Source organism: Anomaloglossus baeobatrachus, chromosome 2 (genome assembly GCF_048569485.1).
Source record: "Anomaloglossus baeobatrachus isolate aAnoBae1 chromosome 2, aAnoBae1.hap1, whole genome shotgun sequence".
NCBI classification, from domain to species: Eukaryota; Metazoa; Chordata; class Amphibia; order Anura; family Aromobatidae; genus Anomaloglossus; species Anomaloglossus baeobatrachus.
In genome coordinates this window covers 768,509,172-768,581,260 of record NC_134354.1, presented here as the reverse complement: position 1 = coordinate 768,581,260, position 72,089 = coordinate 768,509,172, and the positions used below count along the sequence as shown (strand labels likewise).

Below are 72,089 nucleotides of genomic sequence, written 5' to 3'. Positions count from 1 at the left end.
AAGCTGGACCGGAGGAGCTCTACTTTGCCCGCAGACGCTGGCCCTGAGGAACTGGTGCCTTGGCGGTGGCGGTGTTCCTCCTTAATGGTTGGACTGTTGCCTTCAATCGGGACTTGGTTGTTGGGGGATCGACGTCCCCTTCACTGACGGATTCGGCAAATTATGGCGACTCCTAGCCTTGCCGGGGTCCGAGATGCTCCTGCCCTAGTGCTGACTGTCCTTTGCACGCTGCTCCAGACCGCCGGGTCACTACCCGTCCGCGGTCCTTCCAGGAACTCCCGAACAGTCACCCCTCTGGACAGTCACCGTCGTTGCTGACCTTGCTGACCCGGTCCTGCACACAGCTGGACCAACTTCAGGCTTTTCACTCTCTTTCTTTCCTGTCACCACTCTTGCTTTCCTCCTTTACCACTTTACTTCCTTCCACTTCTTGTTTACTCCTCCACTTAGCTCCTCACTCTAGCTCCTCCCTGAGCTTTCTGCCTGGTTTCTCCCGCCTCCAGAGCTGTGAACTCCTCGGTGGGCGGAGCCAACCGCCTGGCCCACCCCCTGGTGTGAATCATCAGCCTCTGGAGGAAGGCAACAAGGATTTTAGTTTAGCTTTGGTGTTCCTAGCTGGGATGTAGGGTGTGTTGGTGCATGACCTGTGACCCCTGGCTTGCCCAGGGCGTCACAACCGCTATATAAAAAAATTAAGAAGAAAAAAAAGAGAAAGGTATATATCCTAATCGCCATTCTGTGTCCACCGTGCTCCCAGATGGAAAAGGAGAGGTTGGCAACTGGAAGGTTAGGTGGAGGATACAGAGCAGGTTGACTCTGAAACAAATAGTAGCCTGAATCGAGTTAGACGCCACTAACTCTGGACTGGGAGCCCTGTTAGCGTCACAGGGTCCACACGACCACCCAGCCCCGGAACTCCCTGTTAACAACACAGGGGCCATTGGGTACGCTGTCCGTGTGCGTAGGGGACACACCTGTGGACAGCAGGCGCATCAGCAGCAGCAGGCCTGTTTATGCCACTGGGCTGCACTAGCAGGACTGGTAGGACAGGAGCTGGTCTTAAACGTTCTGCGTTACCAACTGTGGTGGCAGCCTGCATCGACGCCCTATCCCTGCCTACCTCTGGCCTAAAGCCGTAATGGGTTCAACACATGGAGGTGTGCTCTTTCGGAGCATAATAGAAGACTGGGCACCTTCTTGTTGGCTCCAGCCCCTTTTATAACCTCAGTCCACCCCAAACCAGGGTGGACCACAATGCACCTCCTGGAGACAAAAGCAGAGCGACACGTCATGAGTGGCATAACTAGCGTCCTATTTGGAACCGCCACTTGAATGATGACCTCATGGCTGCCACGACCCAAACACCTCACCAGTCATCGTCTGACCAACAACAATGAGTTGACAAGTCACAGGGGCAGGCCTCTGCAAGCCAGTTGGGAGTGGCCTGGCCACATCGTCAGGACACCTGATGCCCTGTGGTCTATATGGGCCCCCCACATCAGGGGCAGGTCCAAAGAGTTCATTACCGGACCTAGCCTCTGATGCAGTAAGTGCCTGAGCATGCTCAGTAGCATGAAATACAGTTTCTGAAAAAAAGACTATCCGCTTCAGCATGCTGTCTAGGCATAACACAGGACTTAGACCCGGCACGGAGTGCAAGTACCTGTGCAAAGAGGCTTTTCGCAGTAAGTGTGAAGCCCCACAGGTGTTGTGTTGGTGCATTACCTTCAGGGACTCCACGTGGAGGAACAGTCTGGTCACAGGTAGGTTGCTTCTTTATATGTATTTTCGTGACGCCACTCTCGGTATTGCGGTCATTGGGGACCGCCACTGCAGTGTAAGGGGACACCTGGGGCTGATGTTGGGTGCAGTTAGTTGTAGTGGCCTCCCGAGAGTGAGGCAAGCCCCAGGGCCCTGTGTAAGTGTGTGGAACCGCAGGTCGCAGAATGACTCAGGCACAGTCAAAACGAGCATGCGATGTAGCCCAAAATGAAGACTTAGCCTCAGGAATGACACAGTCAGGCTGAGCATACTCAGTAGGCAAAACACTGGAGTTAGGCTGCGGCTGTGGTAAATCGGCAAACGCATGCGCACTGGCCGCCTCTCCACACTTAGACGTGGTGGAGAAAGCAGCCAGCTGGACAACCCGAGGCACAGCCCTAAATGGCAGCTGACGCCTGGGCGCAACTCGAACCGCAGCAGGTTGCTTGTGTTTATGGCGGCACCAATTCGTAACAACAAATAACAGCTAAAATAACAGGTGTACTTCTTCCCGTAGAAAATCTGATATGATTATTTTTTCATGGACACGACCATCGTTAACAAAAGTAGAGGAGGCACCAAAACAGCAGCTGCTTCGATGGATGTCAAGTTCGCAATAAAGTGGGCTCTCCTCCACCTCAAGTTCAATATCACAAATACTACATTCCACAGTTTTGTAAACCCAATCGCACTTGCTTCATAACTGCTCTCAAGTTTCCACCAGCCCTGCTGAATAAGGGGTAACAGAGATTTTTGAGTCTGCAGAGCCGTTCAGTCACACTGTAGCCTGGGAATCAGAGGTCTGCTCAAAAGCTGCAGTGAGTACAGACAAAGAAGTTCTTATTATTATTAGTATTATTATTATTATTATTTATTTATAGAGCACCATTGATTCCATGGTTCTGTACATGACAAGGGGGTTACATACAGAATACATATACAAGTAACAATAGACAGACTGGTACAGAGGTCAGAGGACTCAGCCCTTGCGGGATTACATTGTAAAGTATTTTGGGGAGGAGACAGTAGGTGGGGTGTAGGTTAGGCAGAAGCTCCGCATGGTGGTGGTGTCATTTAATGGTTATAGTAATTTATGAACAGATGAGTTTTCAGGTTCCGTTTGAAGCTTGCGGATGTAGCAGATAATCTGACGTGTTGAGGCAGCGAGTTACAGGAGACAGGGGAAATTATCTGCACAAGTCATGTTGGCTATGCAGTTCGCATGGGCTGTAAGCCTTGCCTAGCCTGGGAATTTTTTGGACATAGCAAAGGATCACCCAAGTCTTGTAATCTGTAACAATCTGTAAGTAGAAGGCAAAAAATCTCAACTTTGAGTACTTCCACCATGAAGTGTCACATGGATATGAATTAATAGCGTGAGGATGTATTGCTCAGCTTTAGCCACTGTCAATGCAACATGCTTATTTGCTGTTCATTGCATGCATTGTTGCAGACTAAACACAAGGGGCTGCTGTTTTTTGGAGCTGCTTTTGTCTGTTTGGTCACTATAGCAATAGCAAAATGATCTTCGGGTGTGGACTTGGAGATGCTGTCTATGAACAGAATGAAAAGATAAAGGTGTGTGTTCCAGCAAGGAGCAACCGCGGAAATACTTTGTTCAATTGTGAAGGGAGTCATTTTGTAGTTTGGTGAGGAGTACCGTAACGGCAGTGAGCAGCATCCTGTGCCACAGACCAACATCATTCTTCCGGTGCTGTCTATACTGTTTACCATGATAGGAGCGTAAAGTCTGTATTTATGGCAAATGGACATCACAGTACGCGGGTACAGTAGGCTGTGCCCAGACAGTAATGCGTGCACGCAACACTTTGTTTTATTATCAAAACACATATCTGGTCTGGGTAGGACGACTATATAGACAATCAGACTTGCTGCCTCTGCACTGTCAAATTGTCACGTACAGTTTAAAACATAGAGGGACAGCGACACATGTTTGCATTAACTGTTGCTTTTCAAGATTTCCATGACTGTGTTGCAGAGCTGTGTGGTTTGCATTCACACTGTTATCATCTGCCTTATCTGTGAGGCTTCAGCTAACAAGGGTATTCAGGGTGGGTGATGTGTTTTGTCTATGTTTAGGTACATAACTAGGAAGCTCTTGTGATGCGCCACTAGTAAGTCGTGTTCGCACACACACACACACACACAAACACACAATTACTGCTGCTACGCAGAGGGATTAGCAGGTAGTAGGCAACTGAATAGATTGTTCTATTATTTAAATTTTATGCATGGTTCTTATTGTTTGTTTTGGGAAAGTTAAACAATCATTTATGAACCCAACTGCATACAGTGCTTTTCATGTTGCGTGGTTTTGCTGCATACTGGGGAGCCCACCCTGTACACGACTTAAAATGAAGCATAAGTCGCAATGTGAATTTCACTGTGCTACAATGCGGCCTAGCGTGCCTGTGCAACCACCGCCTGCCCCATCAAGTGCATCTGCGCACTCTTCATCCTCTGTGACTGTGGGGACAGCAGTCACACATGCTTTTTCACACTGAACTTCCACCCCATTACCCGTAAGCGGGAGTGTGATTGGCAGGTTGTCACTTATTTTGTAAGTGAAAACAGATGGTATTGTTGAGCTGTCAGACATCGAGAGAACCATCATTGGATGAAGGAAACATTATATCCACGCCTGCACCTTCGTCAAAGATTGGCTGGACTACCTGGAGTTAATAATTGAGTTCCACAAATGGAAAGGAGTGTAGAATGCACATGTGTTGCACCTTGCTTGGCAGCAAAGGAACACTAACTTAGTATTCCAAACAATTTTAGGATGGCAGAAAAAGAGTCAGCTAAAATAGCGTGGCAAAGTGGGCAGGTGGGTACAGTGGCCGTGTTCTGTGGGTACCAGGACAGTAAATGAAGCCTCACTTTCTATCCCTCCTAATGATGAAATGCAGCAAGGAATTCCCTGAGTTTGCTATAAAAATAGCGTAGCAAAATGAGCAGGAGGGTTGAATGCAGAGGTGCTAGAAATAGCTTTGCACCTGTGGGGTACAAATGGAGTACAACAGCCACTTTTTGGATGCCACTAAGTTGCAGCATTTTTTGCTATTATTATAGTTTATTAAAAAATGAGCAGGAGGGTTGAATGCAGAGGTGCTAGAAATAGCTTGTCACCAGTGGGGCACAAATGGAGTACAACAGCCACTTTTTGGATGCCACTAAGTTGCAGCATTTTTTGCTATTATTATAGCTAATTTAAAAATGAGCAGCAGGGTGCAATGCAGAGGTGCTGGAAATTGCTTGCCACCAGTGGGGCACAAATGGAGTACAACAGCCACTTTTTGGATGCCACTAAGTTACAGCATTTTTTGCTATTATTATAGCTAATTCAAAAATGAGCAGGAGGGTGTAATGCAGAGGTGCTGGAAATTGCTTTGCACCTGTGGGGCACAAATTGAGTACAACAGCCACTTTTTGGATGCCACTAACTTGCAGCATTTTTTGCTATTATTATAGCTTATTAAATATGAGCAGGAGGGTGTAATGCAGAGGTGCTGGAAATTGCTTGGCACTAGTGGGACACTAATGGAGTCCAAGAGCCACTTTTTGGATGCCACTAACTGTCAAAACTCTTTTCAATTAAAATGGCTTTGCAAAATGTGCAGGAGGGGAGAATGCAGAGGTGGTGGGACTTGCTTGGCACAAGTGCCACAATAATGGAGGACAGCAGCCACTCTTTGGATGGCTTTGCTAAAAAGGGCAGGAGGGTACAGTGGCCGGGTTGTGGGTCAGTGTAGAGGAAAGGAAGCCTCACTTTTTATCCCTCCTAATGGTGAAATGCAGCAAGGAAGTCCCTGAGCTTAGCTATACAGACGCTGTTATCTGTAGCTGTTAAAAACTGTTTCCACGGACCTGACTGTCACCTATGGCTCTGAGCCTGCTGTAATTAGCCCTTAAAAGGGCTGAAAGAAACTTCTATCCCTATTCTGTATAGCGCTGTGTGTAGAGCGTACACAGCAGGATCGACGGCAGGAGCTGCGTCTGCGGTGACTGTCACCTAGAAGCAGAAGGCAGATAATGGCGTCCAGATGGGCAGATGGCCGTATTTATAATGCAGGGACATGTGACATGGACAGCCTATGACCTTGCTTGTCGGGCAAAAAGTCTACTTAGCTGTGTGTGTGTCTGGGATTGGCTGACATGCTGGCCTGCCTCACTACACGTGCGCTTAGGGAAGGAAGAAAAAAAAAAATGGCGATCGCCATTATCCCAGCAGCAGTGATCTGAATGTGCAGTCCCCGCACACTATACACTGAAATTTCATAATAGTGTGAGTCACAGAGTGACTCACACTATTACAGCGAAAAACCAGCTAGTAATTAGCTTGGCTTTTTGCTGATAGAACCATTCTCGAATGTAACTCGAGCTAACGAACTTTTAGCAAAAAGCTCGAGTTCTAGTTCGATCTAGAACACCCCCCAAAATCACTCGAACCGCGAACTGGAGAACCACGAACTGCGCTCAACTCTAGCTAGGAGGCAGACGGTGGTCTCCGTCAACAGGAGACGAGAAGACGGCTCGGTGGAACCGAGGTGGACCGAGGCAGGGTTGGAGCCCGCCGGTACCGACATGGGGAACTGACCCAGAAACCGTAGTATAAATGGGGGTACTCGGACCCTGAAGCCAGGAACCAGAACCTACTGGAACTGGTTAATTAACCGCTTGAGGCCAGGACTAGAGGTCCTGTCCCACCCAAAGTCCCTCATAGAAGACAACAGCCCACCGATTAGGGATAAGAGGTCACCGCCAGGGCCCATAGATCCCACGGGCCAGCTTCTGCGGGTACGGCTCCTTAGGCCACATCCAGCCGGGAGCAGACTCCTGAGTTTTATACTGGGAAAGTCCACCTTACACAACGGTGCAGGAAAAGGATAGAGACCACCAGCCGGGTGGGGGATCCCGAACGTAACCGGCCGCGGCACCGGCCACCACCACTTTGGTTTACCAGAGACTTGTGTGTTTTACTAACAGTGAGTACACCAGCACCCCCTGCGGTCATCATTCCCCCTGCACCAGAGCCATCGGGTCCCGGGGCCACCATCCCTGCCCACGGAGGGGTTAACATCTTGCTACACAACATCTCCCCTGGGTGCCCCGTAACAGCAGCGGTGGTGTCCAACCTCACCACACACCATGGGTGGCGTTACAAACCTATTACGGCCTAGCCCGTACATCTACGTCCCCCATTTTATTCGGCGTGTCCGCGAGACCCCCGGGTCCGGAGACCCTCGAGCCACCCCCCCTGAAGGGCCGGATCCAAGCAGCATCGGCTGCTGGCACAGGGGCGGCACAAAAACATATCACAGGGCTTGTCAGCTGAAGGGACGGCACTTCAAACCATTGGCAGCTCCAGGCAGAAGAGGAGAGTGTAGTCTGATCGGAGCATGCATTCTCAGACTGCTGTCACTCACTGAGTCCGGCCCCCACTAGTGACGTGCCCTGATCAGTTAGTCTGATTACGGTCACCAGATCGGAAGTAGTCTTGCTGCATCACATTATAGGATCCAGCCACACCGATATGGGCTTACAGGAGCAGGGCAGCTAAAACAAGTATATTGGGAAAATAATTGTTAGGAAGAGTTAGGTAATTTGAGAAGAGGTTAAATTAATAGTGGTCTAGTAGATGGCCAGTGCCCCCATGATATAACTATGTCTTATGTATTTACTATTTACTGTTGAATATTATAAATGCATGTATTGATATTTAAGTGTTTTTTGTTTTTTTTTACAGAGAAGAATATGTTCCAGATGTAGGAGACTTAGGGGTACTTTGCACGCTGCGACATCGCAAGCCGATGCTGCGATGTCAAGCGCAATAGACCCCGCCCCTGTTTCAGCAGCGATATCTTGTGATTGCTGGCGTAGCGAACATTATCGCTACGCCAGCTTCACATGCACTGACCTGCCCTGCGACGTCGCTCTGGCCGGTGATCCGCCACCTTCCTAAGGGGGCTGTTTGTGTGGCGTCACAGCGATGTCACACGGCAGGTGGCCAATAGCAGCGGAGGGGCGGAGATGAGCAGGATGTAAACATCCCGCCCACCTCCTTCCTTCCGCATTGCAGTCGGGACGCAGGTAGGAGATGTTCCTCGCTCCTGTGGCTTCATACACAGCGATGTGTGCGGCCGCAGGAACGAGGAACAACATCGTACCTGTTGCTGCACCGGCATTATGGAAATGTCGGACCCTACACCGATGATACGATTACGACGCTTTTGCGCTCGTTAATCGTATCAAAAAGGATTTGCACACTACGATATTGACTGCGACGCCGGATGTGCGTCACTATTGATTTGACCCCACCGACATCGCACCTGCGATGTCGTAGTGTGCAAAGCCCGCCTTAGGACTGTCTATCAGGTAACCAAATGCAGCCATTTAGTGGTTAGGTTAGCCAGCGTTAAAGTGAGTTTTAGAAGACATGTTTGGTAAGATAGAGTTAAGGTAGTGAAAGGGAGGAGTGGCCGATGGCGGGGCGTATGGTTAGGAGAGGGCGCTCCATAAGAAGTCTGTTATGTTAAAGTGTTGAAGGGTCTTCACCCACCTCCTTTCTGCCATCAGCCACAGATCGTCATGACGATTATCTGATCAGCCTGAAAGTTTAGGTATTTATGACTTTGGGTGATGGTAGAGCTAAGCCAAGTGATGCAGAGAAAGACAATCCTTTGTGCTGTTGGAGGGAAAAACTCCTAAAACAGTTTTTAAGCGCTACGTTAATGCTAGAAAAATGAAAAACATATTGCCAGAATCCCTGTGGAGTGGTGAACCCAGTGCACCAATTAGCATTACTGGGAAATCGCCGGTATCACGACAAATTAGTATTGGCCAGTAAAATCGAGCTAGATGCGTTGTGTTTGGTATCTATGTAAATGTAAAATCGAGATATAAAATATGACGCTAATATCTTTCACCTGTGTGGCCCAGGGGCAAAGATATGTGAAAAGCTTGAATTAAGAAACTTTGTGACAATTCCGGCACAGCCCACAAGAGACTGTAAAATGAGGTCACAGAGAGGGGGCATAAGAGCAGTCTGGAGGGCATCAGTAAGGGTGATGCTGTCTGATTATAACATCTTCTTCTCTTGGAGTCCCTCCACTCCCTAAGTTTGGACGTCACTTCTATGGCACTAGTTTAGTAAGTTTCACGTTTATACCTTTTATTTTTAATGTAACTTCCTATACTGTATTTGTATTGTTCCCTTTTGTAAATTCTTGTGTATTTTTTTTAACACTGCCTATTTTCGGATTAAATATATAAAATTTAATAGTTTCTTTCCTCATGCTTTATATACGAATCCAAAAACCCAAAGGGCCTTATGCTATCTGAAACGGGTCCCCAGCTATCCCGAAAAAGCTGGGTGGTGGCAGCGTAATTATGATTGCATAGAATTATTGGAGTGCTATCATTAAGGGTACCGAGGTATATATATATTCCATTAGCGGGAATCGGGGATATATACATTTGCCCTTGCTGTGAGACCTCCAATATATGGCATTATCAGCTCAGCAGCCTCATCTTATGCATTGTCCTGCAGTACCAAAAGTGGCCTGCAGACAAGGGTGGGCGCTAGAGAGTAGTCGTGTTTGTGACAAATCAGCGAACAGCTGCGGCATATCTGAGTGACTCCCCTGGCTGTTCATGACAAAGTCAGTCGAAGAAGTGGGTTCAAAATGAGAAGACGTGGCCTCGGTGTTAGGGCCAGTAAGGGAACCCTGAGGTAAGCTCTGGAGGTCCGGAGCCTATGGCTCACCCCAGCAGACTTAAAGAAGCCATCCTCTTAGAGAAGCCATTGTAGCACAGAAGCAGACGAAGGTGTGCGGTATTAGGGGAAAGATGCGAAGACCCCAGAGTATTGAGGATTACCTCCAAAATAGTGGGACAGAATGAATCGTAGTACCCTGTGGAGAGAGACAGGAAGACCATGTCAACCATAACAGTCTGAAGAATAAAAGTAAACAGAAATTGGTTGACCAAGTGAACTCTGATGTTGCGTATCTTACACCCAACGGCATCGACGACTGTCAGTAGGGGTGTTGAGCATTGGCCGGACGCAGCAAGTAAGTGTTGAGCCCCTAACCTTAAGCCAGATACACAGATGGAGGCTCCTTGGTAAAGGAGAGCGGTGCCCGCATGGCCTGGGGCTGACCCATTTCTTCAGGTGCAAAATAATAAAACAACCAATCAGATTCTGTGCACCGCGAGGATCTGTGTGACTGGCTCTTTTTATAAGTGTACAGTGATACGGGGCGGTAGTCGTGGGTGAGGAATTGACTCTGGACCCCCAGAAACGCTACATGAAATATCTTGTCCTGGCTGGGTGTGTGCACTTCAGCCATGCTGCAGGTGACGGCTGGTCAGGACCAAATGGAGACTCACACGCACAAGGAGACCAACTGTTCACTTTAAACCACAACTGTTCTCTGGATGCCGGTTCATTCTCGTTCGCAACCTTAGGGGCACTTTGCACACTGCGACATCGCAGGTGCGATGTCGGTGGGGTCAAATTGAAAATGACGCACTTCCGGCATCGCATGCGACATCGCAGTGTGTAAAGGCTGGATGATACGATTAACGAGCGCAAAAGCGTCGTAATCGTATCATCGGTGCAGCGTCGGCGTAATCCATGATTACGCTGACGCGACGGTCCGATGTTGTTCCTCGCTCCTGCGGCTGCACACATCGCTGTGTGTGAAGTCGCAGGAGCGAGGAACGTCTCCTACCGGCCTCACTGCGGCTTCCGTAGGATATGCGGAAGGAAGGAGGTGGGCAGGATGTTGACATCCTGCTCATCTCCGCCCCTCCGCTCTGATTGGCCGCCTGCCGTGTGACGTCGCAGTGACGCCGCACGACCCGCCCCCTTAACAAGGAGGCGGGTCGCCAGCCACAGGGACGTCGCACGGCAGGTGAGTGTGTGTGTGAAGCTGGCGTAGCGATAACTTTCGCTACGCCAGCTATCACCACATATCGCTGCTGCGACGGGGGCGGGCACTATCGCACTCGGCATCGCAGCATCGGGCTGCGATGTCGTAGTGTGCAAAGCCCGCCTTACACTTTAGATAGTGAGCACATATCTTGCAGTATGTTACATATTCACTTTGCATTAACAAACACAGTTCAACTTCCCTTTGTCAGCCCAGACCATATTGTTAACCTTCAGAGGCTACAGTAAGTGAGCCGTATCCTCACAACATCAAATAACGGAGAAAATGCATCAAAAACGCAGCAATCATGCAATAATCAGAGAATAATAATAATAATTTATTCATTTATATAGCGCTATTAATTCCACAGCACTTAACATAACAGCACTTAACAGAGAAGATTGTTATTGGGTTGTGTAACGCCCTGAAAAACCAGGCAGATGTACACATAGGCCCCCGCACAACACCTACCCCACAAAGGGTTAAATCAGCCGACCTGAAACCCTAGTCACCCTCCTCAGGGAAGGACAGACACACCAGTGGGCGGGACCAGGTGGTTAAGAAACGCCCACCTAGGGGTCTGGAGATCCCGGGGTGGGAAAACAGAGAGTGAAGTTCAAGTTTAAGTTGAGAGTGGAGGTGAAAACTGACAGGTGCCAGGGTCGGAGCCCTGACACCTTGGCTAGGTGGCAGACAGTAGCCAGAGTCTGCAGGAGACGGGAAGACGGCTGCCGGAGATCCGAGGTGGACCGGGACAGGGTTGGAGCCCGCCGGTACCCGGAAACCGTGTGCTAGAGGGGGTACTTGGACCCTGAAGCCAGGACCGGCACTGACGGCCTACCTAATTAACCAATTGAAGGCAGGATTTTAGGTCCTGTCCCAACCTAAGTCCCGAAAAGTAGACAACCACCCACCGAGGGGGATAGGGCAACCGCCAGGGCCCGTAGATCCCAAGGGTCAGTGTCAGACGGGCACGGCTCCCAACCAAAGGACTGGACTCCCGCGTTTAAAACCGGGAAGTCCTACCTACAACACACTGAGTGCAGAGGAGAGACACTTTGACTACCAACCCGGGTGTGGGATCAGATACACCCGTCTGCGGCAGCCGGCCACCATCACCTTGGTTAACCACATGACTTGTGTGCTTTATTCGACCGTGAGTAACATCCCCGGCCTGGCCATTCTCAGCATAGAGACACTGGGCCCCGGGAGATCCATCCCTACCCGCGGAGGGGTTAACATCCAGCTGCCAGCCCAACATCCCCGGTAGCCCCACAACGGCAGCGGTGGTGCTACATATCACCACACACCGTGGGTGGCGTCACAGACATTTTACAACCAATCCCGTATAAATACGTCCTCCTTTAATTCGGTGTGTCGGCGCGACCCCCGGGTCCGGAGAACCCCTCGAGCCGTACCGTAGATCCGGATTCGAGCAGTTCGGCTGCTGGCGTGGGGGTCGGCACACCCCGAAACTTGCGTCATGAACAGGATTCTTACCCATTCACTTACCTGGTGAAAGTGCGCCATGTCCTGGACTGTCAGCGCTCCGCTGCAAAATGTTTGAAAACTGCCATCTTTGCCGCCATTTTTGGGTGCGAAAAACAACAACCCAGCGTCTTCATCCCCGAGAAAGGGCGCAAAGCTGAAGCCCCGGCCCCAGGGAGCAAGGTTGGAAGGAAAACCCTGAGGCCAAAATCAAAACTAGCAGGCCGCATAAGAGGACTGCTCCCAAAAAACCAGGGGGGCGGGCGAGGATAGCGGCATGTGATCCGAGGAAATAAGAGGCAGGGACACCAGGACTCTGCCATGTTCCGTTCCTGGATACCACCTCGAGAGGATGTCTGACCGGTCCGGCAACCCGAAGATGGAAGGATTTGCCCCCGGGACTGCCGACTGGGTGGAAGCCCAGACAGAATGGATGTGCTGAAGAATCCAGGCCCAGGCCAACTTTCTACTAAAGAGATGGACGGCCGAGATGCAGGAACTGGCTGCAGCTGTCCGGGCCCGCGAAGTGGAGATGACCTCGGAGGAGCGGGTAAGCGACCCACGCCCCTATGTCCCACCATGCTGAGGAGCTCGGTCTTCCCCCGTCCGCCACGCCGCCTCCCTCGCTGCCGGTACCTGTAGCTGGCGCCCCGCTCGGTCCGCTGCCACAAGCCACGGCAGCAGTACCCGTTCCATCTGCCTACGAGGACCCGGCAACGGAGCCCTCGGGCCATGAGCACGCCACCGCTCCGGCACCCGTAGCAGCCCCACGGGAGACCAAAGCCCAGAAGACATCCCCTTCGGCCCCGAGCCCGGCCGCACCAGAGATGACATCATCCCCAATCCTGGAGAAGGCAGCGCACTCAATGACATCGGCCCCGGCAATCCGCCCGGCCGCTGCAGAGGCGACTCCCGACCGGAAGTCAGCAAAGACGCCGGACGCTCCCCGCTACCCGGTCCCGGCTGAGGCGCAGCTGGGATGCACCGGCAGGGCTGCAGAGCAGGCCGCGGATCAATGGAGCCCTCTTCCACTTCACGTGAGCCCAGTCTTAGCTGGCAGTGAGGGCGTCTGGATGGTCCCAGCCCCTGAGCAGGAGGAAGCAGAGTGCGGAACCCGTACTCCGTATTGGGAGTGGCAGCGGTAGCAGCTGAAGACGAAGATCGCGGCCAGGGAGAAGCGGATGGCCCATGTACATCCATATGGCCGTTGGCCCAGTGTCCGGTACGTTTTACGTATACCTGACCTATGACATCTATTATATACACGGGCATATGCTGTTTGGACTCGTTCCTTCATGCCCTTGAATTCATAAACATGAACGCGGCAGCTACACACGGTGTTATGGTTGCTATGGGAGCGCCACAGTGGCTTCCTTGCAATGGATATGCTTGCGTTCCACTCAACCGGATGTGATGACATCAGGTGAGGACGGCCACGTCGCTCCAGTGACGTTGCCCGGATGACGCGAAACTTCCGGTAAGGGGTGTTATGGGAATACGCGTCACGCCAATCCAGCCATTCCGCGCATGCGCCGGGCTTTATCTGGAACGCTCTTCCGGCTGTGAGGCGCGGCTATTTTGAATGAGACTGGAGATACGCCAGTGAGCGGTGAGTTACTACAACCTATTGGTATGCAGCTCATTGTTAGTTATCTGGGCTTTTCTGATTATTGCTTATTACTCTTAGGCTATGTGTCCACAGTAAAAGGTCCCTGCGGATTTTTTTGCCTGAAAATCCGCGACTTTCGCGGCAAATCCGCACCCGCGGATTTGCCGCGGATTTACCGCGGATTTACCGCGGATTTGCCGCGGATTTTGATGCGGATTTTATTTTTTTTTTTTTCCCCATTCAAAACAGAAAATCCGCACAAAATCTGCACCAAACAATTGACATGCTGCAGATTGTTCCGCATCAAAATCCGCGGCAAAATCCGCAGCGGAAAAATCCGCAGCATGGGCACAGCATTTCTAAAATGCCATTGAAATGGCTTGGAAGTGCTGCTACAGATTTTCGGCAAATCCGCGCTAAATCCGCGGCAAAATCCGCGTCAAATCCGCGATAAATCCTGTAGCGTGGGCACATAGCCTTATAGTGAGCCGGGCATCGGTGGACGATAATGATATACTGATGTCCGCTATCTATATCCCACTTGGACTCCCCTGATGATCCATATTGAAACGTTGGGAGTGGGAGCCGACTGATACATGCCTGATATGGTATAACCGGCTGGTTTGGGATCTAAAGTGCTGAGTGACAGCCCCCCCTACGGAACCGGTACTCCATACATTATGCCCGCCATGCATCTAGGGATGTGGTAAGACCATTCCCGTTTATAGGGACTATTGTTTGATATGGTCTTCCCTCTACGAGTATCCCTTTTTTGATACACACATATGAGTGGTTCTTCCCTTGAGCTGGGAGTTCAGAATAAATACTGCTCAGTGTGTATATGATACTACTATCTTGGTCTGATATAGTGGTTTGAGGTGGTATAGCCGTCTATTCACTCTAAGCTAACCAAGGTAGCGCGTTAATATTTGGGTCTTTATTCACCATTGACCCAGAGGGTGTCTACATAAGTGATTGGATGAATGTCACCCTGTTTTTTTAACTCACATGTATGAACGTAAGTTCATTTTATATTACGAACCCAGTAAAAGTTAAGTTTTATGTCTGCACTACTTTCCATGCCTCAACATTGATCCAGCTATCTATCCCGAACTCTGGTACTGCATTACTGCTATATGAAAAAATGGGATTTTTAATTAATGAATTGGCCAATGCATGTAAGCCCGAAAACCAAACGGCAAGGTAAATCTCAATATTCCGGGTCCCTAACTAAAATGCCACTATCTAGGTTAAAAACATCCATGCCTGGGCAGCTAGACTAAAAATCTAACTTGAAATGCCACTATCTGGACTAACCTCCATGTCTGGGCAGCTAGGACTCCTGGTATAAGGATTGTGAACACAGCCTGGTTTATAGGGCAGAGTGCTCAGTCAGAAAAAAACTCACTGCAAATATTTCAAAAGACTGACCTGCACATCCTACAAGTGTGTATAGGTGCCAGCTGAAAAAACCTAGCAAATACAAAATTATCAAGTTAGATTTTTAGTCTAGCTGCCCAGGCATGGATGTTTTTAACCTAGATAGTGGCATTTTAGTTAGGGACCCAGAATATTGAGATTTACCTTGCCGTTTGGTTTCCGGGCTTACATGCATTGGCCAATTCATAAACTAAAAATCTCATTTTTTCATATAGCAGTAATGCAGTACCAGAGTTCCCTTATACATTGATGGCATTTAGTATGCGGCTGTATCCATTTTGAAGTACTAAATAGAACATACCGGGAGAATGAAAACCTCCGGCAGGCAACTTTCCGGGTGCGGGGCCTGACGTTCCAAGGACAGGTCCGGCACTTTAACCCCCAAAATGGATGGGGCTTTATTTATGAACCGGGCCTGGAGGCCGAGATTTTTGTGTCCCGGAGGGATGTGGCCCCTCATTTGCCGACGGGTCACCCGGATCGTGACCTGAAGCCAGGAGAGCTGGTCTCCTATACTCGGCATTGCGGAGAGAGGGGGTGGTTCGCCCTCGACGTAAAGAAGTGAGGAAAGATGGATGAGCAAGTGTGCCCCCACCCCCTTCCGCCATTTTCAAGCAAGGAAGATTGGGGTAGCCGGGAACCGCTACCTTAACAGTTAAAGTTGAACCCCGTTACTGTTTGCAGTTTTATGTACCACGGCTTTGGACTGGAAAGCCAACCCAAAAACTTTTGGGCCTTGTAAATAATTCAGGGCACCCTTCTTGTTCACGGTAGCTACTGGAGAGGCTGATTGGAGGAAGGGCCTGCGGTAGAGTCAGCCGAGGCCCAGTCACTACCAAAACCTGTGACTAACCTCCAGGCCAGGGGTCCCCGGACTTGGGAACCCGTGACAAGGACTGCTGGGTAAGGAACTTTTTTACCCGGCCCGTGTGGACGTCACCCGGATCCGTTCTTGGACTTGGGCAAAGGGGTGTGCACCAGTGTTTAGCGGTGGCACCAGGGAACAGGTTGTTTGGGTGAGAGCAACAAGAAGGTGGCCCGGTCCGTCCCGTTCCGTTTACATGTGCAACGTTTAAGATATGTGCCTCCCGTAAGGGAAGAAATTGTTTACTGTTATTATACTTGAATTTATGCCTTTTTCTATTTTCTAGTTCTGGTTAAAATAAATGGTGGCGGTCGGACAGCCCGCGGACGGTCTGTATTCAACCAAAGGGGAATGTAACGCCCTGGAAAACCAGGTAGATGTACACATAGGCCCCCGCACAACACCTATCCCACAAAGGGTTAAATCAGCCGACCTGAAACCCTAGTCACCCTCCTCAGGGAAGGACAGACACACCAGTGGGTGGGACCAGGTGGTTAGGAAATGCCCACCTAGGGGTCTGGAGAGCCCAGGGCGGGAAAACAGAAAGTGAAGTTCAAGTTTAAGTTGAGAGTGGAGGTAAAAACTGACAGGTGCCAGGGTCAGAGCCCTGACACCATGGCTAGGTGGCAGACAGTAGCCACAGTCTGCGGGAGATCCGAGGTGGATCGGGACAGGGTTGGAGCTCGCCGGTACCGACACCGGAGAACCGACCCGGAAACCATGTGCACAGAGGAGGTACTTGGACCCTGAAGCCAGGAGCGGCACCGACGGCCTAGCTAATTAACCAATTGAGGGCAGGATTTTAGGTCCTGTGCCAACCTAAGTCCCGAAAAGTAGACAACCACCCACCGAGGGGATAAGGCAACCGCCAGGGCCCGTAGATCCCAATGGTCAGCGTCAGATGGGCACGACTCCCAACCAAAGGACCGGGAGAGGACTCCCGTGTTTCAAACCGGGAAGTCCTACCTACAACACACTGAGTGCAGAGGAGAGAGATTTTGACTACCAACCCGGGTGTGGGTTCAGATACACCTGTCTGCGGCAGCCGGCCACCATCACCTTGGTTTACCACAGGACTTGTGTGCTTTATTCTACCGTGAGTAACATCCCCGGTCTGGCCAGGAGCGCCGGCCCCTGCAATCACCATCCTCACCATAGAGACACTGGGCCCCGGGACATCCATCCCTACCCACGGAGGGGTTAATATCCAGCTGACAGCCCAACGTCCCTGGTAGCCCCACAACGGCAGCGGTGGTGCTACATCTCACTACACACCGTGGGTGGCGTCACAGACATTTTACAACCAATCCCGTATAAATATGTCCCCCTTTTATTCGGAGTGTCCGTGTGACCCCCGGGTCCGGAGAACCCCTCGAGCCGTACCATAGATCCGGATCCGAGCAGCACCGGCTGCTGGCGTGGGGGCGGCACAGTTGTATGGTGCATTCACCTGAGAAAAAAGTAGAAAAAATTGCTGCATTTACGCTAGGTGTGAACATAGCCTTAGCGATACATTTGTATTATGTTTTTTATGGGTTTCATGGAGGAAAATAATTGACCCATTTTTTTCACCATTTACCGATCAACATGAATAATCTGATTGCTGTGTTGTTTGGGTCACTACAATTATAGGCACAACAAATATGTCTGTTATTTGCTGATTTGTAATGTTTATTATTTTTTTAGAATATCGCATTTAAAATGTCATTTTTTTTATAATTTTTTAGTAATTTTATGGAAAGAAAAAAAAATCTCTTTTATTCTCCCTCTAGAATACAGGGCTATGGAAATTCACTGCTATTGTGCCAGTATATCTGCCGGTGGAGTCAGAGCCTGCACTGTAGCTTGTACTATACAAAATTCTATTGACATCAGCAGAGCCTGTTGTGTAGACCGCACGGTCCACGGATTAACCCACTGAATGCCTGCACTCCTCCGTGGGCAGATTACTACACAGACAACACACTGTGAGGGAACCCCATATTGGTAAGACTTTATTGGCTCATCAACAGGTAAAAACATATTATACATTTCCAGCAAGAACACAAGATGGTACAAGCGGCAGAGTCTCACCCTTCTGCTGGCCTACCAAGGATTAGAGCCTTCATGACTTCAGGGTTTCCAAGGCCACTATCCTAGCCAGCAGCACCCCGCTTTTGGTGGGCATGCACTGAGAGCTGGACCCGGCACCCTCCCACGTGATAGGACTACATCTGCACACTCTCGCACCTCCGGGGACGACTAGTCCTCTGGAGCGTCTGGTGGGACACTTGATCTGGATCAGAGCGTCGGAGCCAGAGTCAAGGGCCGGAATAGACACCAACCCACTTGGCACAAGACGCGCAAGTACGTTTCTGACCAACTGCAAGTGATCAATCTATCCGATCGTGTCTTAACGGATGCCCAGTTGGAGGTTTTGTCTTTTGGTTTATCCTTCTCACCCACTAACAGTCTTGATTACTTTCTAGCGCAAAAAGATAAAGATTATTAAGGCGGCGGACAAGGGGGGCAACATAGTGATCTGGGCTACTGAGAAATATGAGCGAGAGGCCCTGAGACAGCTCAGAGACAAAGAGACCTACTCTCGGCTCTCACATAGCCCTCTGGTTGCCTTTTCTAAAGAATTGACATGGATTCTGGAGGCGGCGCTTGAGGCGGGAGTTATTGACAAAAAAAATGCTTGACGGGCTTTTCAACAAATCACCCAAAATACCCACATTATATTTTTTGCCAAAGATACATAAAGATGCCGTCAATCCACCGGGTCATCCGATAGTGGCATGGAGGGGTTGTGTGAACCGATATGTCGCTTCATTGACCATCTTTTGAAGTCTATCGTTGAGACACTCCCCTCTTATGTCAAGGACACTACGGACGTTCTCAACAGGATTGACGGCATCTATGTGGAGGAGGACGTTTTGATAGTAACATCTGATGTTGAAAGTCTGTATACAAGCATTAGACATGAAGATGGTCTGGCGGTGGTCCGCTTCTTCCTTGGGATGGACAGTCGGTGTGGCAAAATGGGGAATCTAGTTCTTGAGCTGCTCCACTTTGCCCTCACACACAATTTTTTTCTTTTCAAAGATCAATTTTATCTCCAGAGGCGTGGCACTGCGATGGGCGCGGCATGCGCGCCTTCGTACGCCAACCTCTTCCTGGGTTTCTGGGAGAGGTTGGTTTTCAGCGACGGGGGCGTAGGTGCCAGCGCCCATGTGCAGTGCTGGCTGAGATATATTGATGATATTTTATTTTTTTGGAAGGGCTCGGTGGAGCAGCTCGAGAACTTTATGGGCTATCTAAATCGTAATGATTTCAATATAAAACTTACATATAAGCATAGCAGCAGTAGCGTTGATTTTTTGGACATCAAGATTGAGGTAGGCCTTGACCGCCTCATACAGACAGATGTCCTTCGGAAGAGCACTTCAGTCAACGCTCTGCTGCATGCGTCATCAGCCCATACCCCATCTACCATTCGTGCCATACCGACTGGCCAATTCCTGAGGATGAGGAGGATCTGCTCATCGGACCATTCTTTTGAATCACAGGCCTCAGACCTCAAGCGCCGTTTTAGGGACCATGGTTATAGCAACCGGGTCATTAAGAAGGGCTATGTGAGGGCCAAGAAGACACCTCGATCTCGGATCCTCTCCTATGCTCCTAGGACCGAGCCCCATGAGCCTGAATTAAGATTTATCGGGACGTTCAATCATGAGTGGGGCACCATGAGGAGTATTTTAGCCAGACACTGGCCTATCTTACTATCTGACCCCATACTATCGGGACTCCTGACTGGTGCCCCACTCATGACTGCACGACGTTCCCGGAACTTGAGGGATATGCTGGTTAACAGCCACTACGTCCCCCCCGTCCAGAACCCCTTTGGTTCTAAAGGTCCACTCCTTGGGTGTTATAAGTGTGGCCATTGTCTGGCTTGTAAAAATCTGATTCGTACAAAAACTTTCACCTCCTCAGGTGGCCAGAGATCGTATGATATCAGACGTTATATCACGTGTGCTACCACACACGTGGTGTATCATGCCACATGCCCATGCTCACTGATCTACGTGGGACTTACTTCCCGTGAACTTCGAGACAGGATCAGGGAGCATGTGCGTGATATTGAGGCAGCCAGATCAGTGGAGGACATCACACTCCTGAAAACACTGCCCAGACACTTCAGGGCGCATCACAACTGTGATTCGTCCCTGTTAGTGGTTCGGGGCATTGATTCAGTGAGTGGTGGATCCAGAGGGGGGGATTTAAAGAAAAAATTAGCGCAATGCGAAGCGAGGTGGATAAGCACTTTAGACACCCTAGTACCTGGGGTCTCAATAAGACCATCTCCTTTGCATCCTTCCTATGAATTATTTCGTCATCACCACTTTTTTTTAATGCACTCTGGTGCATTTTTAACCTTTTTGTAATTTTCTGTTTTTTACCTCCTGGTTGGTTTTTGTCCATCTTTTTCTTTTCTTTCCTTTTTTATTTTTTGGCCGCTTTTGTTATTTTTCACATGGATTTTGATTTTCCTGTTTCTTTATACTCAAATTTGGATCTCTATCGTGTGTTGACCCCATATGTATGGATCCCCTATTTAAATTACTGATACACTTTGCCGACTGGACCTATGCAACGGGGAATTATATGAAGACATGTCCAGTATCTTATACCATGGAGGCTTCCTTATCTGGATATGATGGAGAAAATCTGTTATGATCCTTTTGTGATATTTTACTGATGTCTCTTTATCCCTATGTTTTTAAATTACACTTACTCGTAATTACAAGGGTATCTCTGCATGTATTTTTAGACTGCGTTATCCTCTGCACGCATGCGCGGTCCGCTTGGCCTCGCTGCTGGCTGTTCGGCCGCTCTCGTGGCGGCGGCGCGTGCGCGGGAGCTGGATGGCGCGTCCTGGTTCCTGCGCATGCACCGCCCATTGCCTTGCGGCCGGTATATTCTGCACTGTAGCACTTTGTCTTTTTGACAGTTCATCTCACACTCGATCTGTAAGAGATCACTGCATCTCCTAGCAGGTCTTCTGCATACTCTTTATGCCTGCTTGCTATTATGTATACATTTTTGTATTGACATTTATATCCGTTTGCCACTTCTGCCCTGCATACTTGTTTTAAATCTCCTGCCTTAACCCCTCCTTGTCTACAATAAATATATTTTTTGCATTTAAAACTCCTTCTCCTGTGTTTTTGACTGAGAGGAAACAGCATTAAGCTTAGGAAGCTGACCAAGCACAGCAAGGTATGTAGCCAGGTGATAGAATTGTCCCAACCCTGCTTCTCCAAGTGAATTTGTGGGCACAGCATTGAGCAGTAAAGAAGTTCTATGATCCTCCAGCTGGAACCATGGATTCTAGGCTGAAGTCCTCTAGAATCAACATGGTGATAGGAGCAAGGCCCTTTTTATACCGCTCAGTTCTCATTTCATGGTATTGAGACATACAGGATTGGTTAGAGATGGCTGTTCTGTCATTGGTTGCATTGGTAGTCAAAAGGGCTGAGGCAATCCACATTTAGCAGGAAATCCAATAATTAACAGATAATAGGGCTCCGGTCAGTCTGACATGAAACAATTGCAAATTCTCTCTATTTACCGAACATAGAAATAATAAGTCTGGCCTATTAAGAACAGTTCACCCCCTACACTAGTGGCTAGATGCTGATGGCTTCAGCTCCTGTCTGCAATTGTAGTGATTGTTAGTTCTCAAACCCCCAAAAAAGAGAAAATTACAATCTGCAATTAGAAAGAAATTGATATTTTTGCAATTTTTATAATTAAAGTAATTTTTTAGGAAGAAAACAATTTGATTATTTCTTCACCTCTAGAATGCAGCAACATAGAGATACACTGATATATACAGATATATTTCTATGTTCCAGTATCATTTTGCTATTGGGTTCACTGCCTGCAATAAGGTCAAGTAGGCTATGGCTCATTACTAGAGCTGCTACCTGTGAACATGGAGTTAATGAGTTTGAAATCTGTGGAAAGAAGAGAATAGAATTGTTTTAATAAAATTATATATGTATGATGAAATATGACAACTCCACCTCCCCAAGGAGAAAGAGCTACAAACCAGGAAAAACAGATCGAGAAGAAGTTGGGACAAAGTCCTGACCTTCTGGGACAGGGGGACTGAGCCCTCAAATAAGAACAGTCCCACTGAATCCGGGATGGTCAGAAGTAGAGATGAGTGGTAGAAGTTCGGTTTGGCGGGTTTAGCCAGACTTTAGATAAAGTTCGGTTTGGGACTCGGACTTGACCTGAACCCCAATGGAAGTCACTAATTGCACAGTTTGGGTTTCCTCCCACATGCTGACATCCATAAACAGAACACTTCTGGAGCCGGATTTTTTCCTTTTTTGTTTGCTGCACACTACATCCGGTGATGCTGTTTTTACCTGCAGTGTGAGCCGATTAGACACTGCAAGCGGCTTGGACTCTGATGAGCAATGAGTGTACCCGATCACAGCGATGCTCATGCAAGTGGTCAGCATACGTGAAGCACCCGATCTACAAACCCAAACTATATTTTTTTTGTAAAGTCTGTATTCGGTACAAACACCGAACCTTGGGTTCACTACTCTCCAGCCGGGAGCTCCACACAGCAGACATGATGTATTGTCATCATCACATCTGCTGTCTCTGACGCACATGCTGATTGGTGGTAGAAATAGCTGGCGGTGCCATCCTCCACCAATGTATTTATTTCTGTCGGTCTGGATCCTGAAAATGCAGGTGGGAGAAGGTATGGTGAGGCCAGACTGGAACAGCCAGAGGGCCGGATATGGCCCGCTGCCCACACTTTGTCCAGGTCTGGTCTATAGACTGATAAACATTTTGCTGCTTCCGCTGTATCAATAGGCAACAAAAATGTATCCAAATTGAATGACTTTGGAACCGGCATATTTTTTGTGTCATTTAGGGGAAGTGAGGATATTTTAGTATTGTTTACCATTGAGAATAATCCATTCTATTTATTCCCGTTTGATTGCTTCACATTAGCTGCCAGATTTTGCAGCCGCGTGGCTTGTCACAGCGACGTATGAAATTAACAATGAATTCCAAAAGTACAAATTGAGGTTTTACTCTGCATAAAAATAAATTCATGCAGTGATCGGGCTCGAACGCGAAATCTACATTACACATCAACAAAGTACATTTCTGTATATCAGAAATCTGGTGCATATTATCATCCATTCTTCTATGCACTGGAGCAGAAAAAAAAATAACTGAGAAAAGATTTACTTTAGGCTATTTAGACTAAATCTGAAAAAACTGTGCATAATGTGGTGCCGAAACCCGAGTGACAAGTTGACAGGTTGTATACTAAGAGCCTTACCCATTAAATAATGAGAGAAGGAGATCATATCGCCCTACTGTACGTTCTCTATTGCGGAGGGTGGTATAGAAATAATTGGATGTATCTGATTTTTTTTTAAATTGCATTTTACAGAATTGTTTTGCCCTTGAAAAGTGAAACACTTGACCTTGTGTTGTATAAATAGTAATATATAGGGTTTGTTCACTGCAAGGCTCAATGTATTTATTATTTCATTGGTTTATTTAACTCCCCTAATTGCACAGCACTTTACAGAAAGACATTATCATTGTCCCCATTAGGTCTCAAAATGTAAATTCTCCATCTTTGGAAAGAAACCAAAAAACCCAGAAGAAACCCACTCAACCATAGGGAGAACATCCAAACTCCTTGCAGATGTTGTGCTTAGTGCGATTTAAACACAGGACCCCAGTCATTAATAAATACAAAATTGGTGGGAGTCCAACACCCAGCATACACATCAATCAGGTGTTTGCAGCTCCCACTGCAGCAGTACACACAAAGTGGGCAGAGCCGCAACACCACAGGTCTATTATTATGTGACACCCCAGGGGCTATGGGGTACTCAGTCCCAGGCGTGCGGTGCGCAGGGGAGAACAGTCTTGGTCGCGGCCGAAGCCTGGTCCCATGACCCTGGGGGTTGGTCCCATAAAAAGGGGGTGAAAAATAAAAAGGAAATAAAAATAAGAGTTCTCGACTACGCCACTTGTGGTGTGCGGCCAGGTTATTGAGGCCGCCGCTGCAGGGTCCCGCTGGGGCTGATGGAGTAGTGCAGCTTAGGTGTTTTGGGCCCTCCGCAAGCAGGGACAGGCCCCAGCAGTGGATGATGAAGGGGCAATGGAGGGGGACAGTCAGTATATGTGTGCAGAGGCGAGAAGGAAACAGTCCACACTGGTATTGCAGTTTCAACTTGCCTTTACTTGAGGCTGGTACCTGGAGACGCTGGTGCCGGTTACAGGAGTTCCCGCTCCCCTTGTTCTCTGTGCCAGCTGGGACCTAGGTTGGCTGTCCTCCGTGCACACTTGGTGGTGGTGGGCTCCTGTGGCCTAGAGCTTCTGAGGAGCCCCTCTGTTTTAGTCTTGGTTTTATAGGCAGCCTGGACTATTTAAGGGGTTCAATCCCCGGTCCCCTATTTGCTGCTGATGCTTCAGACTCTTTGGGTTAGTGAAGGAACCTGGAGATTCCCTCACCTAGCAGAATTAACAGTTGACCATAAAGTGTCCTGCTGTCCTAGGGTCTGCACCCCGCCTTGTGCTGAGTCCTGTGAGCCTTGGTTCCAGACTTCCACAGGCATCCCACGGTTCCTGAAGTATTACACTTCCACAGGTAACCCACAGTTCCTGGAGTCCTGGTTCCTTACTCCACAGTCCATCACTCCTGTTACAGCACTCCGTTCTCACTGCAGGTCTTTTTCTTTCTTTCTGTACTTTCACTCTCAACTCTCTACTTCCACCTCTCCTCTCCTTGACTTCTTCCTCCACACTCCTTGACGTCTTCCTCCACATTCCTTCCAACTTCCCAACTGACCACTGGCCCCTCCACCTCGCTGGGTCTCTTCTACAGATTGGCTGGTAACTAGCCAATAAGTGCCCATCCATTTTACCTGTTGCTAGGCAGTCTCCCAGTCTGGAATTGGGGTTGTGTATGTGGCCTGAGGGTGCTGGTGTGTTGACTGGCACGGATATTCCGGGGTTTGGGTTTCAACAGGTTACATTTTGTGGCACCTGATACTTCAGGGGTGCTACAATTAATTATTATCATTATTATTATTATTATTATTGTGCCATTCATTCCATGGCGCTTTACATGTGAAAAGGGGGAAACATACATAGACAAGTAAATTAATCATGAACAGTACATGGCACAGACCGGTACAGGAGAAAGGACCCTGCCAGCAAGGGCTCACAGTCTACAGGGGATGGGTGAGGATACAGGAGGAGAGAGGACCCTGCCCACAAGGGCTCACAGTCTACAGGGAATGGGTGAGGATACAGGAGGAGAGAGGACCCTGCCCACAAGGGCTCACAGTCTACAGGGGATGGGTGAGGATACAGGAGGAGAGAGGACCCTGCCCACGAGGGCTCACAGTCTACAGGGGATAGGTGAGGATAAAGAAGGTGATGGTACAGCTGGTTGGGTAGTGGTATAGTGGTCTGAGGGTTATTGCAAGTTGTAGGAGTGTTGGAAGAGGTGGGTCTTTAAGTTCCTTTTGAAGGTTTCCACGGTAGGCGAGAGTCTGATATATTGTGATAGAGAGTTCCAGAGTATGGGGGAGACACGGGAGAAATCTAGTACTGTATGTGGTTGTGGGAAAAGGAGAGAAGAGGGCAGGAGAGAGGGAGATCTTGTGAAGATCGAAGGTTATGTGCAGGTAGGTAATGGGAAACTATGTCACAGATGTATGGAGGAGATAGGTTGTGGAGGGCTTTTAGGTAATGATTAGTGTTTTGAAACAGAGTTTTTGGGCAATGGGAAGCCATTGAAGGGATTGGCATAGTGGCAAGGCTGGGGAATAGCGAGGGGAGAGGTGGACTAATCAGGCTGCAGAGTTTAGGATAGATTGTAGGGGTGCAAGAATTTTAGAAGGGAGGACAAAGTGCAGGAGGTTGCAGTATTCGAGCCGGGAGATAATAAGGGCATGCACTAGTGTTTTTGCAGATCCTTGGTTAAGGAATGTACAGATCCGAGAAATATTTTTGAGTTGGAGTTGTCAGGAGGTGGCAAGGACTTGGATATGTGGCTTGAAGGAGAGAGCGGAGTCAACAGTTATTCCCAGTCGGGGACTGGGGAAAGTGAGCAGCCATTGACTTTGATGGCTAGGTCAGGTGGGGTGGTAGAGTTAAGCGGTCTTTGCACGTTGCAACATCGCAAGCCGATGCTGCGATGTCGGATGCGATATTCCCCGCCCCCGTCGCAGGTACGATATCTTGTGATAGCTGGCGTAGCGAAAATTATCGCTACGCCAGCTTCACATGCACTCGCCTGCTTTGCGACCGTCACTCTGGCCGGCGAACCGCCTCCTTCCTAAGGGGGCGGGTCGTGCGGCGTCATAGCGACGTCACACGGCAGGCGGCCAATAGGGGCGGAGATGAGCAGGATGTAAACATCCCGCCCACCTCCTTCCTTCCGTAGCCGCCGGCGGCAGGTAGGAGATGTTCCTCGCTCCTGCGGCTTCACACAGAGCGATGTGTGCTGCCACAGGAACGAGGAACAACATCGTACCTGTCCGGCATTATGGAAATGTCGGAGAATACACCGATGATACGATAATGACGCTTTTGCGCTCGTTCATCGTATCATCTAGGATTTAAACACTACGACATCGCAAGTGATGCCGGATGTGCGTCACTTTCGATTTGACCCCACCGACATCGCACCTGCGATGTCGTAGTGTGCCAAGCCGCCCTTAGATGGGGGAAAGATAATGAATTCTGTTTTGTCTATGTTCAGTTTTAGAAATCGAGCAGAGAAGAGGATGAAATAGCAGAGGCTTTTTGTTAGTAAGGAGGTGATATCGGGTCCAGAGAGGAAGATCTGCATATCATCAGCATACAGATGATACTGGAAGTCATGGGACTCTATCAGTTGTCCTAGGCTGAAGGTGTAGATAGAAAAGAGGAGGGGTCCAAGAACTGAACCCTGCGGATCACCGACAGACAGGGGTCGAGATGAGGAGGTAGTTTGAGAGTGGGAGATGCTGAAAGTCCATTAGATAGGAAGTGATCCAGGATAGGACCAAGTCTGTGATACCAAGAGCTGAGAGAATCTGTAGCAAGAGGGAATGGTCCACTGTGTAAAGGTTAGAAGACAGGTCCAGGAGGAGGAGGACAGAGTAGTGTCATTTGGCTATAGCGGTTAGTAAATCATTGATGACTTTAGTTAGGGCAGTTTTAGTGGAATAATGGGATCATCCATTGGGAATAGAGACTGAACTTTAGGCCTTGCTCACACTTGCGATTAAAAACAGCCAATGCAGTCTGATAAAAAAAAAATCACATTGCACTCCCAACAATGTTATTTAATGAGGCAGTGTTCATTTGCAAGTTTTTCCTCAGCTGAAATAGGACTGAAGAAAGAAACTGCAGCATGGTGCGCACGGTGATGTATTTCGAACAAGACTTGCCAATGCAAGACAATGGGTGCGAGAAAAAAAATGGACGCTAGACGGACCATCCTTATGCCATCTGTTTTTTTTCTCACATGCATCTCAAAGGAAAAAAAACAATATAAAGCTATAGATAGGTGACAAAAAGATATTAGATAGATAGAAGATAGATATCCTGCAGCTATATATTGACACAACCCCCGACACATTATCAACTTTCATGTGGCACTAAAGGGTGTTTAGCTTGGTTTAACCTAATAAATAAATACTTGGAAAAAAAACCTGACATGGAATCCCCCATATTTAATAACCAGAAAAGGTAAAGCAGACATCTGGGGGCTGATATTATCAGGCTGGAAAGGTCCATGGTTATTGGGCCCTTCCCAGCCTAATAATAACAGTCTGCAACCGCCCAAAGAAGTGACACATCCATTAGAGGGCCCAATTCTGGCCCTTTGACTCGGCTCATCCTGATTGCCCTGGTGCAATTAGGGTAATGTTTTTTAAAGTTGATGTCAGCTGTGTCCAAACACATAGCTGTCATCAAACCCAGGAGTTAGTAATGGATAGGCGTCTATCAGACAATTCCATTACTAACTCAATAAGTGAAAAGAAAAAAACACATTATTTTAAAAAAAACACTCTACGACTCTTTTCCTGGTTCACTAATTTATTGAATAAAAAAGCCATGCAGGGCAAAATTGTTGAACATTAACTGACCAAACTACTTTAAAATTCATAAGTGAAATACATTTTTTTTAGAAATATTTTCCAAAATTGTTCAGAAATGTATTGGGCAGTGGAATTACCATATTACAGGAAAATGTTCCCTAATCAGTGTAGCTTTTCACGAATGGTTCCTGAACATATGTCTTACCAGGAGATCACTTTCCTCTCCCTGCAAAGTCAACACTTCTCCATTTGCGCGATCCTTGTGAAGAGCAGGTCAGAAAGGGAAAGATTGTTATTAAACAAAATTTTTGAAACTTCTTAAATAAAATTTTTGGAAAAAAATAAACAATTTTTGACATAAATATTAAAGTGATTGTCTACTACATGGACGACCACTTCTCATTCCATATGACTGACCCTATTAAAATAACACTTAAGGGTGCTTTACACGCTGCAACATCGCTAGTGATCTCGTTAGCGATGTGACACGCCAGATCGCAGATGCGATCTACCGAGGTCGCACATGTGACCGGCGCTATAAAAACGACCTATGTGCGATCTCGGCAGATCACATCTGCGATCTGGCGTGTCACATCGCTAACAAGATCGCTAGCGATGTCGCAGCGTATAAAGCACCCTTTACACTCGCTGATCATCTACAATTCCCCTTGGGTTTAAATTCTCTCATTTTCCTTGGCCTTGTGCTGGTGATAGCCAGTTCCTTCACAAGCTCTGGATGCAAGCAGGTGGAATCTGTGGGATGGTTGCTGTTATTTGCTGAACTTCTTCCTGAGGCATCTGGAGATAAGTTGCTCATGGGCTTTCACCCTGTGTGTGCTCCGTGTGTCTTCTATAGTTCTTTAGTGGGGTTGATGAAGAGCTCATCCCACCCGTTCCTTCTCTAGGGCCCAGCTCTAGGGTCATCTTAGGGTCAGGTATCTGGCTCAGCGCATAACTAGGGTGATGAGGGACTCAAGGGGCCAGTGGTAGGTTTGGTCAGTGGTCACAATCTTCCCCTTCCCTAGACGCAGGGTTTCCTTTCCCTTACCTTTCACCTTTGCTTGGTACTTCCCCATACTTAGCATTACAGAAGCCAGCACTGATTGGCTGCAGTGATGTCACGTGAGTCCTGGGATTTACTCCATTCATCCCTCTGTTGCTTATTTTTTTTTTCAACTCTTATATAATTTTTTTTCTATTTTCAATTTTTTTCATTTTTATCTCACTTGTCTTTTCATTTTTTCTTCTTCTTTCATTCTTCCATTTTTTCATTTTTCTAATTGTTTTATCCCTCCTTTTTTCATTTCATTATTTTTTTTATTTTTTCTCTTTTTTTCATTTCTCTCATTTTTCCATTTTTGCCATTTTATACTTAATTTTTTTTTACACTTTTTTCTGTCTTTCGCATTTTTTATTTCAGCAATTTTTTTTTATATATATTTCTTTTATTCTAGAAAAATAACTCTTTTTCCTATCTTCACCCTTTTGAGCTCAGATACTCATCCAGCATATTTTAATTACTAAACTACTTGCTTTATTTTGATGAATTGTATATTATGTACATATATAATTTGTTATATGATGACGATAAGAATCATGTTTTTATTTCTTTATTGCTATATTTGTTTTAATTTTAATCATGCTATTACAGTTGTTTTCAAAAGTTTACATACCATGGCAGATTTTTTGCTTTCTTGGCCTTTTTTCAGAGAATATGAATGATAGCACAAAAACATTTTTCCCACTCATGGTTAGTGGTTGGGTGAAGCCATTTATTGTCAAACTACTGTGTTTTCTCTTTTGAAATCATAATGACAACCAAAAACATCCAAATGACCCTGATCAAAAGTTCACATACCCTGGTGATTTTGGCCTGATTACATGCACAGAAGTTGACACAAATGGGTTTGAATGGCTAATATAGGTAACATCCTCACCTGTCGCCTGTTTGTTCGTAATCAGTGTGTGTAGAAAAGCTGAGTGAGTTTCTGGGATCCAGACAGACTCTTGCATCTTTCATCCAGCCACTGTCATTTCTGGATTGTGAGTCATGGGGAAAGCAAAATAATTATCAACGAATATTTGGGACAAGATAGTTGAACTGCATAAAACTGGAAAGGGATACAAAAAGATAATGCCAGTCAGCAGTGTTCACACTGTGATTATCAAATGGAAAATCAGGGGCTCTGTAAAAACCAAATCACGATCAGGTAAACTAGCAAAAGTTTCAGCCACAACTGCCAGGAAAATTGTTCCGCATACAAAGAAGAACCTGTTGTGAATACATTTGGACTAGGTTCCAGTTTGGGGCTCCTTCTTGTGGTCAGTGCTGGTAGTGAAGTTTGCTTGCTGAATAGAAACTAGACAGCTGGGGATGATTGGCAATCAGGTTGTTCTGACAGGGCCTATATAACTGAGTAGTGTTCTCTTGTTCCTAGCCGGTGCTCAATATTGTTTCCTGTGTGCTAAGGACATTCTGAAGCCAGTCCTTGCTTCTGTGTCTACCAGAACTCTTTTCAGATAAGTTTGGTCTTTGTACCTCTCCTGGTGGTTTCCACCTTCTTTTTTTTTTCTGTTTAGGTACTACGTCTTATTTTCTATTTTACCTGTGTGGAGTTCTGGGTGGAGTTGGATCATTCCCTGCTGGGAATGTCTGTGTACCTTGCTCCATATTCTGCTATGTATTTTGTTTTGTCATGCTTGGTACTAATTTCAGTCCCTCCACTATATGCATTTTGTTTGGATCCCAGTAATACCAGAGTACTGATATAGTGGGGGAGAGTCTGTGTGGGCTCAGTATTTTTCCATATCAGGCGTGTTGGTTCTTTTTCTAGGGTATTGCACGGCTGCAGACAGTGAGCTTTTCTGTCCTTTCCTATTTAGAGATTTTGAGCCTCATCTTTGCTGAATCTGTTTTCCTGTGTATGGTGTTTTCTTACATCACAGTTATCTTTATATGTGGGGGGCTAGCTATATCTTTGGGGCCTGCTCCGAGGCAAATTAGCCTTTCCTGTATTTCTCTCTGTAGAAATAATTAGTTCTCCGGCTGTGTCGAGGTGACCAGGTCATCGTAGGCACGTCCTAAGGCTACTTCTAGTTGTGTGTTAGTGTTGGTTTGCAGTTCGCTGAGATTCCAACCACTCTTGTAACATTCTGGATTTCCTAGTTTTTGTCTTTTTTCGGATCCTCCTCGGTCACTGAATTATAACAAGAACCCACAAATAACATCAGCTGAAATACAGGACTCATTGAAAACTAGCGGTGTAGTGCACTTGAAGAAAAAGGGCTGCATGGTGGAATCACCAGAAGAAAGCCATTACTGTGCAAATACCACAAAGTATCCACCTACATTATGCCAAACAGCTTAGAGACAAGCCTCCAAACTTCTGGAACAAGAAAATTTACTTCTGGAACAAGATAATTTGGAGTGATGAGACCAAAATTTAACTTTTTCACCACAACCATAAACGTTACATTTGGAGAGGTGTCAACAAGACCTATGACGAAAGGAACACCATTTCTACTGTAAAGCACGGAGGTGGGTCGCTGATGATGTGGGGATGTGTGAGCTACAAAGGAACAGGAAACTTGATCAAGGCTGAAGGAAATGAATGCAGCACGTTATCAGCAAATACTGGCGGCAAATTTGCACTCATCAGCCTGGAAGCTGCGCATGGGAGGTACTTGGACGTTCCAACATGACAATCATCCAAAACACAAGGCCAAGTCGACCTGTCATTGGCTACAGCAGAACAAAGTGAAGGTTCTGGAGTGGCATCTCAGCCTCCTGACCGCAATATTAGTGAGCTACTCTGGGGAGAACTCAAGCGCACAGTTCATGCACGAATGTTAAAGAATTTACAGGAACTGGAGGCGGTTTCTATATTCTAGGCCATTAACAAGGTTTGTGTACCGAAACGTTGGCCTCTTTCCTTATACAGATATACTGCAGCTTTTGTTTCAATAAATGCCATAGTTCATGCATCTGAGTGTCGTGATAATGAACTTATCCCATCGCGAGTCCTGAGACTTTACTGGAATGGCGCTGGCATTAGGGGTGAGTATAAGTGTTATTATTGTAATGGCGGACATATAGGGTTGAGAAGGGTTGTCTGAGTAGTGGACAACACCTTTAAGAATTTTTTGTGGCTGTGGAATTGACATATTAACAGGTAAATATGAGTTTTCTAATTGGTGAAGTTCTTGCACAGTGGACGGTTGCCGACTCCATGGATGACCGGGTAATTACTATCTGCTTCCTCCAGAGTTAACATTTCCCCAAGTACCATCGTTTTCGTTTCATAAGACGCACTGTATAATAAGACGCACCCCAAATTTAGAGGAGGAAAATAGGAAAAAATAATTTTTAATGTTGAAATGAGGGTCCGTCTTATAATCCTAGTGCATCTTAATCCCAATGCTCACCAGGGGGGAGCAGCAGTGGTGGAGCGGCTCAGGAAGGTCACAGAAGGCTGGGTAGGCAATGCTGAGGTTTAGGAGGGTCAGCGATACTGCGGGCTCGGGGGGTAGTGGCGGGCACAATTAAATAACCCTGGTATGAATTACCAGGGCGACGGTGTTGGAGCTGGGTCATTGGAGGCAGATTACAGGACACGCTCAGGGGTGTCGTGGTGGGCGCCATTGATCTGCGGGTGGGCGGTCTGTGGAGGTGTCACAGCACAGGGTGTCTCGGTGGCGGGTGCATTGATCGGTGGTTGGGCGGATTGTGAGGGTGTCTTAGCGGCAGGTGCTTTGAGCTGACTGCTGGCTCCATTGAATCACCCGCGGTTGACAAGATGGACTCCACGGCCATTTTCTTGCAGTTCATCACGTCAACCATGGGCGATTCAATTGAGCCGGCAGTCAGCTCATGCACTTGCCAGCAAGACAGCCTCGCAGACCACCTGTAGATCAACACACCCGCCGCTGAGAAACCGTTGTAGCCCGCCCACCCGCAGATCAATGCTGCCTGCCGCGATACCCCTAATTGCGCCCTGAGAGCTTATCTCCTATGACGCCACTCGATCATCGCCATGCCAGTAAGCCATATCCATTTTGGAAGACGCACCCCCATTTTACCCCTAGTTTTTGGGGAAAAAAGTGTGTGGCGCCACAGGGTACTTCACCCGCATTAGGGTGTAGCACTTATCCAGGGTTCTGGGAAGGTCAGTACCGGTTTTCACCCACACAAACATACAGTAACACTGGGTTGCCCTCCCCAATGGGGCACAGGCCAGGGTGGGATCACAGTAGAGGATCACTACAGCAGTGGGTTTACAGGACGCCATGGCACCAGGGGCTCTCCAGATCCACTGGACTGGGGACTCAGGGACAGGGAGAAGCAACCACCAGGGGGAGTCAGGAGCACACAGTGGGAAGAGCAGGTTGGCCTAGTGAGAGTAGTGAACCAGCCGGTGGCAGCGACTGGGGGCAATAGCTTGGAACACACAACACAACAACCAGAGAGTAGAACAGCTTCAGACACAGAGCACAGTGGATGTGTTGCAAGCGGCTCTGTGGGCCAAGGTGTTCAACACAGTCGCTGGGGAGAAGCAGGGAAGCTGCTTCCACAGGACCGGTGCTGTCGGGAATTGGATACAGAATCCTAGGGCAGGCATACTTCACATTGCCGACCAACTCTGCAAGGGTCACGGGGAATGGCTAGAACAGTCACTTGACCCGTCCCACGAGTTCTGCAGCAAATAGAATATAGGATCTGGGGTTGAGGACCGACCCCATAACGGAACCATGCTATCAGCATACAGAATGGGACACTTTACTGACACCGGATCCCTCAAGTTCTTCATGCCACGGGGGTCCGATACTTAGCGCATCAAAGGAGGAAAGGGCTCACAGGCTGACACACACACCGGACCTGACCTGTCACGGTTCCGGGATCGGCTGGAGCCCATCGTGGCAGAGAACAGTACCCTGGGTAGCGTCTGAAAGACTTGTGAGTAAAAAGACCTGGAACTGCAGCCTGTCTCTGAATCTCCTTTGTCGGCGTCGTTGCCCAGCACTGCGGTGCCAACGGGGACTACCACCACCCCCGCCATCCTTCCCAGGGTAATCCTGCTCCACCTGTGAGCAGCGACACCATCCCGACTGGACCTTAACATCTGCCCTGGCCCATCCCTGGCCGCGTACCGCAGGTAGCGTCACGATCATCCTAAAAAGACTTTCCTAACCGTCACTACCACCCCCATCCTCCATTCCTGCCTCCTGTCCACCACCATCCTTCCCTTCCTGTACGCCTTGGGGCAACGGAACCGGGCCAAGGCCCCCGTCATGACGCAGAGGATCTGCACCCCCGGCCTGGCTGAGAGTAGGTTAAAACACCTGCCCAATGGGGCTATACAAGTGTGTCTTACAAAGTGAAAAATACGGTATTTATCAAAAAAAAAGCAACAAAAAGAGGAATATAATTTCCCCCAAAAATTCAACAATTACTTACAGCAACAAGAGGGCAACAGTTTTAACCTGCCCAGGCCAAAGGATTTAATGTACTGACAGGATGCAGCAAAGTCCCCAATAAAGATGGAGATATCACAGGTGCAAAACACTAATAAAGCAACCACACACACTGCCAATGCATGAAGGTGGTGATTGCTTCTGGATAAAATTGCACACAAATGGCTTGTATAGACTGCTGTTTACACATGTAGGCGCACAGTGCGTGGCTTACAGCCTATTGATGGTGCCCATACTATTAAACTAGGTGGGATGCCCAGCACTATATAAGTGTGTACCGCCCCGTAGCAGCAGCCGAGCCGCTTGGATCCGGAGCCGCGGTGGCTCGAGGGGTCTCCGGACCCATGGGGTCCACGCGGACATGTCGCGGGTGGAGGAGGTGACACTGCGCTCTCCCAATGCTCGGGTCCGGCTGCTGCTGCTGCGGCTGCTGCTCGGTGGTGGCTCGAGCAGTGGGCCGGATCCCGGGGACTCGAGCGGCGCTCCTCGCCCGTGAGTGAAAAGGGGGGTTTGATTGTGGGGATTGGATATTGTCCGTGACACCACCCACGGTTATGGTGAGGTTGTGACACCACCGCTGCTCTAGACGGGGATCCCGGGAGCGATGACTGGGAGCAGCCTGGATGTTAGTTCTCCCCTCCGTGGGTAGGGGGTTGGTTTTCCCGGGGCCCGGTGATGGGGTAGGTAGGGATGGATGGCAGGCGGGTTACGGGGCCTGGTGAGGTGCAGGGTCGCGGGGGCAGCGCTTTGCCGCACGGCACGGTGGTACTCACTCAGCCAATGATGAAGACACAGTTCTCGGTAAAACACACGGCTGGATGGACGGGTCCCACAGACGGCTGCGGTGTTTCTCCTCCCGTCAGGTTGATGGTGACTGCCTTTCCCTGCACCTGTGTAATGTTTGGTTCCAATGGGTTCCCATCGGTAACCCGCTCCCCGGCTTGGATATGGGCCGGAGGAGCCCCTTTTGCCCGCAGGCTCTGGCCCTGGGAACGGTAGCCTTGGCGGTGGCTGTGTTTCCCTCTCACGGTTGGACTGTTGCCTTCTGTCGGGACTTGACTGCTGGGAAACCCAGGAGGTTCCCTTTGCTAACGGATTTGACAAATTCACGGCGACTCCTAGCCTTCTCAGGGTCCGTAAGCCCCTGCCGGATGGTGCTGGCTTCTCTTTGCGTACCGGTCCGGTACCGCCGGGCCACCGCCCGTCCATGGTCCTTACGGTCTGCTCCAATCGGCCTCTCCTGCAGACGGTCACCACCGTCTGCCAACCTTGCTGCTCCGTCCGGGCCACACACCCGGACCTACTTCAGTCTGCTCAACTACTACTTCACTCCTCTCACTTTCTCCTCCACAACTAAACTCCAACTCTAACTGACTGTTTTCCCGCCTCCAGGACTGTGAACTCCTCGGTGGGCGGAGACCAACCACCTGGCTCCACCCCCTGGTGTGGACATCAGCCCCTGGAGGAAGGCAACAAGGGTTTTTGTCTGACTTTGGTGTGCCTGACCGGGAGTGTGGGGTGTGTTGGTGTTGTTCTGTGACGACCTGGCTTGTCCAGGGCGCCACAGACACTCGAATCAAAAAGGAGTGGGGGGGTATATACACGAGATTAGGAAAGTTCGTGACGCCACCCACGGTGTGTGGTAAGTTAGTGTACCACTGCTGCTGTTAGGGACGCCCGGTGGTGATGGTGTAGCAGCAAGGTGTTTTAACCCCTCCGTGGGTGTGGGGGGTTTGCCCTGGGAGCCCAATGATGGTGATGTAGGGGTGCCATTGGGGTAGGAAAAGGGTGTTTTCAGTGTACTCACTCAGTCCAGAAATAATTACACCGACAGCTTGTAAACCAGAGTTCTTAGCATCACGGTAGCTGGGAGGGAGCACGCTTGGGTCCGTGCCCTTGGTGTTGCAGTTAATCTGTGACCCTTGCCTTGGCACCTGTGTTTTCTTCTTTGGACCCTCAAGCCTGAAACTTTTCGGGTCCCGCTCATCCATATGGCTAATGGAGTGAGCTTGCTCTCAGGGTTCACGCGTAGGATTTCTTTGGACTGTGTAGGGAAAGTCCTATCCCATCGGTGCGCTAGTACCCAGATTTTGGAGCGGGTTGGGGATGACACTTGAAGTCTTCACTCCCGTCGGGTAAATTGCCAGGACGCGTGAAGCTACTTCCTGGCCTGGGGTCCACGTACCCCGTCGTGCCCTGGCCCCTGCCCGGTGATAGCTCAAGGCCGCCGGCTGCCCTCCTCGGCAGTCCATGCCCCCTGACACTATCCCCTCCGACCGGGGTTCCAGCTCCTACCAGACCCAGACCAACGTCTGCCACCTAGTAACTACAGGAGCCCTGCTCTGTGACCTCTCCTCCCGAGAGTCACTTCACCTCCTTCCTCTACCACCTCACTTCTCAACTCCCTAAACTCAAATCAGCTGTCACTTTTTCACTTCCCCTACCAACCCCCCATGTGGGTGGCCCTATTCCCTTTAGGCCCCCCAATGGTGTGTCTGGTGGGTTTAGTGTAAAGTGTTCCTAGGGTTTTGATTCGCTCAGTTGTTAGCAACACCAAAGGACCAGGACCCGTAACCAAGGAGGGTGGATACTGTGCTGAAGGACAGATTGCACAATACCTTGTGACGACCTGATAGGCCAGGGCGTCACAAGTGCTCCACCCAGGAACGGAGACCCCAGTTTACAAGGCCTGCATTAAAGGGCCTGGCTACATCACGTATAAAAATATAATGTGCAGAAAAATATAAATGAGTTAGTGGTTAATTTTTTGGCCAAAATACACAAGCTTGCAACCCAATGTCAAGGGTAGAGTTCAGCGATGTTCGAGTCGAACGATTCGCCAATTTCAAATTCGAATGATTTTGGTCGGTGTTCGAGTCATTCCATGAATTCGAATGATTTACTTCAAGTTTGTCAGTTTGAGTTACGTTCGATAACGGTTCGATCACGAAAAGCGTGACTTTTCACAGTAAGGCTATGTGCACACCTTGCGTATCTGCATGCGTCCTGCTTCCCCAGCACAATCCCTCTCTCTTTCCTACTCACCAATCACGGGCGCCTCGCTGCACGGCTGTCACAAAGCTCCGGCGGCTTTTCCTCTTTTGAAAATGGCTGCCGTTTCATTATTCAATCTGGTATTCCCTGCTTTCCCCGCCCACTGGCGCCCATGATTGGTTGTAGTCAGACAGCTGTCTCACTGCAACCAATAACAGCCGTCGGCGGGCGGGTCTATATCATGCAGTAAAATAAATAAATAAAAAAAAAATGCAGTTCCCCCCAATATCGTTACCAGCCAGGATAAAGCCACACGGCTGGAGGCTGGTATTGTCAGGATGGAGAGCGCCACGTTATGGGGAGCCCACCACCCTAACAATATCAGCCAGCAGCTGACCCTTGACTCAAGCGTCCTCATGTTTTGCGAGTCGGTATACTGATATATAAAAAATAGCAACAAAAAGAGGAAACGTGTGAATGGTGCCCCATACAAGTCTATTACCCCGATGCATCGCCAAGACCGCTCCCTCATACCAGCAAGCCAGGTACATCCGGTCTATAATACTTAAATTTTAGAGAAAAAGTACATCTTATAGTCCAAAAAATATGGTAAGTCTGTTAACGTAGGATCCCATGTGAAGAGATTGACTTGTCATTGACAGATAGGCTCACACAATTTGATCACGAATATTAATTATTGGTCACATCGATACTATGTTGAGAATCAAGGTTCCTATCAAATATCTTGTGTTGCCAATAGTGCCTGTGAGTGGTGCTATTCCACTCTTCCCCATCACCTGACCCCCGGGCTCCATGACCTCTGGGATCCGGTGATGTCACGTCAACTTTCTGTTCACCTGACATCACCGTGACTGGTCCCGGTCTCTTTGAGTCACTGGGCTGTGGGCAGCGTTTCACCGCTCGTCACAGCCCAGCGTGTCTCCTGCTTGCAGCGCTCTGCTGTGGAGGAGAAAACAGGGAGATGATGGTCTGTCACGCTGAGCTGTGCTGAGCGGTGAAACTTCACCCACAGTCCAGTCAATCACGGAGACTGCGGCTGGCCTCAGTTGACGTGATATCACCGGATCCCAGAGGTCACGGAGCCCGGGATCACAATAACTGACAGGCATTATTGGCAACACAGGGTATTTGAGAGAAACAATGATTCTCAACATAATATCGATGTGGCTAATAATGAATATGGGTGAACCACCCCTTTAAGTATAGTCTTTGTGGCAGAATTGCAATCCGAAATTAACATGCAAAACCGATTACTTGACCCTCCGCATTTGAATGGCTACTACACAATGTGCGGAGCTGTGCTGCTGTGACGCCCTGGCCTATCAGGTCATCACAAGGGTGCCGTGCAATCTGCCCTTCTGCATGGTACCCGCTCCTCCTTGGTTACGGGTCCTGTCAACTTGGTGTTGCTACCAACAGGTATACAAAAATTCTGAGGAACACTCTGCATCACACCCACCAGTCACCCATTGGGCAGCCTGAGGGGAATAGGGCCACCCAGATGGGGGGATGGAAGAGGGGGTCAGAGATGTCAGTACAGTTCAGTTGAGTGGAGGAGTTGAGCAGCGGTGACAGGACAGGTCACGCTGTGGAGCTGGGCTCCTGTACCCGTCCCAGGTGCCAGATGTTGGCCTGGCCAGTAGGAGCTGGAACCCCGGTCGCAGGGGGTAGTGACAGGGGGCACATTGCTGCTACAGAGAGCAGGCCGGCTGCCTTGTACTACAACCGGGCAGGGGCCAGGGCACGACGGGGTACGTGGACCTTAGGCTGGGAAGAAGGTTCACGCAGCCCAGTAATTCACCCTTCAGGAACCGTTCCCCACCTGCTCCAGAATCGGGGTACTAGCGCAACAAGGGGGATAGGACTTCCCAAAACCGTCCAGAAAATCCCAAGCGTGAACCCTGAGAGCAAGCTCACCTTGCTAGCCATGCAGGTGAGCGGGACCCGAGTAGTTCTAGGTGAAAGGGATCCACCTAAGAGACACACTGTGCCAAGGAACAAGGCTTCAGACCAACCAGCAACACCAAAGGGGCACGGACCCAGCGTGCTTGTCCAACAGCAACGGCGCATACAAGAGTTTTGTTTACCTGGTGTCAGCGTCAGTGACTTTGGACTGTGTGAGTACCTGATATCCCTCTCCTTCAGACGGGTCCCCCTGTTCAATTCATCACCGAGTCCCGGGACACCACTCCCCTGCCCACGGAGGGGTTAACATCTCTAGCTGCCACACCATCGTCACCAGGCTCCCGAAATGGCAGCGGTGGTCCCTCACGATACCACGCACCGTGGGTGGTGTCACGAACATTATCCCGTTCACTATCCACAAACAATCCCCCCTTTTTATTCCGGGAAGCCGCGCGACCCTGCCTCGGATCCGGAGACCCCTTGAGCCACTGTGGATCTGGGTCCGAGTAGCCTGTCGGCTGTCGCGGGGGCGGCACACTGCTCTAGTTCAATACACTGAATGAATTCTGCTATCAGGGACCTACTAACATCTGACCACTGGAGGTCTCTGATGTCGGACCCCCACTAATCTGAAATCGATGACCTGAATTAATATGTCATCAATATCCAGGACCTGGACCAGGCAGATTAATCAAGACAGTGCTGGATCATGACCTGTAGTTGTCTATCACCAAAATATATGTATAAGGTAGAGATGAGCGCATCAGGCACAATTTGAAAAAATTATCAGCAAATTTAATGTCCCTTATTATGCTCTGGGATCTGATAGGTAAAAAATAAAGAAAATTCCGATACTTGTGTAGAAGGGACGGTGGGGTGCGGTGGTAGTCGCAGCGGGTACTGCTGCATGGCCACTGTGCAGCCCTGGATGAGCACTTTCCACTCCATTCCACTACAAGGGAAGGGATGCTGGGACTTGTGGTGCAAGACACTCACTTCCAGGCTGAAGGCCAGGACTAGTTTTGTCTTCTTCGGGGCCGTCTCACAGCTGCCGACTGCAGCAGGCCCCAGTGTCCCCAAACACCACACCCAGATGAGATTCTTCTGAACCAAAACTTTCTCTTTACTGAACATAGTCATAAACAGTCTTACATCTCACCAGCTATATAAAGTGAAAGCTGCACACCAAACTAAGAGAAATATGAATAAGCATAACTGCTCTATAATACATAAAGAAATGAAAAACACAATTAGCCATATGAAAAATTGGAAAACATGAAAAATATGACATTGCATGACTGCTAAGGATCATTTGAAAAAAAAGAGATATTTTGCTAATATATTGATCAAGTCATTACTGCCCGATTACCACTTCAACTTCATGGTAATCTCATAGAGGTAACATTTGGTTAGGGACCCGATAAATAAGAGATTACCGTGAAGTGGTAATCGGGCAGTAATGATTTAATCAATACATTAGCAAAATATCTCTTTTTTTCAAATGATAATTAGCAGTCATGCAATGTCATATTTTTCAATTCTTCATATGGCTAATTGTGTTTTTCATTTCTTTATGTATTATAGAGCAGTTAGGCTAATGTATTGATCAAATCATTACTGCCCGTACCACTTCGCGGTAATCTCTTATTTATTGGGTCCCTAACCAAATGTTACCTCTATGAGATTACCATGAAGTGGTTATCGGGCAGTAATGACTTGATCAATATATTATCAAAATATCTCTTTTTTTCAAATAATCCTTAACAGTCATGCAAAGCCATATTTTACAATTTTTCAAATTTTTCATAAGGCTAATTGTGTTTTTCATTTATTTATGTATTATAGAGCAGTTATGCTTATTCATATTTCTCTGAATTTGGTGTGCAGATTTCACTTTATATCGATTGTGTATTTTTTAGCTAGCACCCTGTTCACATTTGCAATGATGTTCCAGCAGTTTTTTTGATTGTTACATCTCGCCAGTGGCAGGCACATCTTATTTCTGTTATAGCAGGAAGACACGTCAAATTACACAGTTCTCTGGATTTCCACTCCGGTTCTTCACTGTGGTCGCCATTAGCAACCGGAGTTACTCTCAATTTACCGGCCAGCCACTTCCCTGGTACTCTGTTCCTAGAGCCCCTCATCCGCTCCCTCATCTTCATACTTTCGGACAGATTAATATAGTCCGCACAGGGGTCCGTCTCCCACCCACAGGGATAGCTATAAGCCGTGACAGGGGTCCCTGGGGATGGCATTCTATTGTCCCAGTTTATCAGGATCTGCTCCTCCTGCGGAGCCCACTGACCTTCAGCCTGGAGAGGGGGTTCGTTGGGTATACGCCAGGGGGCAGCCACCACCCAATCCATCTGGACTTTACCCTTTTGGGACATGGTTCGGTTAGCCCACCTCTCAGCAGGGCCCCATGTGTCTGGTGCCGGGATATGACCCAGCGGGTCAGAATCACCTCTCCTGGGAGCTTTTCCTCACACCTCCCACAGGTGTGGGTCTCTCTACACTGCTCTCTGGGACTCTCCTGTCATATCCTATCTTCCTAGGCCTTTTACTAACTAAGCTCCTCCCTGCCATTAGCTCTCCCTAGCCTGAGAGCACCAAGGGAAGTAGCTCACCCCATGTGGCCATCTAGTGGCCGCACATAGAATATATCATAAACCGTATCTACAGTATTATATCAACATTAAACAGTACATTTACAGGCAAGGGATTTGCAGGTCTGGGGCGGCAGAGCCTTACACCCCTTACAGTTCCCTCACCGCTCACCTCTCCGGCCCCTACCTCCTTACTGTCACCCATCTGCTCCTTGTTGCATCTTCAGATTGCCACCATTTGTGTTGAATTCATTTGGTCTCTCATGTTGGGCCAGGACTTCGTGGTCTAATGAGTCCTTGGAAGGTTATTCGCAAGTGTGTGTCATGAGGTCATGGTATATGCCAAAATCTTGAATTTATGCACTGAAGACTCCTGAGGAATTCATTGCAAGAGTTGCTGATCTGAAAATGTGACGAGGACTGGAAGAGTGATTGTGAGGAGTGGAGGAGCTGGAGATGTGAGCGATAAAGTGAGTATAAGGATTTTTATTTTAGCATTTTGATGGACATTTTGCTTAATCCTAATCTTAGAAATGTGAAAAATATACCACCAGTTACTATCAGCAAAACAAAAAAGAAATAGAGTAAGAGTTTCTTTAATAATCTTTTATTTAAAGTTCTATAAATTTAGGGTATCTCAAATATGTCTTTGGATTGTGGGAGGAAACCGGAGCACCCGGGGAAAACCCACGCAGACACGGGTAGAGCATACAAACTCCCCCGTGCTGCCCATAGTGATAGTTATTTTACACGGAAGGCTCGTGAAATATTATATCCACTCTTATAATTCTATGTTCTTGTACCAACTTTAACAGTTCCAAGGCTTTTCCACTTTTTAGCCAGGATGTCTATGGCACGGTTAGTTGCCTCCTTCATGTTCAGAGAACAGTTTTTAGTAATGAGGTTCCTCAACAACACTCTAAACACACCACATAATGCCGTTGGACAGTGTTCTTCATAGGGTATAGCATCTCTTATCATAGTGAGCTGCTCCAGGACAGCGTCCAACTCATCAACCATAAACAGTAATTTAATACAATAGATCATCATCTTCAACAGATAAGCCGGATCTTTTTGCCAGAGTTGTTCATATATCTTGCAGTATTTTTCTTTATTTGCACCTAACAGCTCTTCTACATTGTTACATCCGACGTAAGGAAGACAATGCAGCAAGGCTGCAATACCGGCTGCATTAACCTGCTGGTCTTTGCTGTGTAACTTTATCAGTATGTCTGGTAGGTATCTCCTGACGTATGATCTGAAGTCTTTCTTGCTCTGGTTACAGTTCTTGACGAGATCAGCAAATAGTGAAGTGGCGTTTGCCTGGATCAGAGGGTCCGAGTGGTTTAGATAACCAGCACAAAGATCAACAATCTTCTCAAAAGTACTGCCAAGTTTTGATCTTTTCAGCAAGGTGACTAATTTTGACAGGACTTGTAAGATGTTGAGGATATCTTTTGGATTCTTACAACCATCTAATTTCCTGCGAAGGCAGTCAAAGATGAAGTCTTTCAGTTGATGCACCTCGGTTGGGGCACCTTTACAGGCATTACCAATAGCTTCTGTAGCATGGCAGACCTCAAGCTCATCCGAGCTGAAAGTTTTTAAAGCCATCAATGAGATTAAATTTTTTGCCACATTCTTCTCCCGAAGGTTAGGTTGTTGTAGGAGCTCCGAGATGAACTTGACACTGATGATTCTGCCTGTTTTGAATGAATATCTCATTGGTATATGCAGGTAATGGATGAGTTTCCTCCTTTCCTCATCAGTTAAGACACAAGTAATATAATGACACATCGCAGCCTGCGTAGTGTCTGTGTCATGGAGGAGAACAGAGTCATCCTGGTGGTTTCTGAACCCATACTTGGGGTGCAGAAGATGATAGAAAAAATCATAGCTTCTCTCTTTCCAGTCTCCGCTGGATTTGGTGGAAATCAGGTCCAATACCTTGAACGAGCTGCTCTGTGGATGCTCTTCATCCTTTTCCAAGCGCTCCATAACTTCTTCACCGCGATAAATTGCAATATTAGCCAGGAGTGTCATAGCTGCGCCAGTTATTCCAGATTGACTCTCACTTTCCGCTCTCTGCATGTGGCGGTAGGTCTGATCGATAAGTTCAGTAGTCAGAAAGCTGGCAGCGTCCGCTCCGACAGAGGTTACAGTTGCCAAGAACAGGAGGGCATTCATCAAATCCCGTCCATCCAGATCACGCAGATGTTTGATTAGATCGCAGGTCATTGTCTTTATTACTCCAAGCTCAAATGATGAGACAATACCTGGAATACTGTCCTCCAGGAGAGGGACACTGAGCAGGTCCAGCGAGGCCAACAGCTCTTTACAGAGATTGCTGGATCCCATGCTGCAATGTTTACAGCGATCGCTGGATATCATGATGCAATGATTCATCATAAATAATCAGACGTAATCTGCCAAAAAATTCAAAATGATATTAGAGGAAACATCAAGTAAATTATAATTAATAGATTATTATTATTTCTGCAATATAAATGCAAAAAAATAAAATTATATTTTAAATTACAGAATAACAGTTCTCAAATTTCAGTAATTCCTTACACTGATGTGTAATGGCCTAAGGAACTGTCAGATGTTCCAGGGCTGACGGCACCGGACCCTACAGGGTGGTCTCACCGGTGCCCATGGGTAACACAAGGAAAGAAAGGGCGTCCGTGGCTCGGATACAGAGAATCTGCTGTTTTTATCTTCATCTGTGGAAAACAGATGGCCCTTTTATTTTTACATATGTTACCCATGGGCACCGAAGGTGTCAACGTCCCGGGTAAGACGTAAGACCTGAGGTGGTTTAGCCTTTTTATGCCATTACCTGTCAATGTCCGACATTTCTGAAGATGGATCTAACCTTCAAGACCCACAGCAAAAGTCTGAATGAGCCTCCTCTCCACCCCAAAAAATTAATAATCAACATGGGCTCCTAAATCCAGACATTCATGTATTAGTTATAGGCCAAAAGTAAGAGATTTAGTAAAATAAAACTTCTCTAACCTGATCTGTTCCTGGTAACAGTCACAATAAGTCGTATGGCAGGAATGAGCCGATAAAGCAGGAGGACAACCTGAAACAGCAGAATTTATAGAAAGTATTCACTACATGGGACCTCTACCTCCAACAAAGGGCATAAATCAATAGTATAAGTGACTATAAGTAGCTTTGTCTTAAGGGTACTTTACACACTGCGATATTGGTACGGATATCGCTAGCGAGCATACCCGCTCGGTTGTGCGTTACAGGCAAATCGCTGCCTGTGGCGCACAACATCACTAACACCCGTCAAACGGACTTACCTTCCCTGCGACGTCTCTGTGCCCAGCGATCCACCTCCTTTCTAAGGGGGCGGTTCTTGCGGCGTCACAGCGACGTCACACAGCAGCTGTCCAATAGCAGAGGAGGGGCGGAGATGAGCGGCCGGAACATGCCGCCCACCTTCTTCCTTCCTCATTGCCGGTGGACGGAGGTAAGGAGATGTTCGTCGTTCCTGCGGTGTCACATGTAGCGATGTGTGCTGCCGCAGGAATGAGGAACAACATCGTACCTGCAGCAGCAACGATATTTTGAAAAGGAACAACGTGTCAACGAGCAACGATTTTCCATGTTTTTGCACTCATTGATCGTTGCTCCTTGGTGTCACTTGCAGCGATGTCGCTAACGGCACCGGATGTGCGTCACTAACGACGTGACTCTGACGATATATCGTTGACGATGTCGTAGCATGTAAAGCACCCTATATATCTTATCAGAGAAATCAGCGTCATTCTATTCTTAGGAGTCAATTCTTCCCTTTCTTTGTCTCCTGACCTCATTACCTCTGAATAAACTGCTCAGCACAGAGATATCACATGTTAGGAGTGAGAGGAGGAGCGCGGCCCGGAGGAAGCACAGAAACATGGTCCTGCAGGTATCTAGCAGGTGTATTAGCTGATACCAGAGCTGCAGTCACAGCTACACTGCTCAGCACTGCTGTATAATCTCCTCCATGCCTCTGTGCTGCCTAAGGAAAGAGCTGAAAATACTTTTTTGTATGGGAGACACTGGATCAAAGCCAACGGCAAATTACACATAGTGCCTGTAGGGAGAAAACTGGAAAAAGATGTAAAATACCATATAATGGGCAGAAATAGCGCCGCTCCTCACATCATGTACACACAGTGCAAATTATTCCTAAATGTCACATAAAAGTCTAGTTACCCTTTTCCTACTTTACTCTTCTAGTTGATCCCAGTAATCTGTTCTCAATAGTAATACTAGAGGATTTAGCTCGTATCTCGGTAACAGAAAGGATCTTCTTCTGGTCACGATTTCAGCTCTGTAATAGATTAATAACGTTATAATGAGCGATGGATCAGTCAGATTTTATTCTTGTATTTTTGTACAGGACGGGTTATTATATTACACTCAGAATACTTACACTAATAGCTGGTGACTTCTCCAATACAAACAGAACTGTGACACCGGTCACACAGTGGAGTGTTTATTCCAACCTATAATATAATATGATATTGATAGTCATTAGATGAAAGGAAGAAAAAGATCCAGGAGCCCCGCGCCTCGGCCATTCTACTCACTGGAAAGATGTCTGGCGTTCTGCTCCGATCCCGTACACGCTGGAGGTCTCTTCTCAGCTGGTGCAGGGCGTCCACTGACTTCCCCTCTGGGAGGTGATCCTCAACCAGGAAAAATCAGGATGAAATCTGAAAAAGATAAAAAAAAATGAATGCCAAAATATATGTAGCCATAATACATGGAGCCATAATACTTAGAGCCATAATACATGGAACCATAATACATGGAGCCATAATACATGGATCCAAAATACTTGGAGCCATAATAGATGGAGCCATAATACTTGGAGCCATAATACTTAGAGCCATGATACATGGAGCCATAATACATGGAGCCATAATACATAGAGCCATAGTACTTGGAGCCATAATACTTGGAGCCATAATACACGGAGCCATAATACATGGAGCCATAATACTTGGAGCCATAATACATTGTGCCATAATACATAGAGCCATAATACTTGGAGCCATAATACATAGAGCCATAATACATGGAGCCATAATACATGGAGCCATAATACATAGAGCCATATTAATTGGAGCCATAATACTTGAAACCATAATACTTGGAGCCATAATACATGGAGCCATAATACATAGAGCCATAGTACTTGGAGCCATAATACGTGGAGCCATAATACATGGAGCCATATTAATTGGAGCCATAATACTTGAAGCCAAAATATTTGGAGCCATAATACATGGCGCCTTAATACATGGAGCCATAATACATGGAGCCATAATACATGGAGCCATAATACATGGAGCCATAATACTTGGAGGCATAATACATTGAGCCAGATTACTTGGAGCCATAATACATGGAGGCATAATACATGGAGCCTTTGTGTCCTGACCTCATTACCTCTGAATAAACTGCTCAGCACAGAGATATCACATGTTAGGAGTGAGAGGAGGAGCGCGGCCCAGAGGAAGCACAGAAACATGGTCCTGCAGGTATCTAGCAGGTGTATTATCTTATACCAGAGCTGCAGTCACAGCTACAATGCTCAGCACTGCTGTATAATCTCCTCCATGCCTCTGTGCTGCCTAAGGAAAGAGCTGAAAATACTTTTTTGTATGGGAAACACTGGATCAAAGCCATCGGCAAATTACACATAGTGCCTGTAGGGAGAAAACTGGAAAAAGATGCAAAATACCATGTAATGGGCAGAAATAGCGCCGCTCCTCACATCATGTACACACAGTGCAAATTATTCCTAAATGTCACATAAAAGTTTAGTTACCCTTTTCCTACTTTACTCTTCTAGTTGATCCCAGTAATCTGTTCTCAATAGTAATACTAGAGGATTTAGCTCGTATCTCAGTAACAGAAAAGATCTTCTTCTGGTCACGATTTCAGCTCTGTAATAGATTAATAAAGTTATAATGAGCGATGGATCAGTCAGATTTTATTCTTGTATTTTTGTACAGGACGGGTTATTATATTACACTCAGAAAACTTACACTAATAGCTGGTGACTTCTCCAATACAAACAGAACTGTGACACCGGTCACACAGTGGAGTGTTTATTCCAACCTATAATATAATATGATATTGATAGTCATTAGATGAAAGGAAGAAAAGGACCCAGGAGCCCCGCACCTCGGCCATTCTACTCACTGGAAAGATGTCTGGCGTTCTGCTCCGATCCCGTACACGCTGGAGGTCTCTTCTCGGCTGGTGCAGGGCGTCCACTGACTTCCCCTCTGGGAGGTGATCCTCAACCAGGAAAAATCAGGATGAAATCTGAAAAAGATAAAAAAAATAATGCCATAAAACATGGAACCATAATACATGGAGCCATAATACTGGGAGCCATAATATATGGTGCCATAATACTTAGAGCCATAATACTCAGAGCCATAATACATAGAGCCATAATACATGAAGCCATAATACTTGGAACCATAATACTTGGAGCCATAATACATGGAGCCATAATGCATGGAGCCATAGTACATGGTGCCTTACTAAATAGAGCTTTAATACATGGAGCCATAATACTTTTAGCCATAATATTTGGAGCCTCAATACATGGGGCCATAATACATTGCGCCATAATAATACATAGAGCCATAATACTTGGAGCCATAATACATAGAGCCATAATACTTGGATCCATAATACATAGAGCCATAATACTTAGAGCCATAATACATGGAGCCATAATACATGGAGCCATAATACATAGAGCCATAGCACTTGGAGCCATAATACGTGGAGCCATAATACATAGAGCCATAGTACTTGGAGCCATAATACATGGATCCATAATACATGGAGCCATAATACATGGCGCCTTAATACATGGAGCCATAATACATGGAGCCATAATACATGGAGCCATAATACATGGAGCCAGATTACTTGGAGCCATAATACATGGAGTCTTAATACTTGGAGCCTTTATCTCCTGACCTCATTACCTCTGAATAAACTGCTCAGCACAGAGATATCACATGTTAGGAGTGAGAGGAGGAGCGCGGCCCAGAGGAAGCACAGAAACATGGTCCTGCAGGTATCTAGCAGGTGTATTAGCTGATACCAGAGCTGCAGTCACAGCTACACTGCTCAGCACTGCTGTATAATCTCCTCCATGCCTCTGTGCTGCCTAAGGAAAGAGCTGAAAATACTTTTTTGTATGGGAGACACTGGATCAAAGCCAACGGCAAAATACACATAGTGCCTGTAGGGAGAAAACTGGAAAAAGATGCAAAATACCATGTAATGGGCAGAAATAGCGCCGCTCCTCACATCATGTACACACAGTGCAAATTATTAATAAATGTCACATAAATGTCTAGTTACCCTTTTCCTACTTTACTCTTCTAGTTGATCCCAGTAATCTGTTCTCAATAGTAATACTAGAGGATTTAGCTCGTATCTCGGTAACAGAAAGGATCTTCTTCTGGTCACGATTTCAGCTCTGTAATAGATTAATAAAGTTATAATGAGCGATGGATCAGTCAGATTTTATTCTTGTATTTTTATACAGGACGGGTTATTATATTACACTCAGAATACTTACACTAATAGCTGGTGACTTCTCCAATACAAACAGAACTGTGACACCGGTCACACAGTGGAGTGTTTATTCCAACCTATAATATAATATGATATTGATAGTCATTAGATGAAAGGAAGAAAAGGACCCAGGAGCCCCGCGCCTCGGCCATTCTACTCACTGGAAAGATGTCTGGCGTTCTGCTCCGATCCCGTACACGCTGGAGGTCTCTTCTCAGCTGGTGCAGGGCGTCCACTGACTTCCCCTCTGGGAGGTGATCCTCAACCAGGAAAAATCAGGATGAAATCTGAAAAAGATAAAAAAAAATGAATGCCAAAATATATGTAGCCATAATACATGGAGCCATAATACGTGGAGCCATAATACGTGGAGCCATAATACTTGGAGCCATAATACATGGAGCCATAATACGTGGAGCCATAATACATGGAGCCATAATACGTGGAGCCATAATACATGGAGCCATAATAGATGGAGCCATAATACATGGAGCCATAATAGATGGAGCCAAAATACATGGAGCCATAATACATGGAGCCATAATACATGGAGCAAAAATATATGGAGCCATAATACATGGAGCCATAATACTTGGAGCCATAATACATGGAGCCATAATAGATGGAGCCATAATAGATGGAGCCATAATACTTGGAGCCATAATAGATGGAGCCATAATACTTGGAGCCATAATATATGGAGCCTCTTTAATTTAGAGTGCAGTACATTTGCAGAGGGTTCAGATACATATATAAATTATATCGATATACCTTTGCTCATTAGCCCCACCCCTTGTAAAAAGCTGGATATACATTTTGCCCATCAGTGTCCCCCCTGTAAATATAGCTGGATTCACTTTTTGCAAATTCTTCACCTCCCCCTTTAGTTGGACGCACATTACATTTATGATGAGGATGCTGTATGAATACCGCTGTGTGTCTCCTCCAGCAGCCATTACTGAGGGATGTCATCTGCTCATCACTTATGCCATACATATGATAATATTACTCTGATAAATACAGTGACTCCTATTTTTTATTATTACTGATGGTCGGCAGCAAAATCAGACAGACGTGTCTTATTCTGGTCAGTTTCATGGCCAGAGCTCACCCATTCAGTGAATGGCTCAGTGACCACACGTGGCCGCCATCCTTTCACATCTGGTTGCTGTCAGTGTTTCGCTGACTAGACACCTGAAGAAGCTCAGGAAACCTCCATCAATTTTTTTTTTCCATTTGAGAAAAAATGATGATACATGTGTAAGGGGTGGGCAGACCCCTTACAAGGAGGTACAGTTTTTCCGGAATGTTGTTGTTATTTAATAAAAATGTTTTTATTGTTATATGCACTGTTCTTAGGGGTTCCCCTAGTGGCCGGGTGGGACGGCTGTCTCCACAGAAACAGGGCAGAGGAAAGGAGGAGCCGGCAGCAGAAAGGGGAGGGAGAGGAGAGTTGTTAAGAAAAATAAACTTAGAATCAGGGGCAGTCGAGTCCGGGACGGGAGAGAAGAGGCAGAGAAGGGGCAGAGTGTGGGAGGTGGGTGAATAGGAAAGCCGGAGAGAAAAGGAGAAGGCGGAACCTCAAGTGTGAAACAGTACTGGTGTGGGTCCGGTCTGTGATAGCCGTAGAGGGAGCCGGGTGAAGTGGAGTAGCCGGGCACATCCCCACTGGAGGAGACGTCAGGGACAGGTTTTTTCCCCCCAAGCAAAAAGTGTAAAATCCTGCCTGAAGTGTTGTGCCTTTGTGAAGAAAAAGCGTTTAATAAAAGAATGCCTGCTGGTTCAACTGATCCACGTCTACAGAGTCTCTGTACAACTGATGACGGCGTCTGCACCACCACACTCTGCCCCACCATGTCATCTCCTGTCCCCAAAGTGACGGCGGAACCAGGGGTAAGCCTGATAGCAAGGGCCACGACTACAACCCCGGAGGCACCCCTGGCACCCCGTTACATGTGGCGTAGTCGGCAGGATCCGGACTTTATGCAAGGGGTCCCAATTCAAGAAGATGGAGACCAAGTGGTGCCTAGGGCACAGGATCCGGATTATTGGAGAAGGGTCCCGATCCCATGGTGGGAAGAAGAAGCAGTGCCTGAGGCGTTGGACCGGGCACCAGATGGCGGCAAGATGGCCGCCATCTCTATGAACACTGTGAGCGCGCAAAGAATTGGCGCCAAAAGAAAAGCCTGGGGCTGGCCGGTGAAGAAAAAGAAGTGCGGAGTGCGCCGCTTAAAGAGGGGAGGTGCTGGCCCCAGGATGCTGAAGAAGACATGTGAAGTGGGCAGTGTTCCAGAAAAAAAGAAGAACCGCCGCGGAGGGGTCGATCTGATGTGTGAGACTGGGGGTGGAGTATACCCAAGAGCGGGAAAAGTAGGCCCGCCTCCACTTCCTCCAGCATCTCCACTGACCCTGACGCCCTTACTAGAAACACTTACTGCAAGCAAGATGGAGAACTCCGAAAGACAGCAAGCTGAGATGGCTGCGTTGGTCGCGACTGGCCTGGGCAGAGGACACCAGAAGCAGACTGCAGCTGTGTCTGCGGAAGGATTCCCCCCTCACTTACCGGCTGTGCCCGGAGGACCGGAGCGGCCCACGAAAGTTACCTGGGTCACAACCTGGGACGCCGCGACCGGAGAGACCACGACCGAGGTCCGAGCTACTTACACGGCACAGCTGTCATCGGGAAACAGACTCCTGGGAACTCCCTACCGGTGCCCGGAGGTACCCCCGCCGGTCGCGGTGGGATCTTCAACCCACGCAACAGTTCCGGCCCTGGAAGAACCACACGCCCGGGAGCTAGAAAAGGACGAGTGGGGTTTCTTCTGGGATCCAGTGCAGCCGTCGTCCCCGAATCGTCGGAAGTCCCCATCACCAGAACCCGACCCGGTACAGGAGAGGTTGCTGGCCGAGACTGTGGCCCGTGAAATGATGGCTGGTCCCCGGGGTGATGAATTCGAACGACAGTGTACCGTCGGAACTGTGGTAAAGTTCAACCAGAAAGAGGGCTATGGTTTCATCGAGGACGAAGAGACCGGTGATCATTACTTTTACAACCGGGTGAACCTGAACACTGAGGGCCTACCACAACGCCTGCATACTTTATACCCGGGAGAGAAGGTGCGGTTCATGAGAGAGGTGGGATGCCGGGGCCTGTTTGCGGTAGGAGTGACCCGGATGCCCACGACCCAAGAGGCTGCACAGTGGCAGCAAGAAATCAAGTGGGAGGAGTGCCAATACCGGAGGCGTGCACAGCAGAGACCGGTGCTGGCTGAGACCTCCCGCCCAAGAAGCACACTGGCGGTAGCACCTGAAGTGACCGGACCGAGCGCTGACCCAGAGAAGGGGACCCCGGCGGTGCTGGCTATTCAACAAAGCCTGATTACTCATCCGGTGATCGTCATGGGCAGCCCCCAGCCGTCCCGTGCAGCGACCCCATCACCCCCGTCGGGGGTTGAGGAAACAAAGCCGGAGACCGAGACATCGGAGCAAACCGCCAATTACGAACCCTTCCGGAGGCTGCGCCGGTTGCCCGGTCAGTCCTTGTCTGACTACGTGAGGGCTCAACGGGCGGAATGGCAACGTGCTTATCACCCCAAGTGAACCGTCATAACCGGAAGATAGTGGACTTGTTTATGTTAACTACCGGCATTGTTCAGAGCCGGAAAAGTTCTGCTGTTTGCAATTTGTTCAAGCTACTGTGCCCGGAAGGAGCCTGACGCTGGACTGAGCCAGGGGCTCCCTCCGTGTTGTTAAAGGAGACCTTGCTGTTTTGTGTTCCTGCCGTCTAAGACCGGGAGTGCTGCAAAAGCCTCCGGGCGGAAGTCCTGCAAAGACCGGGAGTGCTTACTGAAGGCCTCCGGGCACGTTACCTGCTAAGACCGGGAGCTCCCAGGAGGGACTCCGGGCGCCGGACTGGTACGCCCCTTGCGTGTGCCCTAAGGTGGACATGTATGTAGTTTTATTACAATGTCTTGATTACATATATGTAGTTTTTACGTTTGTGCCTTGCCGGGAGGCTTAGGCTTAAAGAGGGGAGGTATGTAAGGGGTGGGCAGACCCCTTACAAGGAGGTACAGTTTTTCCGGAATGTTGTTGTTATTTAATAAAAATGTTTTTATTGTTATATGCACTGTTCTTAGGGGTTCCCCTAGTGGCCGGGTGGGACTGCTGTCTCCACAGAAACAGGGCAGAGGAAAGGAGGAGCCGGCAGCAGAAAGGGGAGGGAGAGGAGAGTTGTTAAGAAAAAAAAAGTTAGAATCAGGGGCAGTCGAGTCCGGGACGGGAGAGAAGAGGCAGAGAAGGGGCAGAGTGTGGGAGCTGGGTGAATAGGAAAGCCGGAGAGAAAAGGAGAAGGCGGAACCTCAAGTGTGAAACAGTACTGGTGTGGGTCCGGTCTGTGATAGCTGTAGTGGGAGCCAGGTGAAGTGGAGTAGCCGGGCACATCCCCACTGGAGGAGACGTCAGGGACAGGTTTTTTCCCCCCAAGCAAAAAGTGTAAAATCCTGCCTGAAGTGTTGTGCCTTTGTGAAGAAAAAGCGTTTAATAAAAGAATGCCTGCTGGTTCAACTGATCCACGTCTACAGAGTCTCTGTACAACTGACGACGGCGTCTGCACCACCACACTCTGCCCCACCATGTCATCTCCTGTCCCCAAAGTGACGGCGGAACCAGGGGTAAGCCTGATAGCAAGGGCCACGACTACAACCCTGGAGGCACCCCTGGCACCCCGTTACACATGGACGGCAAAAATAAACATTTTGACCAAAAATTTATGAAAAACAGACCCAGCGAGCCGGATCTTCCAGAAAATAAAATGGTGTCTGATTCTCCCCTAAACCTGACATTGATATTTGCCCCCCTGGTTTTCTATCTGGAGATTCCTACTTTTATATTGGATCACTGAGGACCGGATTTGTGTCAAGAATTGTAAATAAGAAGCAAAATTCATGAAATCGATTTATCTGTTGTATTGTGCCAGGATTTGTGCAGGACACGTTACTCATCTCTAAGGGCAATGGCGGCTTCCCATACATTAGAATACATGATAAAATAGTGAGAGGAGAAAAACTTCTAGTTTTATACAAAACAGCCCAAATTAAACTCACCTCCAAATATAGAAGATTCTACAGTCAATGATGTTAAGAAAATGCAGAAAAAATCCGCTAATTCACAAGTAATCCGCAGGTAAACTGCTAATTCACAAATAATCCACAAGTAAACCGCTAATTCACAAGTAATAAACAAGTAAACCGCTAATCCACAAGCAAAAGATCTAAGTACGTGCTGTCAGGAGACAAACAAATACCAAGTCTGATCCAGTGAGATGTGACGGAATGTTAATAGGCTGCACTCCATTGTGACATCACTCACCTGTGTGACATCACTGTCCGCTTCCATATATGGAAAGTAATTACCAATTCTTTTTCTCTTATTTCCTGTCCCTTACAAGGCACACAAAAGCCAAAAAATGTGAGAAAGAAAATATACCTTTTAATTCAATTCTTAAAGACCTACAAAATTGTGAACAAAACGTGATTAATAAAATTATCAACTGTACCACATCAAAAAAATGTGTCCCTATATCCTGCTGTGGTAACTAAAGCCAATTACACAGTATTTTAATCTACCAAGGTCATAATATATACAAGTGCATCTCAATAAATTAGAACATCATCAAAAAGTTCATTTATTTCAGTAATTCAATACAAAAAGGGAAACATTTATTATATAGAGTCATTACACACACAGAGGGATCTATTCCTATATATTATATAGAGTCATTACACACAGAGAGAGCTATTTCAAGTGTTTATTTTATATTATATAGAGTCATTACACACAGAGGGATCAATTTCACATGTTTATTATATATTATATAGAGACGGTAAACACAGAGGGATCTATTTCAAGTGTTTATTTTATATTATATAGAGTCATTACACACACAGACGGATCTATTTCATGTGTTTGTATTATATATTATATAGAGACATTACACACAGAGGGATCTATTTCATGTGTTTATTATATATAATATAGTCATTACACACAGAGGGATCTATTTCATGTGCTCATTATACTGTATATTATATAGAGTCATTACACACAGAGGGATCTATTTCTATATATTATACAAAGTCATTACACACAGAGGGAACTATTTCAAGTGTTTATTTCTGTTAATGTTGATGGCTTATAGCCAATGAAAACCTAAAAGTCATTATCTCAGAAAATTAGAATAATGACCACAAAACACCCGGAAAGGCTTCCTAAGCATTTAGAATTGTCCCTTAAGGCTGCTTTACACGGTACGACCGATTGTGCAATTTCACAATCGATCGTACCCACCCCCGTCCTTTTTGCGTCACGGGCAAATCGCTGCCCGTGTCGCACAAAGTCGGTAACCCCCGTCACACATATTTACCTCTCGTGTGACCTCGCTGTGGGCGGCGAACGTCCACTTCCTGGAGTGGGAGGGACGTTTGGCGTCACAGCGACGTCACATGGTCGCCGGCCAATGGAAGCGGAGGGGCGGAGATGAGCGGGACGTAAACATCCCGCCCACCTCCTTCCTTCACATAGCCGGTGGCGGCCGCGTGACGCAGGTGAGCTGCTGTTCATCGTTCCCGGGGTGACACACGGAGCGGCGTGTGCTACCCCGGAAACTATGAACAACTAAATTAAACGATATTATGGAACCTAGCTAGCAGTACACGACTCACAATTTGTGAGCGACACTGCGTCGCTAGGAGGCGTCACACAGGCCGGCATCGCCAGCGATGCTGGATGTGCGTCACAAAAACCGTGACCCCGACGATCTATCGCACGATAGATTGTCTGGTGTAAAGCAGCCTTTAGTCTGGTTCAGTAGGCTACACAATCATGGGGAAGACTGTTGACTTGACAGATGTCCAGAAGACAGTCATTGACACACTCCACAAGGAGGGTAAGCCACAAAAGGTCATTGCTAAAGAAGCTTGCTGTTCACAGAGTGCTGTATCTAAGCATATTAATTTAAAGTGGAGTGGAAGGGAAAAGTGTGGTGGAAAAAGGTGCACAAGCAACCAGGATAACCGCAGGATTTTTAAGAAAAGGCCATTCAAAAATTCGGTGAAATTCACAAGGAGTGGACTGCTGCTGAAGTCAGTGCTTCAAGAGCCACAACACACAGACGTAACCAGGACATGTGAGCAAGGATGGTTGACCTTAGGGAGATCAACATCCACCACTGCGGAGACACCATCACGTGTTTCTCAACGCAGTGATTCTAGAGCAATGCCCCCTGGGAAATATTCAAAGCAAGAAGGCCTGCGGAGACACCATCATATGTTTCTCAACTCTGGCAGGAAACTAGCCAGGTCTTTCACCGGGAAGGAACAACCACGGGAAGGGCAGTCTCCAGTCAAGGAGACCACCTATGCCAAACATATTGCCCTTCCCGTGGTTGTTCCTTCCCGGTGAAAGACGTGATGGTGTCTCCACAGTGGTGGATGTTGATCTCCCTAAGGTCAACCATCCTTGCTCACATAGTCTTTTACTAGGCAATGTCCCACTAGCCAGATTCCTACTCCACACTGATGAGGGGCAAGTACCCCGAAACGGCTGTCTGTGGATGGATACCATGTTTGGCATAGGTGGTCTCCTTGACTGGAGGCTGCCCTTCCCGTGGTTGTTCCTTCCCGGTGAAAGACCTGGCTAGTTTCCTGCCAGCGTTGAGAAACATGTGATGGTGTCTCCGCAGGCCTTCTTGCTTTGAATATTTCCCAGGGGGCATTGCTCTAGAATCACTGCGTTGAGAAACACGTGATGGTGTCTCCGCAGTGGTGGATGTTGATCTCCCTAAGGTCAACCATCCTTGCTCACATAGTCTTTTACTAGGCAATGTCCCACTAGCCAGATTCCTCCTCCACACTGATGAGGGGCAAATACCCCGAAACGGCTGTCTGTGAATGGATACCATGTTTGGCATAGGTGGTCTCCTTGAGTGGAGACTGCCCTTCCCGTGGTTGTTCCTTCCCGGTGAAAGACCTGGTTAGTTTCCTGCCAGCGTTGAGAAACATGTGATGGTGTCTCCGCAGGCCTTCTTGCTTTGTAACCAGGACATGGGCTACAAGTGTCACATTCCTTGTGTCAGCCACTCATCACCAATAGACAACGCCAGAAGCATCTTACCTGGGCCAAGGAGAAGAAGAACCAGATTTTTCTCAGTGTCCAAGGTGTTTTCAGATGAAAGTAAATTTTGCATTTCATCTGGAAATCGCGGTCCCAGAGTCTGGAGGAAGAGTGGAGAGGCCACAATCCAAGCTGCTTGAGGTCTAGTGTGAAGTCTCCACAATCAGTGATGGTTTGGGGAGCCATGTCGTCAGCTGGTGTAGCTCCACTGTGTTTTATCAAGACCAAAGTCAGTGCAGCCATCTACCAGGAAATTTTACAGCACTTCATGCTTCCCTCTGTCGACAAGCTTTATGGAGATGGAAATTTCATTTTCCAGCAGGACTTGGCACCTGTCCACACTGCCAAAAAGTACCAATACCTGGAATACTAACCACAGTATCCCTGTGCTTGATTGGCCAGCAAACTCACCTGACCTAAACCCCATAGAGAATCTATGAGAGACATCAGAGCCAACAATGCAGAGGAGCCGAAGGCGGCTATCAAAGCAACCTGGGCTTCCATAACACCTCAGCAGTACCACAGGCTGATCGCCTCCATGCCACATTGCCGCATTGATGCAGGAATTCATGCAAAAGGAGCCCGACCAAGTTTTGAGGCATTTACTGGACAGACCTTTCAGTAGACCAACATTTCTGAGATTAAAGTACATTTTTCAGTTGGTCTTATATAATATTCTAACTTTCTGAGGTAATGACTTTTGGATTTTCATTGGCTGTAAGCCATAATCATCATTAACAGAAATAAACACGTGAAATACTGTAGATCCCTCTGTGTGTAATGACTCTATATAATATACTAGCTGCACTACCCGGCTTCGCCCGGGTTAATAACTGCTCTTAACAAAATAGAATGTATTAACAAAAATGTATTGTGCACACAAAAATCACAAAACAAATAGATAGAAATGTAATTATTAAAAGGCAAAAACTAATCTAATAGAAGCATTTCACAACATATATTTCAACACCACAGATATTCCACACAGATTTAACTAAATTGGCCAAGTAATGTGCTCCGTCTGTCTCTTTCCCCGTCTGTCTCTTTCCCCATCTGTCCCTTTCCCCATCTGTCCCTTTCCCCGTCTGTCTCTTTCTCAGTCTTTCTCTTTCCCCGTCTGTCTCTTTCCCCGTCTGTCTCTTTCCCCGTCTATCTCTTTCCCCATCTGTCTCTTTTCCCATCTGTCTCTTTCCCCGTCTGTCTCTTTCTTAGTCTGTCTCTTTCCCCGTCTGCCTGTCTCTGTCTGTCTCTTTTTTTGTCTGTCTCTATCTCTCTGTCTCTTTCCAGGTCTGTCTCTTTCCAAGGTCTGTCTCTTTCCCTGTCTGTCTCCCCGTCTCTTTGTCTGTGTTTTTTCCTGTCTGTCTTTTTCCCTGTCTGCCTGTCTCTGTCTGTCTCTTTCTTTGTCTGTCTCTATTTCTCTGTTTCTTTCCCCATCTGTCTATATCAAGGTCTGTGTCTTTCACCATCTATCTTTGTCTGTCTCTCTGGCTGTCTCCTCCTTCCCTGTCTGCCTGTCTCTGTCCCTGTCTGCATGTCTGTCTGTCTCTTTCCTCATTTGTCTCTTTCAAGGTCTGTCTCTTTCCAGGTCTGTCTCTTTCCAGGTCTGTCTCTATCTCTCTGTCTCTTTCCCTTTCTGTCTCTGTCTGTCTCTCTGTCTGTCTCTGTCTCTCTGTCTGTCTCTTTCTCTCTGTCTCTTTCCCTTTCTGTCTCTGTCTCTCTGTCTGTCTCTATCTCTCTGTCTCTTTCCCGTTCTGTCTCTGTCTCTCTGTCTGACTCTCTGTCTGACTCTCTGTCTGTCTCTCTGTCTGTCTCTATCTCTCTGTCTCTTTCCCTTTCTGTCTCTGTCTGTCTCTCTGTCTGTCTCTGTCTCTCTGTCTGTCTCTTTCTCTCTGTCTCTTTCCCTTTCTGTCTCTGTCTCTCTGTCTGTCTCTATCTCTCTGTCTCTTTCCCGTTCTGTCTCTGTCTCTCTGTCTGACTCTCTGTCTGACTCTCTGTCTGTCTCTCTGTCTGTCTCTCTCTCTCCGTCTCCCCACCGACATCTTATTACCTCACATATAAGCTTCTCATACTATGAATGTCTTTTGTTCCTATAGCAACCAATCACAGCTCCTACTAATAACCTGTAGTTCCAGGTTCCATTTGCTTTAATGGAGGCATGTTTTTTGGAGAGTAACTGTAAAGCGCGGGGTTAAATTTTCCTGTCAAAACATAGTCTACGACGTTCCCTGGGTCACATGAGGTGTCTGTGCAAAATTTCGTGATTGTAAATGCGACAGTGGGGATACACTTTTCGTTTCACTTTTTCCCCATTATGTAGATAGGGGCAAAATTGATTGGGAAATTGGAAGGCGCGGGGTTAAAATTTTGCCTCACAACATAGCCTATGACACTCTCGGGGTCCAGACGTGTGAGTGTGCAAAATTTTGTGGCTGTAGCTGCGACGGTGCAGATGCCAATCCCGGACATACAATGGATATTGATATCAATATCAGGATATTGATATGTCGCAGACATTAGGGGGTCAATGCCCTTCATATTCCACAGTTAAGAACTGGGTTGACAAATTTAAAAAGGACCACTTCAGCACCAATGATGAGGAACCTTCCGGACGACCGAGAGTGGTGGTTGTTCCGGAGATCGTCGATGTTGTGTACAACCTCATACTGGAGAATCCACGAATTTCAGCTAAAACAATAGCAGACATCATGGGGATTTCCCGTGAACATGTTTGTGTCATTATCCATGAACATTTGGACATGAGGAAGCGATCTGCAAAGTGGGTCCCCAAATGTTTGACAACAGATCAGAGAAGCTTTCGAGTGACAACTTCCCTGTCCATTTATCAGCGTTTCCGGACTGATAAGAACTTCCTGGATCGACCGGTCACAATGGATGAGACCTGGATTTATTTGTATGACCCTAAAAACAAGGAGCAGTCAAAAGAGTGGAGACACAGCGGTTCTCCTCATCCAAAGACGTTCAGGGGGTAAAAACCAGCCACTAAGGTGATGACGTCTGTGTTCTGGGATAAGGTGGGTGTGCTGCTAGTGGACTACCTTAAAAAGGGTTCCACCATCAATGCAAAGTATTACATTTAACTTTTGGATAAATTGAAGACAGCTCTGAAGCCCAAAAGGCATAGCAAACTGTCCAAAGGAATCTTTTTCCTGGAAGACAACGCCTCCACTCACACTGCACAAGCGACCACAGGAAAACTGGCAGAGCTGGGCTTCCAGCTGGTTGACCACCCACCTTATTCACCAGATCTAGCTCCCTCCAACTATGATCTGTTTCCAAACCTGAAGAAACATCTCAAGGGTACCAAATGTCACACCATTTCTGATGCCAGGGCTGCTACGGATGCCTGGTTTGAGGCACAACCAAAATCCTTCTTTTTGCCAGGCTTACAGAACTTGGAATACCGATGTAAGAAGTGTGTTGTCATCAGTGGAGAGTGTGTGGAATAAATGTAAAGTTTCATCATACTATCTCGTTTCTTTCTGGGTAAAACCAAAGACTTATCAGCAGTCCCTCATATTTGTTTAATGGGGTTGACGAAGAGCTCATTCCATCCTTTCCCTATTTAGGGCCCAGCACTAGAGATGCCTAGGGTCAAGTATCCAGCTTGGCGCATAGGTGCAGAACCTATCTAGGGTGGTGAGGGACCCCAGGGCCCAGTGGTAGGTTTGGTCAGGGGTCATCATCTCCTCTCTCCCTAGACACATGGTTTCCCCTCCCATTCGCCGTGTACTTGGTACTTCCCCGTACCTAGCGTGACATTTAGTCTGTGATGTTTCATTCTACACTGCGGTCCTTATTTAGCATAAAGTTGAAGCATATGGATATGCCCCCAATGCACTTCCAGGCTAATTTACATGTGGCTTCAAAACTGGATTTCTCAGCAATGGCATGATGGATTATTACGGGACATGTATCATTTTTATTGTTGTACTATTACCTATACAGTAGTGTAGTATTTTCAGTGGTAAAGACCTCTCGACAAATTCCCTTTAAGTAGAAAATAAACCTCTTTTACCCCCATGAAAGTGGTTAAATTGTTCCATTGACGTTGTGCTCTCTGCATTTTTGTCAGAAGCCTTAATAATTTTTTTATGGTCGCAGCGTCCATCTACTTTTTGCGCTGAAGAAAGCGGCATTAGAACATAAACAGCAGGTAGTAAGTATATCATTACAGGGGAATCACTTACCCATAATTTATTACAGCTTTTCTTAAAGATGCGGTGAAAGATTTCAATAATAATAATAATAATAATGATAGGAAAATAAATAAATATGGAAATAATGGCGGATACAACCCTCACTTACCACAATTATTAGAAAAATGCAATTTCCCGGCTCTCGGGAGAGCACTAATGTCGTTGGTAATGGTGACCACGCTGGTAATGGATTGGATTTATTTTAGCAGTGCATCCTGTGACACTTATTTAAAGCAATGGGAAAATGTTATGTTTTTCTATAAAAAGCCCTCGGTTCATACGTCTTCCTGAAGTACATCCATTTCTCGGCTGCTGCGGCCTATAGATTGCACCTGAGAGTGTGACAGTCAAAGAAGTAATGGATGTTACGTTCACCTTTTAGGAATAATTACTTTGACGGCAGCTGGAAGAGAAAATTCTGAGAAAGCCATAAGAAGTTGGATACTCTTGATTAGAGGTTTAATTTAAAACTCTTGGAACTCACTACAAGATCACAAATAGGACCGCCACTACTATGCAGATTTCTATGCAGCATGAGAGCTTCTCCATCAAACTGTTAAGGAGGACTATCTATAGATAGTACTGATCAAATACTTAAGTAACCTTGAGCCATAGGGGATTGTGGGTAAATGTTCGATGAAATCATTCACATTACATAAGCCTGTTCAGATTATACATGTGACACAGATCTAAAGATGGCTGCCACTTCCTGTCCTACACACTCTGCCTTGGTATGCAAGGAATGATGTCCAGATAGATGACCTCATGGACTCACCCATTGATGACCTTATGGACCCACCCACTGATGACCTTATGGACCCAGCCACTGATGACCTCATGGACCCACCTACTGATTACCTCATGGACCCACTCACTGATGACCTCATGGACCCACCCACTGATGATCTCATGGACACACCCACTGATAATCTCATGAATCCACTAACTGATGACCTCATGGACCCACCCACTGATGACCTCATGGACCCACCCACTGATGACCTCATGGACCCACCCACTGATGACCTCATGGACCAACCCACTGATGAACTGATTGACTAATCCACTGACCACCAATGGACACATCCGGGTATGCCCACTGTAGAGCCAACCATGCCCCTTTTTTCCTTGTTTATAGAAGTCAATGCTCTGTTGAAATAAGGTCTTTTGGAGCTGCGCCATACTCTGATCAAGGAGAGGCTTACATCAGACTCTGTGCATGCAGTTGATCCACACCAATTAGGTCAGGAGCAGGCAACTAGTGAACATTTCAAAGTGTTCACTCCAACAAAACCACCAGTGTACTGGCATGATGGCTACCTTGGCGAAATAGTCCCTGAATGAGGCGTTAGATAACTGCATAACTGTCTGGTATAACCCCCTACCCTTGACCCCCAAGTATGTAGGAAGAATGTATGTGCAAATAGAAAGATGATTAACCCAAAAAATGTGCCATGCTGACATTTGTGTCCACTTTAAGCAAAGCCCACCTGCCTAAATCTCTTCCTAAATGTCTGTAATGACTCCTTCACACATATGTAGAAAATAACGCACTTTCCATTTTGACCATCCGTGTTGCCATCCGTGTGTATTTGTGTGCTGTCTGTATGACATCTGTGTGACACGTATCGGGAATAATGCATGATCCAGAAATTAATGGATTTTATGTGTTAAAGATGCACAAAGATAGATAAATAGAAAGAGAGATGATATATAGATAGATAGACAGACTGTACAGCTCATAACCAAATAAATGAATAATTAAATGAAAAATAAGGGGTCCACCCTATTTTTGATAACCAGCAAAGGTAAAGCAGACAGCTGGGAGCTTTTATTATCAGGCTGGGAAGGTCCATGACTAAGCCCTTCCTAGCGTAAAAATAGCAGCCTGCAGCAGCCATTAGAGGCACCAATTCTGGTGCTTTGCTCGGCTCTTCCCAATATCGCTGGTGTGGTGGAAGTCGGGTTGTCAAGGGAGAAATTTGGGTAAGACTGCTAATGGAATCTTTGTTCAGGCTATCAGAGTCCGGTGCTGAATTAGCTGTATATCAGAGCCGGTATTAATGAATCAGACAATGATCACACAGACATGTTCTCTCTTTGAGCCAGCGTCACCCACTGAAACTCGTGTATTGTGTAGATTCAATTATACAGTATGCATCATTGACCTTGGGACTAAAACACAGAGTCTAGGGAGTGTTCCACTCCGCAATTTCTCCCAGCATGTTATTAAATACATCTCTGTTCGTTATACATTCTTTCTGTGTGAAAACTGCTGTAAAAGCCCTTTGCTCATCATTATAAAAACTTTTATTATTTGTACATCTGTTCACTTATCCTTGGTAACCCCTTCATGACTATACAGCTTAGAATCATATTATAGGTCTGTGCAATTGCTACATTGACACACAGATAATTATGCTACGACATCTACATCTTGATTATTTACATACACAGATATTCTTATTACGTTAGATCAAACAAGCTATAGCTCAGGCCACCTCCACAGGGGAAATAGGTTAATGGGGTTGTACCTAACAGCTATTCACCTTTGCTGGAGTAGCAATTCTGGATAGTGGTATTATCAAGCTTGGAAGGTCCATGGTTGTTGGTCCCTTTCCAGGCTAAAAATACCTTTAGATGAGCAAATTCTGGAGCTTTGCCTCAGCTTTTCTTGATGCCCTGGTACAGTGGCAATGAGGGAAATGATTTATTAGGTTGCTGTCAGCTGTGTAGTGTCAGCTGGTATCAAGCCCTGGTGTTAGTACTGGAGAAGCGTCTATCAGACACCTCCATTACTGACCCAGTAATAAAAAAGACACGCGCACGCACACACACACACACACACACACACACACACACACACACACATCCTTTATAAAATGAACACTGCCCAAACTTTCCTTTGTTTGCCACTTCATTGCAAAAAAAATCCACCCAGGTCTGCCATAGTCCATCAAATCCATCATAGCCCAGAAAAGGAAACCTTAAAAAACCCATTAAAACACAGATATATAAAATAAGACACTTTCCCTCATTACCAATTTATTAAAAAAAGAAGAAATATTTCCCATCAGGTCTGATGTAGTCCTCGGAATCCGACGAAATAGTCTATGGTGCATCATTCTGACATTTCATAGGCCTTTGTTTAAAGGCAATTCCTGGTGATGCTGCACTGTTCACGACTCGGTGACTCTGAAGAGCAGTAATGCTCTATGTTTCTGTTTGTTTACAGGTTTCCATTTGTAGACTACAATGGATTAGGTGGACTATAGCAGATTCCCTGGACTATGCCGGACTTGCATGCATTTTGTTCTTGTAATGAAGTGGGGAACGAGAGAAAGATTTAGGGAATGTTTATTTTAATAAATGATGTGTTTGGTTTTTTTCTTTTTATTAATGGGTTAGTAATGGGGCTGACTGATAGACACCTCTCCAATATTAACCCCTGGGCTTGATGCCAGCTGACATTACACAGCTGACATCAACCTGAAAAATATTAGCCTCCTTGCCATTGCACCAGGGCAATCGGGAAAAGCTAGACAAAGTGCCAGAATTGGAGCACATAATGTGATGCGTCACTTTTCAAGCAGCTGTGGGTTGGCATATTTAGGTTGGGAAGGGCCAAATAAATATGGACCTTCCCATTCTGATAATATCAGCCCCCAGCTGTCTGCTTTACTTTTGCTGCTTAGCAAAAGTAGGGGGAAACCCATCTCATTTTTTTAAATTTACTAATTCATTTATTTGGGTAATATCGGTATAATTAACTTATCAATCTATCTATATATCTATCTGTGTGTCTGTCTGTCTATCCATCTCTATCCCTCTATAGAAATATGCTTCTTTTTTCTTCCTGGACCGATCCTTCATTCTCAATTCATGGGTAAAATGTGTAATCAGTGAGGACAGACTTACACATTACTGAGATAGGAGGTTACAGTTGGTGATTTTAAAACTCTATGTAAAGAGGAGGAGGAAGGAGCTGGAGACATTTTGCTGCACGTTATCCTAAAACGACAGTTTCCATTCTCCATAGATCTTCATAAGCACCAACTGCTATCTCAATAATGGGAAATCTGTATTCACTGAGGAAAGATGTTACATGAGAATTGATAATTTTGTCAATGAAAGATCAGTCCTCGAGAAAAGAAGCAGATTTTTAAGAAATTATATATTATAACAATTCTGACTTTCACATCTACTATTGATTTATGAAATAAAAATTAAAATGACAGTAACTTTTTAAGTAAGAAACCAAAAAATCCCTAAAAGTGGACAACTCCTTTGAGGCAGAGATGAAGGACTTCACAGTACGGAAACACGTTGCCCATATGTCCATGTGGCTTCTTTCCATGCCTTGCTTGTATCTTTTTGCTAATCCACCTTGTTTTTAACATGGAAAAAATAAAGCCCCTCTTCTTTATGGATGGAATGAATGCTGGTCTCTTTTGTTTTGGTCTTTGATTGCTATTGAGCTTTCTTGACTGAGAATGTGTTTCAGCCGCATGATATATCTGGGGGATCTGGGATTTTGAGGACTCAATGCTTATTTGATCACAGGTCCTCTGTGGAACCCACTTGACTGTTATTTTGCTTTGGAGTGAATTTACTTTCATTTGATGCTGAAGGGGTTAAGGTCCCTTATCCTTCTGGTTGAGATTACTCATATTCATAATCACAAATGCAGCATCTTATCACTTCCTTTTGCTATATTTACCCACTCCTGGCTTCCCTCCATGCCAGTTATAGTTTTTCTATACTGACGACTTTGAAGGAGGCTGTCTCTGGAGACGTGCTATTTGTTGTGTCTTTCCCCACCCATTTGTCTTACCTTCTTCGTATTGTTTTATTGCAGTAGTGATTCTAGTGTCTCACTGGCGTCCACACTGGTCAGGGTAAGTTCAGGGCCAGCGAAGGCCTAGGAACATGATGGTGCACTAGGGGAAGGTACCGTTTAGGGACGTTAGAGAGGGCCGTGATCAGACACAGATGAGTGATAGGAGGGGACCCCACTCCCCTCTTCCTTTGCCAGGGCCTTCTATTGTACTTCTTCCCTGGTTTTCCCTTTGTGTTGCGCGGCTTGCTGAATGTTCTCTTGCACATAGCGTGACATGCACTAGACATATGAGCTGAAAACCCCTCCTTTTTTGACAGCTCCTTTAAGTAGATAACATAGAATTTAGTGTACCAACATTCCAGGAGTGATCATGTTTGGTACCTAAATCTAATCCTGAGAGTCCTCCTTGTACATTTTCCAGTCCAACATAAAATACAGAATTGAACAATACAGGCCTCTGAGTAGTCAGTTGCCCACTACATGTTGTATATTACTTGTTCCCAAGGTCTTGCTAGATGGCATCATGATGGTATCTTCTGTCTATGGGTGTCATGCATGGAGTAGATGTCCGTATGTAATGCATGACATGCAGTGGCGTAACTAGAGTTGGATGGGCCCCGGTGCAAAGTTTAGACCTGGGCCCCCCCTCCACATACACAGACACTTGGGGTAAGGCATACCTCCCAACTTTTAAAGAAGGAAAAGAAGGACAAAGTTTGCGGCGCGCTACGCGCGCCGCGGCAAATTTTTAGGCCACGCCCCCTAACCACACCCATTTCACAGTCACGCCCATATCCACTCCCCATCCACACCCATTCAGCATGGACACGCAGGCAGCTGGCGGGCCTCCAGCATGGACACGCAGGCAGCCGGCGGGCCTCCAGCATGGACACGCAGGCAGCCGGCGGGCCTCCAGCATGGACACGCAGGCAGCCGGCGGGCCTCCAGCATGGACACGCAGGGAGCCACAGTGAGGCGGCCGGTCGCCCACACAGTGAGGTGCCCGGTCGCCTTCACAGACAGGCGGCAGGGGGGCGCCCGCACAGACAGGCGGCAGGGGGGCGCCCGCACAGACAGGCGGCAGGGGGGCGCCCGCACAGACAGGCGGCCGGGGGGCGCCCGCACAGACAGGCGGCCGGGGGGCGCCCGCACAGACAGGCGGCCGGGGGGCGCCCGCACAGAAAGGCGGCCGGCCGACCGCACAGACAGGCGGCCGGCCGACCGCACAGAGAGGCTCCGGCCGGGGGTGAGGGGGTGGGAGGGAGGGAAATCAGCGCTGGGGAGATTTTACTGTACCAGCAGCAGCACAGGCAGCGCTCCTCTCTGTTATGCCACGTCTACTGGGATGGTAGGAGGGAAAAGCAGGGAGGCGGAGAGAGAGTGGGTGGGCGGAGCCCGGGAGCCGGCCGTCCCGATCGTGGCAACGGGACAAACAACGTAAAGCGTGAAAGTCCCGCTGTATCCGGGACGGTTGGGAGGTATGGGGTAAGGGATAATGACACTGACACTCGGGGTACAGGATAATGACGCTGACACTTGGCTCTCACCCACAGCACCCTGAAATCCCTCTATCAGCACCCAGCTTTCCTATGTTCTGATATTTATCTTGTCCTCAGCACCCAGCTTTCCCATATCAGAGCATGAGAAAGCTGGGTGCTGAGAGACGTATATCAGAGCATGGGAAAGCTGGGTGCTGAGAGATGTATAGCAGAGCATGGGAAAGTTGGCTGCTGAGGGAAAGAGCCTTTTTCCCTCAGCACAAAACATTTCCATCCCATACTTGTATCTTTGTCCCCCCTGTATAAAGTTCTCAAAATACTATAACAGCCCCCACATAGCCTTCCAAATAATTGTATAAAGGGTCTCACATAACCCTTTATATATTAGAATGCAGATACATAGCCCTCCATATATTATAATGCACCCCCATAATCCTCCATGTATAAAGTAGCCCTTCAATTATAATGCATTTCCCATAGTTCTCCATGTATTAAAATTCACCCCATAGTTCTCCATATATTATACTGCACCACAGTCCTCCATGTTTTATAATGCACTTCCATAGTCCATGTATAAGGTAGCCTCCATAGTCCTCCATATATTATAATGCAGCCCCCATAGTCCTATATGTATTATAATTTAGCCCCATCAATTTTCATATTGTATTATGCAGCCCCATACTCCTCCATTTATAATGTACCCCTAGTCCATGTATAAGGTGTCCTTCATGTTTTTTATGCAGTCCCATAGACCTCCATGTGTCATGCAGCCAGCCACCCCAGGGCCTCCATGTGTCATGCAGCCAGGCCCCTCCAGGGCCTCCATGTGTCATGCAGCCAGGCCCCTCCAGGGCCTCCATGTGTCATGCAGCCAGCCACCCCAGGGCCTCCATGTGTCATGCAGCCAGCCACCCCAGGCCCTCCATGTGTCATGCAGCCACCCACCCCAGGCCCTCCATGTGTCATGCAGCCAGGCCCCCAGGCCTCCATGTCATGCAGCCAGGCCCCTCCAGGCCTCCATGTCATGCAGCCAGGACCCTCCAGGCATCCATGTGTCATGCAGCCAGGCCCTCAGGCCTCCATGTCATGCAGCCAGGACCCTCCAGGCATCCATGTGTAATGCAGCCAGGCCCCTCCAGGCCTCCATGTGTCATGCAGCCAGGCCCCTCCAGGCCTCCATGTGTCATGCAGCCAGCCACCCCAGGGCCTCCATGTGTCATGCAGCCAGCCACCCCAGGGCCTCCATGTGTCATGCAGCCAGCCACCCCAGGCCCTCCATGTGTCATGCAGCCAGGCCCCCAGGCCTCCATGTCATGCAGCCAGGCCCCTCCAGGCCTCCATGTCATGCAGCCAGGCCCCTCCAGGCCTTCATGTGTCATGAAGCAAGGCCCCTCCAGGCTTCCATGTGTCATGCAGCCAGGCCCCTCCAGGCCTCCATGTGTCATGCAGCAAGGCCCCTCCAGGCCTCCATGTGTCATGCAGCCAGCCACCCCAGGCCCTCCATGTGTCATGCAGCCAGGCCCCTCCAGGCCTCCATGTCATGCAGCCAGGCCCCTCCAGGCCTTCATGTGTCATGAAGCAAGGCCCCTCCAGGCTTCCATGTGTCATGCAGCCAGGCCCCTCCAGGCCTCCATGTGTCATGCAGCAAGGCCCCTCCAGGCCTCCATGTGTCATGCAGCAAGGCCCCTCCAGGCCTCCATGTGTCATGGAGCCAGCAAAATAAAAAAACAAGTACCTCTCTTCTCCTTTTGACCCCTGCAACCACGGTAGTTATGACCCTGCCCCCATATGTCACACACACTGCTCCCCATACAGCCTGCACCCCCCATAGCACACACACTACACCCCCATATGTCACACACCCTGCCCCACATATCTCACCCTGCCTGTACCCCAACTTACCCCTCTCAAACACTCTGCACCCCTTCACATGCTTCTGTCACAGTCTGCAGCCCTCATATGCCCCTCACCCTGCAGCCCCCCTCCCCCTCGTGCCCCCTCTTTTCTCATTACCAGTCATCATGTGTCCATGTCTCTTTCAGGAATCCGTATCTTCTGATGCTTTCTGCCCGGCATCCTGTGTCTCCTCCCACACAGTCACATGGGCGTGACGTCATCGCAGGTCCTGGAAGGATGGATTTCGTCTGCTGTGCAGGAGCGCTTCTGCTCTGCCGCAGCTCAGAAACGCCTGGTGGGTCTCTCCAGGTCAGGGGGCCCCTCTGCCCCCTGCTGACACCGGGCCCCCTGACTCACAGGCCGGCCCCCTGGCGGTCGCGTAGTCGGCCACTACACAGCGCATCTCCTCTGTTGGAGCCGGCTGTGCAGAGCGGCTGCCGGGCCCCTAAAACCCTGCGGGCCCGGTCGCAGTGGCGACCGCTGCGACCGCGGTCGTTACGCCCCTGATGACATGCGTTCAGACTGATGGCACTACAAAAATACCACAAACAAAAGGAGGGAACACCGGGGTCCTGATACAATGGTGGTCCCTGCTGCTAGGGAGAGGAGTGAGGGGGCAACTCCTGGACTCACCTTAAGCTGAGTCCTGAGCTCCCTAGCATCCCTATATAGGTTCTTTCAATCTGTCGGCAAGCCGGATACCTGGGTCCCTCAGCTGACCCTAAACTCACCCTACCTAGTGAGTAGGCTGACAAGTTCACTAGACTCGCCACTACACTATAAAATACAGAAGGAAAGACAGACAGAGGAATAAACAGAAATATACAAACAGCAAACTTCAAAGCAGAACACAGGTTCTAAAGTAGCAGATGAATGGGCACAGGACAATTCCTCAGCAGCTCCTTCCACCATGATGGCCAGAATAGAATAAATTCTAAGAGCAGCAAAGGCTGCTGGGAAAATGCCACTATTTAAACCTAAATGGGTGTGGACTTAAAGCAGCTACAGCTGACCTGCACAGCACAGAGCTGCTGTCAACAAAAACGGAAATTAACTCATGAGACCCCCAAAGGAAAGGAAACCATTTAAATGAGGTATCTAGAAGGAGATGGAAGGTGTGATGGTGGGATATGGTAGGTTGTGTTTGTTCAGATGTTGGGAGTGTTGCCTTGTGTATACATTGTCCTGTCTGCAGGTTAATCACCCCCTGCAGTGCTTCCGGCCGAATGTCTGGTGGAGGAGGGCCTGGTATCCATCCAACCTCTCTGCTTTCCTCGGGGATTATTCAGTCTGTCTAAGGACAAGAGACAAGCATCCTTTGTGGGTGAAGCTAAGCTATGGTCCACATTCTAAGGGAGACTTGGACAGTTATCTCTTACTGGATTATTTTACCCTCTGTGTGGTGGAATATTTTCTGGACCTTCTGATTTGCTTGGAATAAATGTTCTTTGGATCGTTCACTCATTTCTCGCTCTATTGATTGTGTGATACCAGAGAAGGACCCTGTGACAGGAGGCTCCAGTCCTAAGGCTGTCACTAGTCTCAAAACAGCAGGAATATGACCGTGAAAATATGT

At 47.5% G+C, this 72,089-nt stretch overlaps 1 protein-coding gene and 1 long non-coding RNA gene across 2 annotated transcripts; both read right to left on the bottom strand.

Annotated features, from left to right (window-relative positions):
- Window positions 1-42,898: 42,898 nt before the first annotated feature.
- On the bottom strand, window positions 42,899-46,596 carry LOC142290710 (uncharacterized). The gene is made up of 3 exons (XM_075334696.1): window positions 46,485-46,596; window positions 45,285-45,354; window positions 42,899-44,689 (listed from the first exon to the last, which is right to left on the bottom strand). Exon 3 carries the CDS (start codon window positions 44,670-44,672, stop codon window positions 43,053-43,055), a length of 1,620 nt encoding a protein of 539 aa, XP_075190811.1. The 5' UTR covers window positions 44,673-44,689; window positions 45,285-45,354; window positions 46,485-46,596; the 3' UTR covers window positions 42,899-43,052.
- A 1,522-nt stretch (window positions 46,597-48,118) lies between these two features.
- Window positions 48,119-49,785, bottom strand: LOC142290709 (uncharacterized). Its single transcript, XR_012750368.1, has 4 exons — window positions 49,674-49,785; window positions 48,486-48,611; window positions 48,329-48,401; window positions 48,119-48,226 (listed from the first exon to the last, which is right to left on the bottom strand). It is a non-coding gene; the product is annotated as an uncharacterized LOC142290709 (long non-coding RNA).
- Between the last annotated feature and the right edge of the window lie 22,304 nt (window positions 49,786-72,089).

Bases quoted from the DNA above. Each gene is read 5' to 3' on its own strand.
- LOC142290710 (XM_075334696.1), bottom strand. From the start codon at position 44,672: ATGATGAATCATTGCATCATGATATCCAGCGATCGCTGTAAACATTGC.